Source organism: Lissotriton vulgaris, chromosome 5, assembly GCF_964263255.1.
Source record: "Lissotriton vulgaris chromosome 5, aLisVul1.2, whole genome shotgun sequence".
NCBI lineage: Eukaryota > Metazoa > Chordata > Amphibia > Caudata > Salamandridae > Lissotriton > Lissotriton vulgaris.
The window spans coordinates 1,877,387,222-1,877,459,310 of record NC_141693.1 but is presented as its reverse complement, the minus strand read 5'-3'; the positions used below and the strand labels follow the sequence as shown (position 1 = coordinate 1,877,459,310).

The 72,089-nt window shown below is 46.0% G+C and overlaps 1 protein-coding gene across 1 annotated transcript; it reads left to right on the top strand.

Moving 5' to 3' along the window:
• The first annotated feature begins 31,662 nt into the window (after positions 1–31,662).
• LOC147717591 (small ribosomal subunit protein uS7) lies at positions 31,663–53,603 on the top strand. Its single transcript, XM_086924380.1, has 6 exons — positions 31,663–31,814; positions 33,659–33,764; positions 34,013–34,222; positions 34,803–34,931; positions 35,199–35,297; positions 53,491–53,603. Exons 1-6 carry the CDS (start codon positions 31,792–31,794, stop codon positions 53,557–53,559), a joined length of 636 nt encoding a protein of 211 aa, XP_086780506.1. The 5' UTR covers positions 31,663–31,791; the 3' UTR covers positions 53,560–53,603.
• Positions 53,604–72,089: the final 18,486 nt, after the last annotated feature.

The following is a 72,089-nucleotide window of genomic DNA, read 5'->3' as shown; positions in this document are numbered from 1 at the left end:
TTAGGGGATCGGTATAGTAAAAGAGGTGTCAGATGATGCAAGAGTGGTAGAGGGCAATCATAGTAGTGGTATGGGGTTTGGGATCAATGAGAGAGTGGATGTAGAGGATATATTGATAGATGTATAGGATGAGAGATCGGGTAGTGCATTGGAAGGAGTAGTAGAAGAAGTTTGAGATGAGTCAGAAGGGTGGGCTAGAAGATATATTGAGCGAAGTATAGGCTGAGAAATAGGGTAGTGCATTGGAAATGCTAAATTAGAAGAAAGTGATAAATATATAGCTCCATAATTGCATTGAAAGTATATAGATACATAAAGGAGGTAAGTATATGTAGATTAAAGATATTGATAGAGGCACAGGATGAGAAATAGGGTAGGGCATTGGATATGCTTTTTCAGGCAGGAGAAAAGTAACAGACATACAGATCCAAGTACATGGAAGGTACATAGATGCACAATAGAAGTATGTACATGTAGACCAAAGATGATTTGTATTTGTTTATTATTATTATTTTTTCTCTCAACAACATAATTATTTTACATGTTTATATAAAGTAATACACAAAGATAGGTACATATCTATAGTGGAAAAAAAATGCTTGAATACAGAGGGATATGCTATAAATTTCTGTTTGCGTATGGTGCTTATGTGGGGAAGAGCCAAATCTTCAGTATTTTTCTGAAGATAAGGTGGTTGTCGGTGGACCTTATGTTGGGGGGTAAAGAGTCCCATAGTTTCGCTTCTTGAACAGAGAAGGATGTGCCACCCATGTTTTTCTTTCTTGTATGGTGGGATTGTGAGGCGAGATGCTCCTTTAGAGCGGAGGTTCCTTTGTTGAATGTGTTTGGTGATTTTATTCCTGATGAAGAGCGGTCCCATTCCATGTATTGCTTTGTGGGTGATAGAAAGCAGCTTCAAAATGGATCTTCTGGCAACCGGTAACCAATGCAGGGCTTTCAAGGCAGGGGAGGTGTGGTCTCGTGGTTTGATGTGCAAGAGTAGTCTGGCAGCCGAAATCTGAATCCGTTGTAGTCTTTTCATGGTCGTTAAAGGTGATCTGTGTTAGAGGCTATTGGCGTAATAGAGTTTGGACAGAACAAGGGAGATGGTAGCTTGGACCTTATGTGAAAATCCCAAATGAGGGAAAATTTGTCGCAGAATGTTTATAGTAGCAAAGCTTGATCTTGCTAGTTTATCCACTTGGGCATTCATCAACAGCTTGGAGTCCATGGTCATTCCGAGGTTTCTTACTTCCTTCGATACTGTAGGCAGTGATCCCAGTTCATCAGGCCATGCGGCAAGCGGGTTGTAATGTTTCCAATCGCCACACGTGAGTATTTCAGTTTTTGAAGCATTCAATTTGAGATTGCTCCAGGTCATCCACTGATCCACGGCTCTGAGACAGCTGAAAATTCCAATGTCTTTGGGGCATTCCAGTTGAAGGAGTATTTGAGTGTCATCTGCATAGTTATAGCACGTGAGGTGAAATTTATTGATCAGTACTGGTAATGACTTCATGTAGATGTTGAAAAGCATGGGCGAGATGATAGAACCTTGAGGGACCCCTGCTTTTGTGGAGTATGGTTTGGACGAGAAAGGTGGGGTATGGATGACATGAGTTCTGTTTCGAAGGTAGGACGCGATCCAGTCTAAAGCAGTTCCCTCTATGCCGGCTTCATAGAGTCTTTGTTTCAGAGTGTCATGGTCAACCGTGTCAAAGGCAGCTGAGAGGTCCAAGAGGAGTAGCGCAGCAACCCCGTTGCGGTCAACTGTATTCTTTAGGTCATCCCAGATGGCAAGGAGGGCAGATTCAGTACCTCTTCCCGGACGGAATCCTGTTTCGAAGTCTGAAAGTATGCCATTCTCTTCAATGAATTGTGACATCTGGGCGAACGCTGCTCTTTCTATCAGTTTGCCCAGGAACGGTCCATTTGTAATGGGTCTGTAGTTGTCAGGGTTCAGCGGGTCCAAGTTTGTTTTCTTCAGTAAAGGGCGTATGTATGACTTTTTGAGTTCTTCTGGAAATATTCCAGTAGTTAAGGAATCGTTGATGATTCTTCTTACTGGAGTGGCAGCAGAGGTTGTTAAAAAAATTGTCTTTAAAGTTTGTGGCGGACAGGGGTCAGAAGGGCTTGCTTTGACCAGGTCCATAAATTCATTGTGTGAGATGTGTTGAAAGGAACGGAGAGGCTTGATTAGAACATTCTTGGATTGTTGTTTTGTACAAGGGTTAGTGCTGGTGCTTTGTTTCTGTTTTAAGTACGATTCCAATGTGTCTGCTTTGTCCGTGTAATGATTTGCCAGTTTGTCTGTGAAATCTTGAGTAACAGGATGAGTTCCTTCAAGGCAATTTGGTTTGCGAAAATTTCTCGTCCCCCCGAACCTCTCTACGCTGGTCTGTGGGACGTCAACCTGGTTCTATGCCTGTTGTCATCTTGGCAGGACAATCAGTACCTGTCCAGGAAGGAAATATCGGCAAAATTGGCTAAGCTGCTCTGCCTCATCTCCTGCAAGAGTTCCTCAGATGTGAGGGCTTAAAACTATTGGCTGGAATTTCCACCCCTGAAAGGGTCACATTCAACATCTCAAGGAGAACGAAGTCGAGTACCAGGTCGGTATCATACCCAGCTTTTCCAGAGTCTCCTAAATTGTGTGTGATCAGATGCCTAAAGGCCTACGAGGACATGACATTGGAGGTACTGCCTCCAGGGGAACGGCAACTTCTAATTGCCATAAAAAAAAACTTCAAGGCTGTGTCATCCCCAACCATTACCAGGTGGGTGAGATGTATCATGGCAGAGGCTGACATCAATACTAGTGAGTTTGGGGCACATTCCACTAAATGGGCTATGACTTCTACGGCTGTACTGGTGGGGGTACATTGGAGGATATTAGGAATTCAGCGGATTGGGCATCTGATTCTACTTTCAAAAAGTTTTACTTCAAACCAATCTATGACGCAGCCGCTCTGGTGGTAAGTAAGCTTTAAAATGCATACTCCTCATCTCCGGTCCTGACATAGAATGAAAAATGTCCTAGTTAACATGAAGGGACGTTTCAGTTCTATTAAGGACGCAGAGGCTAGGATTATCCCCCTGGCATACTCTACCTATGCCTCCTTCCCTAGGAGGACTTATGCTACAGCATTCATGGGTTTTACAGATAACAGGACAGGACCATGTGATTTTCAGGAAAGTACTGAATTTATGTATCTACTATGGTTCATTGTTATGGTTGTGAAAATTGTATTAACATTGTTTTTTAGATAACCAGTTCCTGTATGGTACATCAATATCTAATGTGAGAGTAGGATATTCCTTGGATTCAGCTGATATTTATTCCAGACATAATGATATTATTGGTGTGCAATTCTTTGTTTCCTGAATGTTGTATACATTTCTAAGAACCACTTAAGGGAGAGTATTTAACATTTTACCCATATCTTCTTAGGTTCAGAGTCTACAATGAAATAAGGTCCAGCTGGGTTAACTTCCTTCAGTGAAGAAGAGGAAGGGCTACGACACCACCTATGTTATATGGACTATCGGATTGTTTTGTGATTGGACTGTTGGTGGCCATGATTACTACTGGTGTTCGTGGGAGTTGTAGTTCATTGATGTGCTTTTTATTTTAGGTCTCGGCCTGCGAAAGACTGCGCACATGCGCAAGAGAGGTGCAGAAACAAGCAAGAGAAGTGCAGAAAGAGGCAAGTGAAGTGCAGAAAGAGGCTAGAGGGATGCATAAAAGGGAAGAAGTGTACAGAAAGAAGCAGGAGAGGTGCAGAAAAAAGCAAGAGAAGTGCATAAAGAAGCAAGAGAGGCGCAGAAAGAGGGAAGATAAGTACAGAAAGAGACAACAGGGGTGCAGAAAGAGGCAAGAGGGGTGTGGAAAGAGCCAAGAGCACTGCAGAGAGAACCAAGAGATATGCAGAAAGAGGCAAGGGATATGCAGAAAATGGAAGTAGAGTGCAGAAAGAAGCAAGAAAAGTACAGAAAGAGGCAAGTGGGGTGCAGAAGAAGGCAAGAGAACTGCAGAAAGAGTCAAGAGAGTTGCAGAAATAGGCAAAAGGGGTGCAGAAAGAGGGAACAGGTGTGCAGACAGAGGCAAGAGAGGTGTAGAAAGAGAGAAGAGGGGTACAGAAAGAGGCAAAAGGGATGCAGAAATTGGCAACAGAGGTGCAAAAAGAAGCAAGAGTAGTGCAGAAATAACCAACAGAGGTACAAAAAGAGGCAAGATGGGTACAGAAAGAGGCAAGAAAAGTGCAGATAAAAGCAAAAGAGGTGAAGAAAGAGGCAAGAGAAGTGCAGAAAAGGGCAAGAGAGGTACAGAAAGAGGCAGGAGAGGTGCACAGAGAGGCAAAAGAGATACAGAAAGAGGCAAGTGGGGTGCAAAAAGAAGCAGGAGAAGTGGTGCTTAAAGAAGCAAGAGGGGTTCAGGCAGAGAAAAGAGAGTGCAGAAAGAAGCAACAGAGGTGCTGAAACAGGCAAGAGATGTACAGAAACAGACAAGAAAGGTACAGAAAGAGGGAATAGAGGTGCAGAAAGAGGTAAAATGGATAGAGAAATGTGCAAGAGAGGTGTTGTCACGTGATGAGGACACCACTTCAGGTCTGCTACCGAATTTGACATTTTTATACACAGCCCTATTCGAGACATGGACGTGGGGCTACGTTGGGGGGTTGCGAGATTGTTGTTCATGTGCAATGAGGCCGCAGCTAGTTCACACCTTCACAGTCATCTAATTGGCCAAGTGGGTCAAACATGCGCCTTGATGTAATTTCCCAGGGTGTACCTTTTAGTGCAATCACTGTCCTTACATTCATCCATACTTTTATACTTGATGATTGAACATAGACATGACACATCTGTGTGATTTGGAATATTTTATTCACATTATGTGGAGTGTCGAAGCAGGAGCAGTACATGGCCATGCAAACCCCACATTACATGGTTGGCCAGTGGAGGGCCAACCAGAGTACTTAGGGAAATGAAAAGTGAATCGGAAGAGGAAGAGTTCAGTCCGCAGCCGGATTGCTGTGTCATGGGTAACCAGAGCAGATATGGCAGTCCATGTCGGGGTCCAGGTGAATGTCGCAGAGTGTTTTGGGGGACAGTGGGAGGTGTTGTTCCAGGGCATGATGCAAAGGGCTGAACCAGGCAGGGACAGGCCATATGGCAGGGACGGATGCTACTACCTCCTTCCTCACACAGTCATTACTATCCACAGCTTACTCCTCTGATATGTCTTCTGTGTCAGGTGTGTGTGGTGGTGTTGTTGTGCATCACTGTGTGCCACTGACACATCAGGGGGTGAAGGTGGTAGGGCTGCATCACTGTGTGCCAACGACACATCAGGGGATGGAGATGTGTGTGTCGAAGTTCCTGCAGCAGTAATCTGGGACAGGCTCTGTGGCAGCAATGGCAAGATGAGGATTGTTAGACCTGGCACCTTAGCGTGAGTCTCCCTTCCACTTTTTGCTGATATGCCTCAGATGTTTTGCTGGTGTCAGCTGCTCAGGGCACTGTGCCACTGCCAATCAGTGCCACAGTGCAAGTGCTCCCTATGAAAAGTGTACATGTAATTGATTTCCATGATTGGCTTATTTGGTTTACTATCAGTCCCCAGTAAAGTGCACCAGGAATGCCAGGGCTTGTAAATACCAATGCTGCTAGTGAGCCTGCAGAGCTGGTTGCGCCACCCACAGAAGCAGCCTTTTAAAATATGTCTAAGGTCTGCCATTGCAGAACCTGCGTGCAGTCTGGTACTGTCATACTGGCTGGACAGGTGTACACACTTGCCAGCCTCTAAACCTTCCATTTACTTCATATGAGTCACTCCTATGGTAGGCCCAGGGTTCGGATGCATTGTAAGCATAAGGTAGGACAAGCCCTGATGTGTGTGGCATGTCCTAATAGTGAATTACAGCCATTTTTGTTTTTCACTATTGTAAGGCTACCTGTTCTCATAGGCCAGAATGGGCTGCTGGAATTATTACACTCTATAATCCCAGTAGGCTCAGGGACCATAGTAGAAAGTCAAGTTTAGTATGCCTGAAATCAAAATAATAAAATACTTCTTTTTAGTAAAGTTTACTTCAATATCCTGTGTTTGCAAATGCTACTTTTAGAAAGTTAGCATTTGCTTGCCTGACTATTTCAGCCCGCCTCTGCTAGGATGTGTGTCTGCTGTCTGGTTTCTGTGAGTGACAGGGCTGGGGAATTCCAGGGGATGGTCTGGGCTGCCAGGTGGTGAATAGAGGGATTATCCCCAGGATAGGTGGGAGGAGTACCCATTGACTCTGAATAGGGCTGTGCTCTGCCACCACAATGCTGGCTCCACCTCCTGCGTAGCCTCTGATGTCTCTGCCCTGCACCCGGAAAGAAGACAGCAGCTTCCTGTAAACAAAGTGCTCCAAAACTGGGTTGAACTATGATCAGGCCCCCCTGGCCTGCAAAGACAAAAGAAACTGTGTATAAAAGTAGGAGCCCTGCTCCTAAACATTAGATCCTGTTTTGACCACGATGAACCTCTGCCCGACTAGAAGGACCAGGAGAAGCTGAAGGAGGAAGTCTGTCTCTGATCCAGGAGACTGGCCTGCAGTTGGTGTCTTGCTGAGAAAGGAGAGGAAGAGACCAGAAAGGACTTTGTAGAACTTGTGCCTGAAATGATCTCCAAGGGCTTGAATCTGAGCTTGCCCCCTGAACTGAGCCCCAGGACCATTGGGCTCATTGTGCCTTCGCCTGTCTGCTGCTGATCTGTGGGGTTTTCCTTCCTCACCGGAGCCGTGACCCCTGCTGCCCTCGCCCCCTCCTAGGCCTGTGACACCCAGAGCCTGGCCGCCCCTGCCCACTGAGAGCCCGCTCGAGTTCGAGCCGCTCCCTTTACGCTGTGCCGGGCCGCCCGCTCCCCTGTCACCTCGCCTGCCACAAAGCGTGCTGTGCGCACCTCACCCCTCCCGCTGGAATCCCCTCCAAGTGCTGCCTCGAGCCACGGCCGGCGCGTACCTTTGAGACATACGCCCCCGCCCAGCTCCATAGTCTGGAAACCTGCCGGGCCGCGCCGCACGATCTAGGCCTCTCGGTACGGTGCGTACGGAGAGCCCTGTGCCGTGCAAGCCCCGCCTTTACAGCCCCAAGTCGACCCAAAGGTACCCAACGAATTCCATAGTGTACGCAAGGAGTACGCCCCGCAGGCCTGAACGACGCCTCGCCCCATGAGCCGCATAGAGTCCCGGACCACCCGCACCTCTCCCCGTCGTCCCGATCACCTGCCTCGCACCTCGAGGGGCCCGCCCTCACCTGTGGCCGCATCTGAAACGTCTCGGACATTACGAACAAGGTACTGTGATACACGAACTAGATCGTAAGTTTGCATCGGATCCAGGGTCCGCAACGTTTGATTTCCCTGTCGTCCTGCCCGTGTAAACGGGTTGCCCCATCAGAGACCCACAGTTCGCCTTGTGCCGAATATTGAAGTACTTTGTCCTTATTAGATATTGTGGCCTCATTTAACAACGTTATATGGTCTTGTAAGTAAACCTGCATATGAAGTCTATTTTTACATAAAGCCTACGTATTTTTCTACATAATTTACGCCTGGTGTCCATTTGTGGAGGGATCATTATTGTTACTGTATGCGGTCATAAATGCTTAACTAATCTAACGCCCTGAGGATTAGCCTTGTCTGCTCGTGCCACGCAACCTAAAGGGTGAGCCGGGGTTATTCTTAAGGAGTAGGTCCCTTGCCCTGACTAGAGGAGAGGGTCCCTGTTTGTCACAAGTGCATACCTGTGCCAACCAGAGACACCCAATTCTAACAAGGATATACAGGGCATGGAAGATCCCAGCTACATCTCGCTGATGTTCAGCCGTGGCAGCCATACTTCCAGCCTGCATCAGTTCCATGGTCTCCATTGTCCTTCGCATCTGTGCAAACTCTGTGCTGTCATCGCTGGAGCCTGTCTGAGTAGACAGTTCTTCTATCCAAGTAATGGTCCCAGCAATGTCAGCCAAGGATTGTTGAAGAGCATGGAGCGGACAGTGGGTGTCCGTTAGGGACTATAAGTGATCCCTGATGGGACTTAGACAGCCACATATGGCATCTAGTTTGGCTGCCATGAGGTCGAACCCCACCCGCAGCTGATCAGCCATCTTCTCCTGGCACCCTAACACATGGCGTTGGAATGCCATGTGTTGGTGGGGGGTCCTGTGAGCAACCTGTGGTGGCGTGTGCTTCCTGCTGTGTGGTCTGTGCAGAGGGTGGGGTCACCTCGATGCAGCTGGGCTGACCTGCTCCTGGAGGTGGGGTGCGGACGCTGTCTAGGGCCCGTTGGAGCGTGTCGGAGCAGATGGCCAGGGGGTCCTCTTCATCATCACTGAAGAGATGTCTGGTCTGCTTTGCAGGAGGTGTTGATTGTCCCTCTGCAATGTAAAGGGGAGATGCAGGTAAACAATGTGTTCCATGTATGTTGACGCATTGTACATGTTTCTAGACAGACAGCATGACAATGTACATTGTGACTGTATTGCAGGAGCTGGCTATTTGATGGGAGACAGTGGACATTTCAACTACATGATGGATGTGAGGTTGTACTCGTACATTATCATCTCACAGTTTCCTGCAATGCCAGATGTGATTGGCAAGTTTCTACACACAAGCGGCACCAGTTGTGTCCTCTGTCCTGTAGTGTAAGTGTTGCACTTTGTACCACATTGTTGTCAATGTTGATGTGCTGTGATTGCTATTTGTGTGTGCTGCATTGTAGGAGAGTCGCCCCTGCAGCTCTGATTTAGTGGCCCCTTATCCCTTTGAGGCAGTGTGCCTTTGACTTGTGTGCTTTTTGCGTGCTGAGATGTTGGCAACTTGGGTCATTTGTGCTCTTGGACGGTTTTTCTTCTCTTGTGCATTGTTTGTCTGCAGATCTGTTGTGGACGTCAGGGGTTGTATGTGCATGTGGATGTGTCAGAGTGTGACCTGCTACTTTGAGGATTTGATCCACACTGGGCCAAATCAGTGTCATGTCGTGCACCATGTCATGTATTTTGGCTGCAGTCATGCTATCGGTCATGCAGTGTCACTTGCATTGTCAGTGTGGCTCACAAAGCCGCTGCTTTGCTGGACTCAGCACATATGCATGGGTACATGGTACTGGTGATAGGGAGGGGGGGCCTTTGTGCACATAGTGGATGGGTGCTTACTTGCTGTTTCTATGTGTGCTGCAGTGTGCCAAGGGTATCAGGGACATGTTCCACAATCATTGTGCGTCTGCAGTGTGCTACACATAATTGTGCATGTGTGCCATTGTGTCCATCTCCCTCTGTCCCCCCCCAGTCCCTGGTCGTTACTCACCCTGTTACTGTTGGATCTGGTCATATTGAGCTGTGTCTGGGCTCCCAACTCCTTGCACCGTCTCCACACTGATGACTGTGGCCACCATTTCCTCCAGCTCATCCAGCTCCTCCAGTGGCGCAGGACTCCCACCTCCTGTCGCCTTTGCTGCCTTCCTGTTGGCAGCGAGTTTCTGTTTGATTTGGCTTTGCACATCAAGGCAGCACCTCTTGACCTCCTCTATTGACCACCTCAAAACTCCAACTGCATTCACGTTGTTCACGATGGACTGACATATTTCCGTTTGTGTGGCCAATGACGCAGTGAAGGTGTCGAACAGTTGATGGTAGTGTTCTATCACCTCCGTGACGATGATCCAGTCTTCCTGCGGACTGAACCCCCTCTTCCTCTTCTCCTTGCCCTTCCCCGAACACTGGGTTCTTGGCTGGTCCTTCATGGGGCTTGTGGGGTTCAGGATGTCCCCTGCACTCGGTCTGGGTGCCTCCATGGTGCTACGCAGTTTGATTTGGTTTTGGTGTGTTTTTTTGTTGCTTTTATAGTGCATTTTCCCACATGACGCGTGGAAATTGCAGGCCTGTCGCTGGTTGCCGGCTGATTTTTGTAGCACGATTTGGGGCATCGCAACTTTTTCCGCGTTCGAGTTCGCATTTTTTAGGCGACGCATAGATTTTTACGAGGTCATTTTGCGCGTTATCCAGATACTATCAGATTGTGCCGCTGGGTTGTGAATACAACGTTAACACAGTGTTATTTTGTCCCGATAGACTGCGATGTGTAAAGTTGCGTTAAGCTAATTATGCGATGATTATCACGCGTTCTTGAGAATATCCCCCCCAAGTATTCCCAAACTATACGTTAAACTGGTGCAGTGGAACCTGGGTTTAATAAGCGTGGCACACTAAGCAAACACTTTGCAATTAAATGGTACAGCCACTCCTGCGTTGTAGTAGATGCCCCCGCACACGCAGGTAGACAAATGAACCAAACAAAACAGAGCACTGGTGCCTGGTGTCAGCAAAGGAAGTAGCCACACAACTCTCATAACTTCTCACCCTCAGCTGGTGTGGAGGCGATGCATAGCAGAATGGTGATAAAAGGACTGTGGTGGAAAGTGGGATCAGGACATCCAGTACAAGAAGAAGTACTATCTCCGCCCACAGAGCACGTTATTACTGGGCACCATGCTGCCGGAAATCTTGCATCTTGCTATGCTCAGCTCTGAATTAAAAGGTCTCTGCCGAATAATCTGCTTAATTTCAGGAGAAAGTGAGGCAAGTATTTTAAACCTGGCTACAAGTTAATATTTAAATTGGTATTAGTTTATAAAAGTTGTCCTAATGATCTTTTCATTTATTAGAAGGTTAATTTCCAGTTACTAGAAATGCCACATGTCAAAACATCTCAGCATCAGCACAGCACCACCTCCTCATCAGTACACCACCACCACCGCAGCACCCCCTCAGCACCAGTGCAGCACTAGCGCAGCACCGCCCCAGCATCAGCGCACATCATCAGCACCAGCAAAGCAACCCCGCACTACCTCAGGATCAGTGTAGCATCATCACCTCAGCATCTGTGCAGCACCAGCACAGTATCACTCAGCACTAGCGCAGCATCTCCTCAGCATCACCTAACACCACCACAGCACGACCTCAGCATAGCACAGCACTACTTCAGCATCAGTGCACCACCACCATGGTATTACCAACTCAGCGCAGCCCCACCACATCATCAGTATAGCCCCACCACAGCAGCAACTCAGCACCAATGCAGCACCACTTCAGCATAAAAGCAGCTCCACCTCAGCATCACTCAGCACCACCTGAACACCACCTCCACATAAGCACACCACCACCTCAGTATCACTCAGCACCACCTCAGCACTAGTTCAGCACTACCTCGGCATAAGTGCAGCACCACCTGAGCAACATCACACACCACATCAGCATCAGCACAGCACCATCTCTGCATTAGCATAGAACCAGCTCCTCAGCAGTGCACCCCAACACCAGTGCAGCACCACCTAAGCACCAGCGCAGATCACCTCAACATCAGCACAGCACTATTTCCGAATCAGCACCACCTCCACATCAGTGCACCATCACCACCCCACCTAATAAGCAACTCAGCACCACTTCAGCATCAGTGCAGCACCACCTCACGACCAGCTCAGTATCACTCAGTGCCATCTCAGCACCAGTGCAGCACAACCTCAGCACCAGCACAGCATCCGCGCAGCACCACTTCAGCATCAGTACACCCCCACATGAGCACCACCTCAGCATCAGCACAGCACCACCACCAGTGCAGCACTGACTCAACATTAGCGCAGCACCACCTAACACCAGCACAGCACCACCTCAACATCAGCACAGCACCATCTCAGCATCAGCACAGCACCACCTCCACATCAGTGCATCACCATCGCCCCACCTCAGCATAAGCACAGCCCTACCTCAGCAGCAACTCAGCACCAATGCAGCACCGCTTCAGTATCAGTGCAGCACTACCTCAGCATCAGCAAAGCATCACCTCAGCACCAACTCAGAATCACTCAGCACCACCTGAGCAACAGCGTAGCACCACCACCACCACCATAGATTGACTCAACACCACAGCAATACTCACCATCACCACAGCATCACTCAGCACCATCTCAGTATCAGCACAGCACCACCTCAGCATCAGTGCAGCACCACCTCAGCATCAGCACAGCGCCACCTGAGAACTAGCCAGCACCACCTCAACATCAGCACAGCACTATCTCAGCATCAGCACAACAACACCTTTACATCAGGGCACCACCAGCAGCGCAGCCTTCACCTCAGCAGCAACTCAGCACCAATGCAGCACTACCTCAGTATCAGGCCGGACTGGCCATAGCGGGCACCGGGCAATCCCCTGGTGCGCCGCACGGGTGGTGGTCGTTTTTGTTACAGGGCCGATTTTGCATAGCTGCAAATCGGCGCTGTACCAAAATCGGCCCTGTACCAAAATTGGCCAAAAACCAGCCCGGCAAAGAGCTTGGCAGCACCTCCAACCCCGCCGTGAGTGGGGAGGGGGCGCCCGAGCACTTTGCCAGGGCCAGTTGTGGTTCCCAGTCTAGCCCTGTCGCAGCACCACCTTAGCATCAGTGCTTCACCTCAGCACAGGACCAATTCAGCAACATTCTGCACCACCTGAGCATTGGCTCAGCCCCAGCACAGCACCCCACCTCAGCATAACTCAGCACCAGCACAGCATGACTCAGAACTAGCACAGCATCACTCAGCACCACCTCAGCATCAGCACAGCACCACCTGAGCACCACCACATCAGTGCACCACAACCAACTCAGCATCAGTGCAGCACCAACTCAGCATCAGTGCAGCACCACTTCACCATCAGTGCAGCACCACCTCAGCACCAGGCAGCACCACCTCAGCACCAGCAAAGCACCAGTGCAGCACCACCTCAATATCAACACAGCTCTATCTTAGCATCAGCACAGCGCCACCTCTGCATCAGCGCACCACCACAAGCGCAGCCCCACTTTAGCATCAGCGCAGCACCACATCAGCACAGCATCACCTCAGCACAGTACCAACTCAACATCACTCAGCACCACCCGAGCACCACCTCAGCATGACTCAGCACCAGCACAGCATCACTCGGCACCACCTCAGCATCAGCACAGCCCCAATTCAGCATTAGTGCAGCTCCAGAGAAGCATCACCAATGCATCACCTCAGCATCAGTGCAGCACCAACTCTGCATCACTTATACCCACCTGAGCATCAGTACAGCAAGACCAGAGCCCCACCAAACCATCCCTCAGCAGCGCCTCAGCATCACTCAGCACCACCTCAGTATCACTCAGTACCAGTACAGATCCACCTCAGCACCTGCACAGCATCAGTACAGCACTACCACAGCATCACCTCATCACAACCTCAGCACAACCTCAGCAACAGCACAGAACCTCAGCACAGCGCCCCCTGAGAACCACTACAGCAGCACTTACGCAACAGCACAGCATCATCTCAGCATCAGTACACCGCCTACTCATCAATTCACCACCACCAGAGCAGCACCTCCTCCGTATCAGTGCACCACCAGTGCAGCTCCACCTCAACAGCAGCGCTGCCCCATCTAATCACTAGCACAACCCCACCTCTGCAGCAATTCAGCACAAACGCAGCACCACTTCAGCATCAGCACAGCACCACCTCAGCATCACTTCAGCACAGCACCACCAGAGCATCAGTGCAGCACCACCACCACAACAGCACTCAGCTTCACCTCCGCACCAGCACATCCCCACTTCAGCATCACCTGAGCATCGTTTTCGCACCAGTACACCATCACCTCAGCATCACTCAGCAACACCTCAGTCTGCCCTTGGAATCTTGCATCTGTTGATTCTCCCTTAGTGTCCTTCTGCTGTTTGTGTTGTAATTAAGGTACTATTTCCCAACCTCCACCCTCCTGTTGTTTATTTCCCCTCCCCAACAAAAAAAAGCTATAACAAAAAAGATGCATTTGAACATAGTGTCCTTTTGGTTTTATATAAGGTACCAAAAATACTTATAACACTTTTATATTTTACCTTTTCAACATGCTGTACAGCAGCCACAATGCTCTACAGCAGTGGTCTTCAAACTTTGGTATGCAAAGCTCCCCTGAGAAAAATGTTTGGGGGTTGGGCCCCCCTCAAACATATGAAAGTGCAGACCGAGACACAAGTAAAAAGGCTAACTGAATTGTCACTATATTGGGATTTCCACTGGGCAAAAGACCCATCTAGGTCCTCTAAACAAAGCCCCATTCAGATGATCTATTCTGCAGAGCACCATCCTGAGCTGTACTTACAACGCCCTATCCTGAAACCTCTGGAAATTCGCACCCAGACCATAGCTGCTAAGTTTTCGGAATGCTTATGTGTCACATTTCCATGGTTTTCGTGTGCTTAGGTGTGACATTCAATGACCAAATGTGCGACACTTAAAGAAAGACTTTCCCATGACTAAAAACAAACAATGAAGTGCATGGAAAGAGCTAGATCTCAGAAATGGCACTCTTTTAAGCAATGAGAAGCATTAAAAAGTTTTAGAAACTGTTGAAAAATATCTGCACTCGAAGATCACTAACCTACTACCCCTTAATGTCCCGACCATAACAAAATATTTAATGACTAATGCATTTTAGTGCTGTGATGTGTACACCAGCACTAAAATGCTTTAGTCTAACCACCCATGTGTGGTACTTGACAGGGCAACCAGACTCATTTTCCAGAGTTCTCAACAAGATTTCCCCTAGAAAACCCACTATGGACCCTTTCTGCAAAGCTATACCTTGATTTTATCTGAAAAGCACTACACAGATCCCAATTGTAAAAGCAGTACTCGGCACCCTTTCTAGAAAGCACAATTCAGACACCCTTTACCAAACTCCACGCAGAAACCACTTCGTAAGACATCATTCAATACCCCTTTTCCCCTAAAAACCCCAATCTAAAACTCCTCTTCAAATATCCATCCAAAACACTTGTGCAAACTACCACTGGGGTGTCTTTTTAAAACCACAACCAGTCACCTCTTCTGACTCCCAACCAGACAATAGAAATTGTAAAGTGTGCAATGCTCAGTCTCCCTGTCCACCCTTCGCTACATACGATTTTCCGAAGCTGCTCCTGCCTTTCCTTACACGAATCCAAGCCTTTCTCAGTACAAGCCCATCTGCCTTTAAAAATAATTTACAAAATGTTTGAATCAAAACCACTAGTGAGTGCATTGTGGGGCTTCTGCTTGCCATTGAGGGAACATGGACTGGTGCATAGTTTAAAGACACTGGCTATGTCAATAGCTAAGGCTAAACACTTATAAGGACCCAAACGCAGGACCTATTGGTAATGACAATGCTTGTTAAATGTACTTGTCCGACACTTCATAAAGAACCACTTCTTCGTGTGATCTAATATTTATAACTTATAAGTGGGTAATTTTGTCTGAATTATCCTAATATTTATTTCTATCTATCACATATTTATATTTCTGTTTTTCCAATCATAAAAATCGTTTTGATTGTGGGTGAGTTTGTGATTCTTCCTTTATTGTATCTCAGTCTGTACACCTTGGGAGCAGATTGCTATTTTTATTCTTGTCTATCCATGATTCTTTTACCTAGAAATGAATGTGTGGGCCCATACCTAATTTGCTGATTTAATGGAATAAATGTTATTGCATCAATGCCCTGGAGTGCGTGCCTTTATTCCTGTATTAAGAAATTAATTTGGGAATTTATCAGGCTCTAACTTCCGGGCAGCACCGCGGTTGTGAGAGCTGGAAGACTTGTGAGGAATTCTGTTTGTGTATATATATTTAAGTAAGGAACAAAATTTTATAAAAAGGGAGTTTGCAACGGGGCTCACCCCCCAACAGTTAATATTCATGTAATAGTATTTAATGAGTTAAAGGACAATTTTTTGAGTAATAGGTTGTAATGGGTAAAAAGGGTGTTTGGGGGCATCCCCCCAATTCGAATCATTGAATTTCAATGTAGTTTCAATACCTAAAAGTTCTTTTAAGGAGTATATTTTTTCACTGAATGTTTTAAAAAATGTCTTTATGTAATAATTACTGTTACTTTAATTTTTTTTAAACTATGGATTTGATTATTAGGAATGGGATGGCAGTGGTTTAGGGGTCCAGGGTGGGGAGTATTTTAACTGTGGGCATAACATTTGAATGTTAACAATGGTTTAAAAAAAACAATTAATACTCAAAAACATATATCTGTGAAGTTTTTTTTTAATTATGTTTTATTATGGTCATTTATAATTTTATTCTAAAAATTATGGATTTGATTCTTTAGGAGTTGGATGCCAGGGGTTTAGGGGCCCGGGGGGAGGTAGTATTTTAAATATGAATATAAACTTGCAATGTTAAGAATGGTATATTTTTAAAAAGAAAGGTACTCTAAGGGGAATTGCTATGATGTTTTTACAAAAATAAAAAATATTTGCAAAATTTACGAATGTGTTTTTAAAATTAAACGAATACATACTTCAATATTTAAAAATATAGATTATTTTAAATGTGTTTATTAAAAGCATAAACTTAAATGTTCACTGTAAATTCCTTTTAAACCACTTTCTCACTCATTGCAATTAATTTCTATGCAGGTAATAGTCCTTCTTAGGTCAAGCCTAGACAGCGCTTGCACTGTTTTGAAGAGCTGTTGTATGTACTTTGTGGGATCTGGAGATCAGGCCCAGGACTTGTCTGCTTTCGCCTTTGCTTAAGGACTTTTTTTTCTGTTCACCGGTCTCTATTTAACTGGCTTGATTAAAAAATACCAGTAGAGGTCAGTAAAACACCAGAATTGCTTTCGGATTGTTCAACTGCCTCTAATTAACTGTCTTGATAGAAAACAACCAGGAGAGGTCAGCAAAATACCAGACTTGCTTTCTGCTTAGGGACTTTATTTTTCTGGCAGCTGCCTCTATTTAACTTTCTTGATAGAAAACAACCAGCAGAGGTCAGTAAAATACCAGAATCACTTTAGATTTTCCTAGATTCCAGGCCATAGAAACAAGCACCCACAGACAATAATATGTTTTTCTAATCTTGTATTTTTTTAATATCAACACCGAAGGGGCTGATTTTAAATTAAAAACAGAGCTTTGGACAATACAATTTCTCGCTGATAGGCAGTATTTCGCTCCATGTGTTCCCATACCTGGCATGTTCCGCAGTTTGGTGCCTACTTTCCCTCCAAGTTAAAGAACAGTAGATGTTTCAGCACCAAGGCTAATGTGCTTTATAGCTAAATAAATATAAGGCCCCAAAAGCGAGACCAATTCCATTGCAAATGCTTGTTTTTATCATCACAGAACAAACATTTTGAAGAGTACCTTTATTGTATGGATACTTTAAGGGAGATTCGTTAAGTTAAACAATATTGTTTTTCTCAATGTTTTGTTTGTATTTTGAAACCTTTTCCCCTATTCATGTTGTCATACATTGCAGTTACCAGATGGCAATTTGTTTTTCAGTGTTGGGTGCTTTTCACATTTCTGTTTTCAATTTACAACATAGTAAGCTGCGATTTTACTTTTGGTTTATCACATTTTATATTTTGAATTTAATTATTTATATTTTTATGGGCATTTGCAAAGTTCACCTTGAAGTGTAGGGAGGGGCTTGGGCTGCCAATTTAAACGTAGAAACATTTCCTACATTTCTTTCCCCCTTTACTTTGGGGTAATTTGTTTGCCTTTTTCAGATTTCTAAGGCTATTTTGTTGGATTTTTGTTTTCTTAGAGTGTTTTCTTTAAAAAAAATTGTATTCATGTTTAACATTTTATGGATTTTTGCTTACATTGGTTTAGCATGGGGTGACAGTAGTAGGATTTTAAAATACCTTTCAGCTCCGCGTGGTAACTGCTACCCGAGCTCCCTGCTGCTGATCTTCTGACACTCTGGTTAGTGGTTCGTGGCCTGCTCCAACCCACAGGCATCATCCCATGTGATCTAGTGGTAGAGGGTCTCTGCTCTGCTGCTGGACTGACCTCTGTCTCTCTTTTTTTATCGGCTTTTTCTCTGCCTATTTCTGTTTTTTCTTCCTTTTCTGCTTTCTTCTGCTTTTTTCCCTCATCCCTAGTGGTCTAGTGGTAGAGTGTCACTGCTCTGCTGCTGGATAGCCCTCTGTCTCTATTTTTTTCTGCTTTTCTTTTTGTACCTTTCACCCTTTTCCTATTTTCTCCTTGTGCCTTTTTGCCGCGCTTTGCCCCTGCGATCCCCCACGGCTTGCCCCTTGCAGTGCCACTTTCCTGCTCCCTGTGTTCCCCACCTCTCTCCTGTCCAGCCCCGCGCACACTACTTAATGGAGGCCGCTGCATGGTGAAGGTGAAATCCATTGACCTTTCAGTGGAGTGCTCCCTTCCTTGAGCAGCTCTTCCCGGTAGCTTCTGCCCCCGAGCTCCCTGCTGCTGATCTTCTGGCCATCGGGTCAGTTGTTCAAGGCCCTCCTCCAACCGCAGGCACCCACCCTTGGTGGGCTAGTGGTAGAGCGTTTCTGCTCTGCTGCTGGACTGCCCTATGTCTCTGATTTTTCTTATCTTTTTAGGCTTTTCTGCTTTTTCCCTCATGCTTTTTCCCTCATCCCTGGTGGTCTAGTAGTAAAATGTCACTGGTCTGCTGCTGGACTGCCCCCTGTCTCTCTTTTTTCGTTTTTTTTCTGGGCTTCTCTGCCTTTTCTTTCTTCCCCTTTACCCTTTTGTACTTTTCTTTTTTCTCCTTGTGCCTTTTTGCCATGCTTTGCCCCTTGCTCTGGTATCTCCATGGCCCCGACCCCCTCCAGTGCCACTTTCCCGCGTTTCCCACCTTCCTGCAGTCCAGCCTCCCGCACACTTCTTAATTGCGGCCGCTGTGTTGCCAAACTGCTAGCGTGTCAAAAGCAAGCCTGTCTGTACCCATCCGCACCGGGACAGTGCCCAGTGCGACGGATCCTCGTCCTCGGACCTTCCACTGATACGACTCTATGAGATTGGCCTACGGGGGATGGTGCTCAGCTGGTTTTCCTCCTTTCTAGCTGGCCGCCGGCAAACGGTCTGGGCCTCCCCAGATTCCGCCGTGTTGCCGCCTTTGGGAGTCGGGGTCCCACAGGGCTCTATATTGAGCCCGACCCTTTTTAACATCTTCATGACCCCTTTGGCGGCGCTGGCGGAGTCGTTCGGGCCCAGATCGTATCCTACGCCGACGACACCCAGCTCCTCTTCTCTTGTGAGAGAGGAGGAGACTTTGATGGGGAGAGTATCCGGGATTGCCTTGGGGCTGTTTTTAAATGGTTCCAACTGAGCAGCCTCAAGTGCAATTCCGATAAGTCCGAGGTACTCTTCTTTGGGTGCGCTTCGGAGCCAGACTGGCAAGCTTGGTGGCCCATTAACATGTTCCCTCCGTCTTGCTCATCCCAAACTGCCAAGAACTTGGGGGTCAAGATGGACAAGGGTCTGACGCTGAAATCCCAGATCCTTGGTGTAACGGGCACATGCTTTGGCCTCCTTAAGATGCTGCGGAGGTTCTTACCTCTTTTGTCTGAGGAACATAGGAAGCTGACTGTGCAGGCTCTGATCGGCTCTAGGTTAGATTAATCCAACGCTCTTTACCTGGGCCTGCCAGAGTACCTGCTACAGCGGCTCCAAGTTGTGCAGAACGCTGCCGCGAGGGCCATTTTCGGCCTGAACAGACGAGCCAGTGCTGCGGGCCTGCTGCAGACGTTACACTGGCTTCCCATCCGCAAACGGATTGCTTTTAAGGCATTAACTCTGTCCTATAAAGCTCTCCATGCGGTGGGAGCGAAGTACCTCCAAAAGAGACTTGCTTTTTATCATCCGGCTCGCTCTCTGAGGTCAGAATCTCAGTTCCTGACGGCTGTGCCGCGAGTGAAGAGAGCTCGCATTGGAGGCCGCTCCTTTGGACTGTTGGCGCCACAGTTGTGGAACTCATTGCCGCTCACACTCCGGGGAGCCACCAGCCTACTTGCTTTTAGGAAAGGCCTCAAAACCTGGTTGTTTACCCAGTAGGCTGTCCCACTGTTCTCTTTGTTTTCTCTTTCTGCAACCCTCCCTCTTTTTTTACTGTGTTGTGTTATTGTGCTGTAGGTCTCCTTATTTAAAGCGCCGGGACACTCTTTTTGAGTAGCCGTGCGCTATACAAAAATAAATATAACATAACATAACATAAACTCCCCCCTGGCCATAGCTGGAACAGGGCCATTAAAAAACTTCTCACCGCCCTCAGCACTAACACACCGCGAACGCTAATACTGCAGCACACAACCTCTACCAATGGATCTCCAACTGCTCCAACACTCTGGCACACCTCAAGAAGGCACGTGGCAAACAACACTCCAAGAGAGCCAGCTCGTTCAGTTCCACCCTCCATGAGTCCAGATGCACCTGCAGAGGAGGAGAGAAGAAATGGGGGAGCAACAAAACCCCGGGAAACCTACACAACCTTAAAAGCCGCAATCACCACACACCACTTCCTCCTCAAAACCACAAAGAAAATGGCCCTCCAGGACAGAATGTACGCCAACGCACACAACAGCAAAAGAACTCTTTGCCATTGTTAAGGAGTTTGCCTGACCCAACAGCGAGCCCATAGACGTCCCACCCGCCCAAGACTTCTGCAACAAACTTGCCACCTACTTTCACAACTAGATGAAGCAGATCTATGACAGCTTCGACACCCAAGATCTGCCCATCACTCCCACCACCACCACACGCGATGACAGTGCCCCCAACATATCAGGCTCAACTGGAAGCTGCACACCACTGAAGACACTCTTAAGTCCATTGAAAGCATTCAGTCCAGACCCCCTTAGGACCAATGCCCACACCATATCTCTCATAGAGCAGCCACTGCCACCGCCTCCGAGTTTCGCCGCGCCATCAACTGCTCCATCGAGACCACCACCTTCCCCGATGACTGGAAACATACCAAGATCAACCCTCAGTGAAAGAAACCAACTGCCAACCCGACATGGCTCCACTCATGACCATCAACAGGAACTACAGACTCAACTTCATCTCATATGCTGATGACAACCAACTGATCCTCTCCCTCACCAATGAACCCACAACCTTCAGAACCAACTTCCACTGGGGATGGAGGTTGTTGCCAACTGGATGAAAAACAGTTGCCTCAAGCTTAACTCAGACAAGACCGAAGTCCTCATACTGGGATTCACCCCCTCAATCAATCAATCAATCAGGGGTTGGTAAAGCACACTACTCACCCATGAGGGTCTCAAGGCGTTGGGGGAGGGAAGGTAGGGCCGCTCCGGTCAGTCGAAAAAACAGGTCTGAAGGTGTGCAGGGTTGGCGAGCATCTTATTTCTACTGGGAGAGCGTTCCATGCTGTGGCTGCGGTGTAGGAGAAAGCTCTCCCTCCAGCTCTGCTTTGGTGGATGCGTGGGACCTCTGCTAGGGCGAGGGCAGCTGAACAGAGGTTCATCTTGGGTGCGTGGAAACTCATTTGGATGTTGGATGTTGAGGTATTTGGATCCGATGTTGTTGAGCGATTTGTAGGCATGAGTGAGTAGTTTGAAAGTGACTCTCTTCTCGACGGGGAGCCAGTGGAGTTCTCGAAGGTGAGGTGTCATGTGTTGGTGACGTGGTATCCGTGGGATTAGTATGGCGGACGTGTTTTGGATGGTTTGGAGTTTGCGTAGTAGGCATTTGTTGATTCCGCATAGAGGGCGTTGCCGTAGTCGAGCGTGCTGGTGATGAGTGAGTGGGTGACGATCTTTCTGCAGTCTGGGGGGATCTACTTGAAGGTCTTACGTAGGATCTAGAGGCAGTTGAAACTGGTGGAGGAGATAGCGTTGATTTGGCGGTTCATGGAGAGGGAGGAGTCGAGGATTATGCCGAGGTTCCGAGCATGGTCAGTCGGGGTGGGTGGGGGTCCCCCTTAGCTTGTGACAACTCCTGGTGGCTAACTGCATTGGGAACCCCACCCACGGACCAGGCACAAAACCTCTGCATCATACTGGACTCCTCGCTCACAATGAACTAACAGATCAATGCCGTCTCCTCATCATGCTTCTACACACTTCGCCTGCTTCAAAAGACAGTTAGATGGATCCCCACCGAATCCAGAAAAAAAGTCCCCCACGCCCTCAGCAGCAGCAGACTCGACTACGGCACACACTCTACTCAGGCATCACCCAGAAACTCCTCAGGAAACTACAGAAAGTTCAAAAACCTGCAGCCAGACTGGTCCTCAACATCTCCCACCGCAGCCACATCTCTGAACACCTACAAGAACTCCACTGGCTCCCCGTCAACAAAAGGGTCACCTTCAAGCTCCTCATATATGCCTACAAAGCCCTCCATGACGCTGGACCAGCATACCAGAACCACTGACTCTCATTCCACGTACCCACCAGACACCTCCTCTCCACCTAACTGGTCCTTGCCACCGTCCCTCGGGTCAGCAAACCAGGACTGGATGAAGATCTTTTTCCTACCCTGCCTCTCCACCTCAGGCTATCCCCGTCACTGGCCCAATTCAGGAAAGATCCCAAGACCTTGCTCTTTGACTGAACCTCAAAGCCCAGTTGGACCTGCAGCTCCCACCAGCGCCTTGAGACCCTTACGGGTGAGTAGTCACGCATAACAAATACTGATTGATTAATTGAACTACCACAATGTAAATGTTTACAAACTGTCTCTTACCGAAAATAAAGTGCTTTAACAGTTACATTTGGCAGTTTCTAAGTTGGCAACACAATTTAAGTTCTTCTGTGTTCTGTGTTGACCAAGTTACTCCAATAAATCAAGGCTTTACATTCCAATACTGATCCTCCATTGTAGGAAGCTGGCTCCGTATACACTATACCAAAGTAAGGTATAGTGTGCACAGAGTCCAGGGGGTCCCCAGAGATACAGCAGAGGCAACGTAGATAATCACTAACAGCTTTCTTTGTGGTAGTGTGGGCAAGCTGTTCGGCTTCTCAGGAGGGTGTGGTAGGCATTTATTGTATTCATTAAATCAAGGGCTGATTACATTCACTACTGATTGATTGATTGAACTACCACAATGTAAATGTTTACATTGTAATGACTGATATTGCTCTGAGGCGTAGCATAAACAGTGAGGTGGGATTCCTGGATCAAGGTGATCTGCACCTTTCTCTATTCATTTGTGCATGAATCCTGTGAAGTAATTACACTATATTTACCTTGTGTGGCCATGTGTAGGTTTGTTCCATGTAATGGCAATCCTGGGGCCGTATAGTAAACAATGTGTATGATTTGGTGTGGGGTGAGCCAGATACCCAACAAAAAACGGTACCTCCCAATACGCTGACTAGCGCATCAACTATGCTGGTCCCAACGTTATATAAAACATTTTGAATTTCCATTTGGTTTTCAAGTGCTTGTGCTGCAGGGGGGTGATACCTATGTGTTGCATAATACATCATCTAGGGCGAAGCTACATGTATAACAGGACCCTTAATTTGATTAATATTTAAAGGGAACTGGGGGGAGAGAAAGTTAAATACATAAGTAATGTCTTACTCCCCTTCGTTGTAGCCACATGACAGTAGTCTGGGAGAGTCATCCAGCCTTGGGATGTCATTAGCCGAATAAGTCTTGCACTGTTGTGGAGTGATCGGGTAAATAATATATCGTTACTATCAGATTCTGAGTGTGTAATATTCTCATCTGACTCTTCCGGCGATGAAGGGGTGGGGGGGGTTAGAGTCTCAAATGGCAGCCACAGCTGCCAGTGCTGATTCCAGCCCCTGCAGAGCCTGCTACAGTGAGGGGCTTTTGGCAGTAGTTCAACGAGTCTATTGGTCTCTGCAAATTCTTTGTCCTGTTGCTTTTTTTGGGTCTTGGTGAGTTTTCTGATCCAGTCTCTCCAGCGCTTGGGACGGAGGGTAATTTCCAGCCAGTCATTTGCTGCCTCTGGGCTATCAAAGAAATGTGACTTTTGTTTGTAGTTGATTTTCAGGTGAGTCAGAAAGAAGCATATTAAAGATCCAGAGCTTGGACCTTCTTTTTAAGAGGCTGTTAGGAAGTTCTTTGATTTTGACCAGGTCCGTGTAAACTGGGAGCTATGATTGGGTGCGGGGGCGCACCCTGTGTTGGTTTACCAGTAGGGATCCGGTGCGCTCTCTACACAAAGGAAGCCTGACAATCCCTCTGGGACAATCTGATTACGGAGCCACTGTTCCACAAAAAGAATGGCGTTGGGGCTTTCTACTCGCTCTGGTAGGCCTATTATGCGGACGTGGTTTCGTCTCGCCCTGCCCTCAGCAGAGGGTTTGGATGTGCGAGCCTTGGATTTAGAAGGTAGAGTGTTTACTCCTTCGGGGTGCCTTTTTCCAACTCAAAACATACCAAAATTGATTCAAAATTCATTGTTTATCCTGCTTTTCCTCATCACTATAAATTATGTGTGGTAAAATTTTTGAAATGTTATCAGGAACATACTTGTGAATTGCGAACTGATTGAGCATGTGAGTTACTTATTTCTTTGCAGAAACCTTTCCACCCAGTCTCTTCCGCAACTTTGGCCTGGTGAGTCAGATGGATTCTCGCACAAGCAGGAATTGATGTGTCTCGTTTTGGTACACATTTGGTGAGGGGAGCCATGGCCCCAAAGCATTTTCCACTGGTTCTCCTCTTGAGGAGATAATGTCGGAGGCAGACTGGTCTTCGTCTCAACTTTTAAAGTGTTTATCACATACCGGTTGTGGATGTTGCTACTAATATTGTAGCACAACTAGCATAATCTGAAGCCTCTTTTCCTGGCATAGAATAAAAAAAATCTAGCTTTCGCATCAAGAATTTTTAATTTTATTAAGGACACGTGGCGAGGATTATCCGGCCCAGGGATGGTGACTGATTATAATTAAGGCTCCCTTTTTATCTATTTTACTGATTTTTACAGATAAATACAGATAGAAACCCATTTAATTTCATTTGTATTTATTTTTAAATGCGGATAAAAATGGAAATCAGTAACATTTTGGGTTATTCTAAATGGTCTCAGTCCTAGCTGCCAAGCAAATAGCTATGCGTATTGACAGGCAAGGGTTAAATAAAGGAACTATAGGAAGGAGGCTAAAAAAACAGTAGATGTGCACAAGGTTGATACTAAAATGTGTATGTTTACATATAAGTGCATTGATTTATCATCTGTGGGTTTTCAGTGAAACCTCTCAGGCATTAAAGCATGAGTGCACCTTTATTGGTTAAATAAATTTGGAAAAATACTAGTTTTAGTTTCATTTGCTTTCACAAAACCCCAAATAAATATGGACAAATACAGATAACACTACTACAAAATAAATATGGATAAATACAGACGAAAAAGTAAAAAAAAACAAATGCCATAAAACCAGTAGCACTATTTATAATTGATTATGTTATGTCTAGTATTAATCTAGTTATGATTGGAATGTTGTTTTCCCACCCTTGGAGATATGGTTTACAGAATCAGTGGAGGCTGTGCTACTGCTTTTCCTTTTCGTTTTAGGGGCAGAAACCAAAGCAACCTGAGGGGATTAGTGCCTTGCTTTCCAGTTCCGGTGTTTATTGGAGGAGAAGATTTTCCTTCGCAGTTCATATGATTGAGGAGTTCGGCGTACAGATCAGGTTATTTGAGGATTAGAGATTTGGAGTTGATGTCCACAAGGACTTTTGGAAATGACTTTTGTCAAAGAAAGAGGAGACTTTGTCGAAAGCATGGGCTTATATACTATGCATGACCACAGTGAGTGCTGGGGCTCATGGGAAATGTAGTTTTTCTTTTGTAATATTTTGAGTGCCTGTTGTAGAAAGAGAAGCATAAGCCTCACTTCCTTGTCCTTAATAGAATCAAAAATTTGCTAGCATTCACAACAAGAATTTTCAATTCTATTAAGGACACGGAGGCGAGGATTATGCTTCTCAATCTTTACTGCAAAAACACAGCAGCCAATGAAAATGCATATTTTCATAATAACAGTATAACAAAACTACATTTCCCATGATGCACATATGTATAGGCACGCCCCCACAGTCCATAAGAACCCTTAGCGTGCTGCCATATTCATCTTTCTTTGAAGCAAACATAAGTCCAAACGATAACTTGGATAATTGCATAACTCCTCCAACGTGGAAGAAAAACTGGTCCTCAAGCATATGATCTTGTCAGCCGTCTTCGTCTAGTCAGACTTCTTGTCTGATCCTGAAACAAAGGAAATGAAACAACCGTAACCACTGAATATAAGGGTGGGCAAGCTTGTTACACTTAACCAAGCCGGGTGGGATAATCCTCGCCTCCGTGTCCTTAATAGAATTGAAAATTCTTGTCGCGAATGCTAGCAAATTTTTGATTCTATTACAGGACCGGAGGCTTCAGATTATGCTAGTTTAACGCTCTTTAAAAACCACAGAAGTAATATCTCCCACCGGCTTATAATAAAAGGTCTTAAATGTTGATTCAGAGGACCAATCTGCACAAAGCATAATGTCCTGAGTGTTAGAACCCAACATGAACGTTTTTGATGCCATTGCGCCTCTCACAGAATGAGCACCAAACATTTGCGTGTCAATACCAGCTTCTTGCATTATAAAGCGAAGCCATCTGGCAATGGTGACGGCCGCCACAGGTTTAAAAGGTTTCTGCAGTGCAATCAACAATTGACAACACCCTTGAGGCCTTAAGGCCCTCGTGCATTCCTCATATGTCTTTAAACATTGTACCACACATAATTTTTCATTTTCTGGAAAAGCATTATAATTAATATGACATGACAATGTTTTAGTACGACCTGTGATATGAAATGAAACCCCCTCAGGGGTAAATACTCTACCTGTAACGTCGAGTGCTCTCACATCCGAGGAACGTCTGCACGACGACAGGCAAAGCAGCATGGCTGAGCGAAAGTTGTTAACCGAACGATAAGCCAGACCTTCCGCCGCTTTATCCGACAAAAAATTCAACACGTGGGGTAATTCCGCCGCCACACGATCCAAACTCCGTTCCATGCACCAATCCACCCAGTTCTTCCAGGCTGAGGAATATTGTGTTCTGGTAGAAAGTGCCCAGGCCTGTCTGATGAAGTCCTAAGTCCTGTCCGAAACTCCTGGCATTTGCCATCGCTCCCTGAAAGCCTCCATGCCATCAGCGTGAGCCTGCCCTCTAGAATCAATGGGTGCTGCTCCTGAAGAGGACCCAGCAACATCGATTGCGACTCCGGTAGTAACCTTGGGAGATCGCAACTCCATTGTAACAATTTGGGGAACCACGACTGGGACGTACACCACAGCATCACCATGACTATCCCCGCCCGTTGCCTGATGACCTGTGTCATCACTCTGGGAATCGCATTCGACCAGTCCTGCAGAAAGGCATCTGTCGCCTTCGCCAATGGATACGGCCTCCAGCTGAAAAACTGGGGAATTTGATAAGTGAGTCTGGAGGCAAAGAGGTCCGTCTGGAATGGACCCCAAATCTTCTGAAGCCACTGAAAGACTTCGGGATGCAACTTCCAGTCTCTGGCATCCCTGAGGTGTCTGGAGTTCCAATCCGCCACCTGTTTGGACCGGCCCGGGATGTATTCTGCCATTACCGAGATCTGATTCGTGAGACAGTAATGCCAAAAATCTTTGGCTATCTGCACAAGAAGAGACAATCTTGTGCCGCCCAACTTGTTGATGTACCTCACCGCTGACACATTGTCCATGCGGAGGAGGATGCAACATGAGGTTTGCTTCGGGGATAGTGTCCGAATTGCGAACGACCCTGCGAGCAGTTCTAAGCAATTTATGTGCAATGAAAGTTCTTGCGGAGACCACCTGCCACCCATGGAGATGTCCCCGCAGCCGGCGCCCCAGCCCCATCGGCTGGCGTCTGACTCGATTATCACCTCTGGCTGAGATCGAAGATTGCTCTGCCACTCCAGGCGTCCACATGGCCTAGCCACTACTGTAGCTCTGGCCTGACTTCCTGTGACAGCGGAATGACCTCCAAATAAGACAGTCCCTTCTGAAGGTGTCTGATCTTTAGGCGTAAGGGCCCTGTAATGAAGAGAGCCCAAGAATATCGCTTGGATGGATGAGGCTAATATCCCCACTACTCTTGCTATCGCCCTGAGTGTGACTGTTTGACTGCTCAATAACTTTAGGATCTCCTTCTTGAGGTCCTTTAATTTCGTCTTTGGAAGGCATAGTTGGCCCGACTGTGAGTCTATTGTGAATCCGAGGAAGTCTATCACTTGAGTTGGAATAATCACCGACTTCTTCGGATTGATAACAAAACCTAGGTTCTGAAGCAGCGTTGTCGTGAGGACGAGGTGCTGCCTGAGTTGTTCCTGATTCTGCGCCATGATCAAGATGTTGTCGAGGTATATTATGAGCCTTATACCCCTTTCTCTGAGGTAGGCCACCACTAGTTTCATCACCTTGGTGAAGAACCAAGGAGCTGAGGAGAGCCCGAAAGGAAGAGCCAAATATTTGTAGCATCGGCCGTTCCAGCTGAACTGGAGGAACGTGCGATGCAGCGGGAAGATTGGAATGGATAGGTATGCGTCCTTGAGGTCCAACCTGACCATCCAATCTCCTTCCTGTAGCAAATCCCCTAGAAGATGGATACCCTCCATCTTGAAATGGTTGTACGTTAGGAACTGATTGAAATCTCTGAGATTCAGAACCAGCCTGTTCCCACCTCCTTTCTTCTGTATAATAAAGATGTTGCTGCAGAAGCCGTGAGGCCCCCTGGACAGTGCTATTGCGTGCTTCTGCAGCAACTCTGCAATCTCCTGGTCTATAAAATTGTGATCTTGTTGGGAAAAATTGAGATTTGCTGGGGGACTTGACTGAAAAGGACGAGAGTAAAACTCTAACTGAAAACACTGCACGGTTTGCAACACCCAGGAGTCCTGAGTTAGCTCTTGCCACTGACGAAGACAGTGTTGAGTGCGACCCCCCAAAGGAAGAAAAGAAAGGTCTACAACGCTCACATGTGGGCTGCTGGGCCTTGAAGTTCGCCCTGTTGTTGCCGGACTTGAAACGCCCTCGGTTGAACCTCCTGCGGGATGGATAAAAGGTACCTCCGTGAGTGGAACCGTAGTTGTTTCTTCCGCGACCGAAGTCGCCTCTCTGGGAACCTTGATATCCTCCACGGCCTGACGAGCGGCCTCCGCCTCGCCCGGCCCGATTAAAAACACCCTGGTTGAACACTCTTTTTAACCCTGACTGCGCTTTGTCCAGTGTAGTAAACGTACCGACATACTTTGCCACGTCCTGAACGAAGCGCTCCCCAAAGAGCTGCCCCGCTGCAAGGGGTCCTGGTTCTGCATCTGCCAGCTCCGTAAGATTGCTGTCCATCCTTATCAGGAGGGCCTTCCGCCTTTCTGAAGAAATAGCGCAATTTGCGTTGCCAATGAGGCATATGGCCCGTTGGGTCCAACCTGCCAAAATATCAGGGTCAACCGGAAGGGAGGATTCCTTGGCCGCCAAGGCCATTTCCAGGATTTTGGCCAACGGACCCACAACGTCCAGCACTTTATCCTGGCATCCCCGCCAGGCGCGGTCGATGCCACGTTTGGGGTCCTTCGAGAACTTCCGCAGGAATGTTAACAGGCTTGCGTCAATTTCGGGCGTCTCTGCCACTTTGTCCGGCAGCTCGGGCGTGGACATTCAAACTTCAGGCGATTGCGTACTTCCCTGGGGAAGCTTTTCCTCAGGTTTTCATAGAGGTAGGCCGAGACAGCGGGGGAGACACCCAGTCTGAGGATCGAGGGTGCATGATATCAATAGGATCAAAGTTGAAAGGGGTAGAAGGAGGATCCGCCCCTGACGGCGGAGTTGTCTTCGCCTTCTTTGGAGGAGGAGGTTCCTCCGAGGTGTCGGTGTCGGTATCTGTATTGGTAGTGGCAGTGTCGGTGTCTGTATCCATGTAGGTCTTAGACTTGGCTTTGGCCTTGGTACCTGAATAGGAGTGTTCAGTCGTCCTGCAAGCGGGTAACGTGGAAAGAGCATGCGCATGTGGCCACTGCACTGGGTTAGAAGAGCCCTGGTCGGATGTGGAAGCCTCTGACTTCTTCTTTTGCGGCTTTTTGTCGTAGCCGTGCCTCTTGACGAAGCCCTCAAGCTGTTTCCTGATAAGGCGCAGCGTCGCCGCTAAAGCCTGTTGAACAGTCTGCCAGACCGTGGTCTCCATAGCCCTGTTCATAGAGGACTGGACCGAGGCGTCCAATGCATTCACTAGGTTGTCCTCCAAAACAGCCTCCTGCTGTTGGTCATATGCCTCCTCCTCAGCATATTCTTCTGGGTATTGCTCCCACTCAGCCATTTGTAGAGTGGCGTGAAGCTAACAATAGGTATATGCAAACAATGTAATTGAAGGTCAATGAGTCTTTCACCGCCACAAGGAGGGTAATGGGGGGGGGGGGTCAGCCCACCAGCACACAAAATATCACACTTCACGACCCCCTCAGCAAAGCTGTAGTCAGAAGGGTCAGAGACCCAGGCCAATATGACAATAAACAGACCGTGTGCTCACTCTCTTGGCCAGGATTTTACTACCTGCAACAGGCGATCACTAAGGCAGAGTGATGATCGTTGTCAAAAAAACGTTTAAACTCTGGGTATTTTCCCGCTGCTAGCGTGCCGCCCAAACGTGACCGAAAACAGCCCAAAACAAGCCCAAATTCAGCGCGTTGAGGAGCGCGTTGCCGCCGAGAGCCACCCGGTGCCTGCAGCGTCACAGGGCGATGAGGGGAGCCCTTGCCGATGCGCGAGGAGCGCGCTCGTAACGGGGAATAGATACTGAACCAGGAACCAGGCTCACTAAACGAAAAAGGGGTATCGGTCTGCCTCCGGTCAACGACCGTCACTTCTACACGCCCGAAACCGGCGTGATCTAGCGCCACAAAAGAATGCAATTGACAGCGGGTGAAAACGACGCGCTAGCAATAAAGCGTTCGCCCGCTAAAGCACAATTCCCTCAAATGTATTCAGAAAGCACACCAGGCATATATCAAATTAAACATGACATTATCAAATAATCGTAATCTTCTTTTTAAACAGAAATTACGCAATATATACACAACATGCAAAACAGCAGATGGAGGGAACAAAGTGCACTTATCTCGCTGTGAGCAGCAAAGAAAGAGGAAGATGGCAGCACGCTAATGGGAAATGTAGTTTTGTTATACTCTTATTATGAAAATATGCATTTTTATTGGCTGCTGTGTTTTTGCAGTAAATATTGAGAAGCATAATCTGAAGCCTCCGGTCCTGTAATAGAATTGAAAATTCTTGACACTATAGATAGAAGAAAACTACCCAGGTTCACTATTGTGTACTAAAGGTAGTAGCCAGCCATCTTGGAATGGGACAGTTGTGAGAGCATGCAGATCTACAGTGAACAATATCAGTAGAAACCCGAGCACTTCCACAGTGATATAAAATAAAGTATATTTTTAGACTGGGTATGCGCCAGACATTTGAAAGAATATAAAAGGGAAAGGTGAAAGTGACTATTTCGGCCCTGGAAGCGTGTCTTCAGCATCTACAAGAAATGCACGGGATTAGATAAGCAAGATAAAGTCATCCTTGCCATTTACCCACAGTAAAGATGGCTTCAGAACTGAAGCTGTGTTTCTTCTGCGCAGGAGTCATTCAGTGTCTTAGAAACCGCAAAGGGTTTCCTTTTCCGGTTCTAGGTAGCTTTGCGCACGCGCCTAGTGTTCTGGGAACCCTGCAGAATTCAGCCATGCACACTGCGCGTGCTCAATACCCATAGTAAAGGTGGCGACGGCCTACGTGTTATTCACAGCGCATGCTTGGGTAGGCGTGACCCGGAAGCCACGCCCCTGGATATCAGCCCCGGAATCCTCGCGTGCGGCCTCTTTCCCACTCAGCACCCTGAAGCGTCAACATCGCCGCAATCATGGAGTCCGTACCGCCCGCCGCGTAAGTGTGCGAATGAGGGAAGGCGCGCGCGAGTCACCGAGATAAACTTTGACAGGGTGCGGAACCTGTAACGAAAGCGACGAACTTCCATTGCCAGAGTCAGCCGGCGCGAGGCAACCTAGAAGTGGCACGGCTAGCGCTTCTTAAGTCACGCGTGGTCGGCAGCCAATAGCAGCGCGTGTCTCCTTGCCGCCGTAGAGACGTTGGGGGACCAGCGTGGGCCTCTTTTTAGTAAACCACATACCTCATCAGCGACCCTCCGATTCCGTGCTAGTGCCCCCGCGCCTTCTGGAATCAAATGTTCAGAATGCCATATTTTAAAGGGACATGTGGCATTCTTGTCGTTACCTCCTATTGGGTTCACCCAGACGAACCGTTGAGCAATCAGTACACCAATTTTCATTTAACGACACCAATAAGCGCACAGAATACATTAATAAAACAACACTACGACGTCTGGTGCGATCTGTTTGCCAACTGTCATCTGCCAGGGCTCTTCATTTTTGTGCCAGCTTTCGCCTGTTCACATACTTCGGTTTCTTGTGTCTGTTTCTTTAAAAAAAAAATTGTATTTTGTGTTTGCGATGACCTTTGTATGAAAAGGTGCACTACACACAGTAATAACTTTACTTGATTACTGGTTGGCTTATGTGTAAATCTGAACGTTCTAAGAAGTGGTTGGAAGACAAATGCACACTAACCTACCTTTGTTACGGAACCACATGCTTGGGGGTGCCACTTCCTCTCTTGTCTCCCTAGTATGAGTTAGGAGGATTGGGATGGTGTAGGGTTGAACGTAGTGTAGTCAGAAAGGATGCCGTTACGTTTTAGAATGTGCAGGCGGCGGTTTGAGGGGTACACAGTTGAGGTTGAAGAGATTATGCAGTATGCGTCTTGCCTGTTAACATTGGTTATTAAAGTCCTTATTTCAAGAAAGCCATTGCAGTCTAGATTTGTGCAGCAAAATTGCTGTAGTTCTGATAAGAACCTTTAGCTTTTTTTAATGAAAATGTCATGATTAAAGAATCGTTTTTAAGTGACATCGGCTGGAAATACGTATTGACAGAGGAGTCCTACCCCGAAGATTTTGGAAAGTGGACTTGATTCATTTGCCTCTCGTTTGTCACATTCTTGGATTTGGTTTTTGGACAGCTAATTCCTAGAGATTGGCAAAGATCGGATTACTGTCAGGAATTTGAATGGTAGTGCGGCACGAGTCCTTCCTTTGCTGTGTGGGTACTTTGATTGCATTGTTGGATTTTGTTCTGCTTCTAACATTACAACCTTATTGTATGGTTGCATTTGTGTAGCGAACCTCTGCTACTTGTGTCCTTCTATCGAATGTGTTGCTTAGTTGCAAGGAAGTGTTTGGGTGCTCTACGTGGGAAGCTTTTTTTTATGTAGAAGCTCTGATCAGACCCAGTCGTGTACATTGATATTCTGGATCTCCTTATGTTAGAAATAAAGTATCCTGTTATATCCTGTACCAGTTATACCTACCCTTGTTTGCTGTGGTGCCTCTGCATGGGCACTGGTGAGTCTCTAAGACCAGTCTTTATTTTAGCTATTTTTCAACATAAATATCCTGCTCTACTTGTGTGCCATGTCTACGGTTTATTTCTGGTCGTACCATGTAAGGCTTTTTTTTGTGGAGAAGCAGCTCTGCATTCTGACAATGAATGTGCCTTCATATATTATCAGCACCCAAATGGACTAAACTTCGGCCAATTGCCTTCAAATCACTGCTGCTAAACCTCCAGGAGATTCATACTATTACTATTTTCCTTAGCTTACAGTGTAATTCTGTTTGGCCTTTTGAGTGACTTTTGTATTTGACTTCGCAGCATGACCGAATGGGAGGCAGCACCGGCTGGTGCCGAGACCCCCGAAATTAAGCTCTTTGGAAAATGGAGCACAGAAGATGTTCAGATCAACGACATCTCCTTACAGGTAAAACATCTGTTAGACTGCGTCTCTCTTGACTTCTCACCTTTGTACTGTTATTACTGACTTGCATATTTGGACTGTACCCATTGAGCAGCTCTCTACTCCATACATCAATAGCCATTGTTATACATGCGTGTCGCTTAAGGGATTCTCTCTCCACTTAGGGTTTGGGTTTCAGTGGTACAGTGACTGTTATAAGGCGAATACAGTGTTCAACGTACGATGAAATGTCATTTACGTTTTTTCTTCAGGATTACATTGCCGTCAAGGAGAAGTATGCCAAGTACCTTCCCCACAGCTCTGGCCGCTATGCAGCCAAGCGTTTCCGCAAGGCCCAGTGCCCAATCGTGGAGCGTCTCACTGACTCAATGATGATGCATGGTCGGAACAATGGCAAGAAACTGATGACGGTGCGCATCGTAAAACATGCCTTCGAGATCATCCACCTCTTGACAGGAGAGGTAAGATTAAGAATGGGATGATACAGGTAAAACAGGACCTCCACCATGGCATTGTGTTCGGAGTGTCCGTCACTGGAGATGACGCTTCCCTTTTGTCAGATGCTATTGGCTCTGAAGTGAGTCTGGCTGAGTTTACCAAGAACATGATTTATCTACTTCATTTGCCTCTGGTTTCTGCAAACAACTTAAGGGACATTTGCTTACTTACAGCATGGATTTATTTGATTCCCTCCTGGCAGTAAGAACCATTTAATACTGGAAGTTGAGTTGTGTACCCTCCCCCCATGACAGATGCACGTAGGCGGCAAGAGAACTTTCAGGCAGTAATTCTCATACAGTTGGCGAGGGGAAAGACATTCTAGTTATAGTACTCGCCGGCCACTCTGAGCTGTGTAGTTATCTTGATATTAACCCAACCTGGAAATGTGTCCAGCCAGTCATCAGATATAATTTTAACTAGAGCGTGCTAAGCGTAATGACAAAAATAACCACCCCCATTGCATGGCCAAAGCTCGTTGCATGTCGTTTGGGGGCCTGTATTGTATTAAAGATCTAATAATTGTTTTTTTTGGTTCTGTAGAACCCTCTCCAGGTCCTGGTGAATGCTATCATCAACAGTGGCCCCCGAGAAGATTCCACACGTATTGGCCGTGCTGGTACTGTGAGGAGACAGGCTGTGGATGTGTCGCCCCTACGTCGTGTCAATCAGGTACGCAATGCTTCCCCCCAGTTTGCTGCTATTTTCATATTTGTATGCCATGATAATGTTCTTGCAAATGTGTTGTCGGTGTTGCTGAGACACTTATGTCTCCTGTGGGTTATAATGGGGCTGAACACTTAAAGCAGACTTTTTGTTCGATGAATTCGAAGTGTTTCCAAGATGCATTCCTGTCTCAAAGTCTGAGACAGTCAAAATCCAAACGTTTCCTGCTGTGAGATCTGAGTTCTAATGTCACTCTCCCATTAATCTTTGCAGGCAATATGGCTCTTGTGCACAGGGGCTCGTGAAGCGGCTTTCCGAAACATTAAAACCATTGCAGAATGTGTGGCTGATGAACTGATCAATGCTGCTAAGGTGAGCCATCTGGTAGTGGGCCATTATCTGGGACTCTAGAGTTTTTTGAAAAGATTACTTGAAACAATGTTTTTTTCTTTTTTAGTTTTATATAGTGCTAATTAGACCCAAATGTATCAATCAGCGCTTTGCATGAGCAGAAGTTGCATTAGACTGACGCGTTATTTTTTTGGGTTAACTGCGGGGAGATTGATTTGCCCAGAATCACAGTATGTTGTGTTTCCCTGTAGAGACTCAAACTCAGTTCCAAGGTAGACCACTCTAGCCTTTAGGCCACATCCTCTTGACAATGACCTCCTCTTGAGGCTGTAAGATGTTATCAATATTAACTCCTATTGCCCTCTCGTGTGTTTGTTTGAAAATCTTGAGCGTAAAGCAGTTTTAGCTGCCTTGTTTCTCTAGCACTAGGCTAGGTTTCCAATATTTGTAGCAGTGTAATGTTAGTTGTAGCGATGTGCACTGTGCAAAGCCTTTTGTACAAAGGCCCATGTATACATGCAGTGTATAGCCAGATATTGCATTCTGGCGCGGAATCTTTTCAGCGATGTTATGCTATGTGGCTACCACTGTTTGTTCAATTTTTCATCTTATTGAAATTTAGAACTGAGATCTTGCAGGTCTTCGCTTTTTAAAAAAATTTGGAGAACCTTTATTATTAGCGCAAGCAAGTACAGGCATAGGCCTACAACCACCTGGCCGGCCACTAAGGAAGTCATGATAATAGCAAAGCAATAATAGGAAAACATAGCAGCACACGGCCAGTTGTTCCTGCAAAAGCAGGGCAGAACGTATGTGCAAGCATGTATATAGGCAGTCAGGAGTAATGAAGGTTCATTTTCAAATCTATAAATCACAGGATCACTACCAAGCAATCGTTCCAGGTCCTGCAGGTAGTCAGCACAAAGGGAGAGGTCTACGAGCAACACGAATGCAGTAGGGAAGAAAGGCTACGCATACAAATCGGGATGAACCCCAGCACAGTCACGTGTCATAATACACCAACGCCCCATCCCTCAAAACCGAAAACACTGCAGGGACCCTAGGAAACGGTAATACTGAAAAAGAAAAAGAAAAGAGGGCCATAGAACCAAGGAGGAAACAAAGAACTAGAAAGAAAAATCCCACCCGCACCCCTGCAGAAGGCCACGGCCTATCCACCTTCCCCCCCCCCCCCCCCCCCCCCCCAGCAGTGTGCCTGTCGCCCTAAATGATAGACCCGAAATGTAGTAAGGTAGAAAAGAAAGAAACCGGAGGAGGAGAGAAATCAATGTCAGCACCCAGTCACCCACACCCCAGGACAACCAAAACAACACGGAAGCGAGAACAGTGGCAGTCAATACAGTGCGTGCCCCACTTAGTCAACAGGTAAACCAACACCATTAATCAAGGAAGCAGTCTCAGCCCTGTCCTGTGCGATCGAGTGCACCAACAAAGTACAGCCAGCCAGCCGCCATGATGATCGGCGTGGGCGACAAAGAGAAGCCGGTGGGCTGCCCTCCAACGCCAGCCATAAACAGTGTGCAGTCAAGGGTACTGTGAAAGGGTTCCATGAGCAGCATCAGGCCCCAATCCCCAGCGGCAGCCAGCAGTTCCGTAGTCGTTGCAGGAGACTGGCCCTCCAACGCCACCATACCCACCGGGAAGATCATAACACATCGCTCAAGTGTAGGGTGTGGCACAATGTCTTGAGCGCACAAAGTCCTGTAGAGCGTATCCGACCACGGGAATGGCATCCAGTCTGCTCCCCAGGTCGCGAGCACTGCAGTCCATGGCAACGCAAAGGGCACCAAGAGCAATCCTAACATCCCGGACCCCTGGCGACGTTCCATGAGCACAATCCACGGAACTCGTCCCTACCAAAGGCTTCTCAGCAGGCTTTGCCACGTTAGTCAGGGTGCAGCTGTCCCATGCATCCGATCGGGCATCCTCTCGCCCCCCCATCGGAGCACAATTGAGTCACGATTGCAAAAGTGGCGAACTCCATGGCGTTGCAGAAAATGCTACAGAGGCGGCCTCAGCGGCGACAGGATCTCTATCGCACGCCAGAGCCCTCAGATCTCAAACACATATCCCGAGGTGCATAAAATGGCGCTCACACTTACGTCGGGAGAAATGTAAAGAACAGGTAAGGAACAGCCGAACAGTGCACGGACGGAAAACCCCAAATAAGGTGTAATCCCCCGGTTCTTTTAATGTGCCGCCGGCACTCGACCCGCTTGGTGGGCTGGAGATTGTAGCAAAAGTCAAACAGTGCGGGTGAATTACTCCGGTCAGCCGGCTCCTCCCCGTCACAGGCAACCATTGTTGTATCAGGGGCTGGCTATTCCTCGCACGCAAAGCCCCGGATCCACGGCTATGGAGGGCCAGATAGAGAGCGGAAGCATGTCTCCGGATCTGCCGCTTGTGAAAATCTCGGGAGCACTTCACCGAAAGCCGCCACACTTCCCCTTCACAAAAATGCGGCTCGGGGTCAGGATAGGTTGCAGGATTAGTACACAAATCCGAGGAGACGGCGGAGCTGAGAGCCTAAGCGGCCATCGCAGTCTCCGGCTTGGCTCCTCCCCCAGGTCTTTGCTTTTTAATTTAGCAGTTTACAAAGTTAACTCAATCAAATGTTTCACATCTTCATAGTTTTGCTTAATCAGGGGTTACATCATTACACAATAACACTAAACATTTAAAGCTATCACAAAAAGGACAATGAACCCAAACCGAGTTGGTGAGAAGGTATTGGCTAGGAGAGAGAAAAATAGAGGCACTTTTTAAAAAAAAGAAGTGTAAACTATATTTAATGCATCCATGATAGTTACATAAAGAGAAATTGAAATTGCATTTAATGGATTGATAAATCTAGTTAAATCTGTAACATCCAAAATTGACCGAGAGTTACTACTGAAACAATATTGATTGTAAAATCAGGTGTGCTGTGAAGGGAAAGAAAATGGAATAAAACCTAAAAAGAATGGAGAGAGACAGGAGGATAACACAATTGTAGGAATCGCTGCAAGAAGCTGAGTGTAAAATATAGATTGATAGTAAGTACAGTGAGCTGTCATGCACAGGTTAAAAGAATCACAGCCGGAGCCTTGTGGAAGGATTGAGTTATGAACTAGTCAAAAAGCACAGCTACAGTAATCGCTTCATAGAGAATATTGCCATTAGACATGAAAATGTCAGAAGTGGCCCTATGGTGGAAAATGATACAAGTAAATGTGACTCAAACACATAAAGATAGTTATGGTTGGTATAGTTGGAAGTGTTATAAACATAAGTATAGAATGTTGATTTCATTTTTTCGTCCTCCTAAGTTGAACATGGTTCTGTAAGGTACTTATTACAAGACTTATTCATAATGAAGTTATGTAAATGACTTATATAAAAAACTTTTATTGTAATCAATCAAATTTGTCGTATGATTCTTTCCATAAAGCTAAAACTGTTCCGTGCAGAAAGTACTTGGTCTGCTAATTTAAAGCCTTGAGACATTACTGATTTGTAGCTTAACATTTCTTCAAAATAAATTGGATTTTTTTTAAATATGAAGTTCCTCATCCATATTGCATTCAGAGTGCAAATTTAAGCTTATATCCAAAAGTTTTCAGATTTTCTTAAGCGTTACACTTATCCCCACCGCTTATATTAGTTACTGCGTGGTGGCTCAATCTATCATCAATCTTGAATTTACAGTCTGATTTTTGTAGTGCCATTGGATACTTTAAAATACATTTTTTGAAGGATGTTTTCACTGGTCTTTGTGGAGCTCATAGATTTTTTTTAATATACACAATTAACGCAATAGATACAGTAGGCTCTATTGCAGTTAATAAAATCCATAATTTCATACTCCTGTTCTTAGTAGACCCCAGACTGGAATGCTCTGTATCCAAAATATAGGCTAGGCACATGCAATTGCAACATTTTGTTGAATTATTCCACATAAATCATAGTAGTACTTTTGAAGGGATTCCTCCTGTCATCGCTGGGCACTTTGATTCTGAAAACGCTGTTCCTGACCGCTGTGTGCCGGACCCGCTTCGCGGATACACAGCGGCTGCCAATTCACAAGGGGCTTGACTCAACCGGCAGGGCTGCGAGGGTAGAGCGGAGGACTCCATAGACCAGGAGTCCCCGCGCGCCCGTTCCCAGCTGGGCTCCTCTCCCTGCCGGCCCCGCCCCCACCGCCGGGAAAGCAGAAAAGGCACCTGAACCTTCCCCCTTTGGATTCCTCCTGTCATCGCTGGGCACTTTGATTCTGAAAACGCTGTTCCTGACCGCTGTGTGCCGCCCCTGCTCGCCGGATACACAGTGGCTGCCAATTCACAAGGGGCTTGACTCAACCGGCAGGGCTGCGAGGGTAGAGCGGAGGACTCCATAGACCAGGAGTCCCCGCGCGCCCGTTACCAGCTGGGCTCCTCTCCCTGCCGGCCCCGCCCCCAACGCCGGGAAAGCAGAAAAGGCACCTGAACCTTCCCCCTTTGGATTCCTCCTGTCATCGCTGGGCACTTTGATTCTGAAAACGCTGTTCCTGACCGCTGTGTGCCGCCCCTGCTCGCCGGACCCGCTTCGCGGATACACAGCGGCTGCCAATTCACAAGGGGCTTGACTCAACCGGCAGGGCTGCGAGGGTAGAGCGGAGGACTCCATAGACCAGGAGTCCCCGCGCGCCCGTTACCAGCTGGGCTCCTCTCCCTGCCGGCCCCGCCCCCTCGGGGTGATCAGCCCTCCTATAAAGCAAAGGTAACAACCCCGCTGCGCGGGAGGGCGCCGGGAGAAGCCCGGGAGAAGCCCGGGACAAGGGCGGGACCGTTTGAGGCCGTTCGAGGACTAAGAGGACTGGCCTGGCCCACACCCCTTGGTTCCTTCCACGGTTATCGTGCCTGGACTTTGAGTCTAGTAAGTACCATACAGAAATCGTAACTGTCACACATTATGTGTACTCGGGGGAGTCGCAGTAAGACTGCGCTGGGTTTAACCAAGCCAAATGGTACCTTGGACGATTTCCTTGTAAAAACAAATTTGGCAATAGATGCCGAAATCACAAAAATGCAGAAGAGGGTTTCAATCGAGTTAGACGCTGCACGCAGACTCTCCCAAACATTTGCTAACTCTAAAAAATCTTCCCTGGGAAACATTGCGTCCGCTGCATCTCCCCAACAGGCTGCACGCCCCCCTCCTTTGTTGATTCTCGCCGATGTTCATCACTCCCCCCCTTCTTCCTCTCCACCACCATTAGACTCTTCCTTCATCTTCTCACCCATGACCGTCCAACCTAGTGAGGGCGAACCACCTACCGAACAGGGAAACTCTACCACCTTGCCGGACATAACTGCCCCTTCCTTTTCTGTAGCAAAAAGTATAAACCCAGGTCGCCAAGGTTTGAAAAAGAAAAACAATGCAAAATCTGCCTATGCTCGTAAGAAAGCCAAAATTGCAAGGCAGCAGTTTTTCAATCATAGAAGAACTCTACCAAACACAGGGGATTCTAAACAAACATCACCTCCAGCTACCCAGCCAACAGGGGGTGATAGCAACCTCACTTACTTTACCTCCACTACTGCCCCTGTGGTAGAGAATCCTACTATCCTTGTCGGTAACTTAACACTGGGAGGGCCAAATGAGATAGGGAGGGACATGGATAAAACGGGCGATGATGAAGACTTTCTCCAAACAGTCTGGGTCACTTTAAAACAACTATTGACACCATTCGAACTCAGACTGTCACGTATTGAGAATCACCTTCTTGAAATGGATAAAACGTTAGTATCCCTGGCCACGCTTAGCCTAAAACAGCTGGAAGCAACACATCCCCATATTAATGAGGGTCCCCCCCTGGTTAGAAACGTTGGTATTCAACCTGCTCCAGTCTCTAACACTGGCATTAAAGCAGCTACAGCGTCTAAGGAGGCCCCCCCCCCCCCCCCCCCCCGCCCCTTTGATTTTGCCCGCCGCACCCTTACCCCCTCCATTACCCAAACCTACTCCAATTCCCAAACCTAGGACAATTGCAAATGTCGCTGCCAACCCACCAAAAATAGAGGAAAAACCTCCCAAAAAACATGTCCAGCTCAAATCTTCTTCTAGAGCCGACCAGAAGGCGAGTAACCTTATCACTCCTCTCTTAGAGCGCATTCCAAATTCACACCAAAACCATCAGAACTTTCGCGGAGGCTATATTGATCTCCCCCCTGAGGCTGGGCCCTACGTGGTTATCTTGGCCGGGGTACCTCCACTTGACCCTGACATTGTGGAAACCCAGTGGTCCTTAAAAAACAAAGTGATCCACTGGTTAAATGTCAACAGGCAGCTCCCTCACACCAACAGGAGTAGGGTCCTAATGGTCAGGAGAGTCCCTTGGGTGGGCCGCACTTACAAATCGATACCAGGAGACTGTATCGTGGTGTCATTTGCAGACCCTCACACAGCCCACCTCATCACCACATGGGACCCATACGCGACTGAACAAATCATTGTCACTAAACCCCTTACCTTTTTTTACCCTCCAAAACAGGTAGCAGAGCATCCTGGGGCTTGGACCATAGTCCACAATCATAGATGGAAGGGGCAGGGGCAGGGATGGCAACCCACTAATAATTGGTGGGAAGGTGCACCCACTATGAATAGGTTTGGTTGCCTAGATCAGGTGGACTGACTGGGAACCGTCGATTCCCCCACCCCGACCAAGTGACCAAAATCACGCAGTGATTGCCAGTAATAGCAATACATCACCACTCATTGTTAACAACTCGACCCATTTGGTGGTGGTACCACCCTCCTCCGTCCAGCACCCGCTCCCAGTGCGAGCCACACAACACCTAGATAGGGTACATTTCCAAGTCCAGGTAGACGTAACAGAGAGTGTGGGCCAAACACATCAGGTAGTTAGCGAACTAAAACACTCACTATTATCCTGGAATGTAGCAGGTCTGGGCAATAAGATCATGCACACACCCTGGCTGGAGACCGTGCAGAAACATGGCATACTTTGCCTGCAAGAAACTTGGCTTGCAGAGGAAAGGCATATCATGGGGTATCGAACATTCCATTCACCCGCTGCTCCCTCTCCTCAGGGCCGCAATAAAGGGGGTCTGTGTATATACACCTCGAATGTAGGGGATATAAAGGTGTATAATTTCCACTCTGACCAATATTTCCAAATCCTTTCTTTTAAATGGGGCACCACACAAAAGGTCATACTGGTGAACTTTTATAACAATATGCCAGTAAATGAAATGGAACTCATTTTGAATAAAATGTCAAACCACATCCATAAAGTGAGAGATCAAAACACGGGAGACCATACAGTTCTCTGGGTGGGAGACTTTAATTGTGCCGTCTGCCCACTTTCTGAGTTAGGTTTGTGCGGCCTTGCAGATCGTGAGGAGGACGGTCCTTTTCACTTCTCACACACCAAGCTGGGGTCTCTCCTTAACAGTATTATATTTACTTTTGATCTCACCTTCATTAATCAGGCATGCTCTCCCCCAGTTCCCTTTGCCCCAACATATAATGGAAGAGGCTGTGAAACCACAATTGACTTTGCACTGATATCCCCCACCACACCCAATTTTATAACCTTTTGGGAGATAGGGGATGACCCAATGAGTGACCATTACCCTATTACCTTTGGGGTTAGGCTCCCAGTGGAGAAAGCAAAGGAATCTAGCGGCCCACTTTATCCACTAGAGGTCGCCTTAACAAAGATAAATGGCTATGTGCTAAAGTGGGAGAAATTGAACCCCACAATCTTCTTCCACAACCTAATATCATCTTGCTTTGCAGACATATCTATCTGTTTAGAAGAAGATATTGATCCTAAGGCGATTATGGCAGCTTTCGCTAATATTCAGGAGTACATAAAAGGTGTTTTAACTAAGAGCCACAAAAAGAATGGGAAACGTGCATCCGGGTGGTTTGACTCTAGGTGCACAGCTGCTTTAAAGAACTTGAAGAAAGCTTTAAACGCCATTCCGAAAAACAGGGATCAAATCTCTGAGGCCAGACGAGAGTATAAGAGAGAAATTAACCTCCGGAAAGCAACCATAAAAAAGGAGGCCTGGGAAGCGTTGGGGGAAGCTGCCAGGAATAAGGACACTAACCTCTTCTGGAAAGTGATAAGATCAGTATACAACACAAAAGATACTGACAATTGTATAGATGTAGCAATCACAGCAGAGCTCTGGGTAGAACACTATGGCAAACTCTACACCAACAGACAGAGGGACAACATGAATCAACAAAAGGCACTTTTATCCTTGAACAAATTCACGCAGGACTATCAGTCAAGTGATCCCCCAGTTTCCCCATATCCAATCGACTTGGTCTTTACCACCCTAGAAGTTGAAAATGCAATCAGGGAAAGCCCTTCAGGGAAAGCCCCTGGTCTGGACCACACACCAGTGGATGTCTATAAAACAAATCTGGAATTTTGGGCTCCGCTCTTAACTAACGTTTTAAATATGGGAAACAAATGCGGCTTAATTAACACCTGGTCAGACGCTATTGTGGTCCCCATCTTTAAAAAGGGAAATAGGGACGATCCTGCTTGCTACCGTCCTATATCGTTACTAAACGGCCTCATGAAAATCGCAGGAAGGATCGTCCTTAAGAGGATTCAGCACTGGGAGACAGAAAACAAGGTCATCTCGGAACTCCAATATGGCTTCCGAAAGGGACTGGGTACCCAGGAACAATGTTTAAGCCTGTCCTTATTGATGTCCAAATATACTGAGGCCAAAAAAGGGGATCTGTTTGTTACATTTGTTGACCTTAGCTCAGCATTTGATTGTGTGGATCATTTGCAGCTCTGGTCAACATTGGAGCTTATTGGGGTGGATCCTACCATCGTTGTATTTATAAAAGAACTGTACAGAGATGCCGGTGCCAGAGTGAGGTTCGGGACCCAGGGGCAATGTACACAGAAATTTGCCATAAATAGAGGGGTTAGGCAAGGCTGTATACTTGCGCCCCTTCTATTTAGTTTTTATATCAACTCTATTGTAGACCATCTAACAAATCTGCAAAATGACTATCCAGCTGTCAATGGTAGGCCTGTACCCATCCTATTATACGCCGATGACGCGGCAATTATGTCTAGGACTATGGTAGGGTTGCAGAGAGCGGTAAGAGAATTTTCATCCTACATGGGGAAAAGAAATCTGAAAGTGAACATCTCAAACTTTCTCCATGCCGTGCACCCAAAAGAGCAAAAGGCCACAATGTTCGATATACCTTGACGAGCAAAGAATTGAGAGCACAGACACTTTTTGTTATCTGGGTGTTGTTTTTGAGAGAAAAGGAGCCTGGAAACATGCAGTATCGGCTAGGAGGCTTGCCTTTACCCGTGCTATTGGGGCCCTGAGAACTTTTGCAGCGAAAATTGGGGGCAAACCGACTGCTGAGATGATACAGATCTACCAAGCCAAGTGTGTAGCGACAGTCCCCTATGGAGCAGGCCTATGGGGCTTTGAAGATGTGTCCTCACTCCAAATTTGTGAGAATCTTTTTATTCGCTACTTATTGGGTGTGAGTAAATCTACTTCAACCTTTATCACTCACATTGAGACTGGCCTCAAATACCTTAGCGACTCCATAAAGCTGTCACCGTGTTTGCTCTGGCACAAAATCTGGACTACCAGGGAATGCCAATTTAATAGAGAACTCATCACGGATTGCATGAACTTGGACGCCGCATCCAAAATCAAATGGATGCGACACGTCCGGTTGATGTTCTCCAAGATTGGTCATCCTGAATACTCTGACGACCCAGAGTCCTTAGAACATCTGTCTAGGTCAGCCCTCAAAAAACTTTTAATTACACACCTGGAAGGTGTTAGATGGGACACTGAGAAACTCAAAAATACCACCCTGAGTTACCAAATAATCACTCCCATCGAAGGTTTGCAATTGTATCTCAGGACCGAAACTGCACCTTATCCTCGTATGCTTATTACCAGGCTGCGTCTAGGCACCTTCTTCCGTATGGTCACTCTTCCAAAACAAAATGTTTGGATTTCTCCGAACCTAATTTGCCCATGCGATGATCACTCATCACAAAGTAACATTCATATTATGTTCTTTTGCAATCTGTATTCTGCCCCAAGGAAATTGTACCTCTTACCTCTTCTTAAACACTGGGGCATAAGAACATGTAAAAACGCTTATTTGAAGTTACTTCTGTTAGATGAGGTGTATGCCATCTTTGTCGTTTCTCGCTTTTTAATGTCAGTGATGAAATACAGAAATTCTATGATGTAAGCCGTACATGTTTAAATTTTATCACACGCTTTTACATGAGGCAGATTGCCGTAACTTCATCATCGACTTTTCTTTCATTTGGAAAACTGTTTTACAGACTCTTATAAATGTTTCGATGGGGAAAACTTTTTAAATTTGTTGTATAAAATGTACTTGTATGCTTTTATGATTTTATCAAACAAATCGAATAAAGCTAATTTTGAATCTTTGATACTTTTGAAGTTATACAGTACTTATTGAGTCTCACTTGAATGTAATGAGTTCTTCAGTGTGAGGCCTCTCCTAAAGATAATAGCTTGTTTCCTGGTGACATATTTTGATACATTTTATTTAAAAATATAATTTCTGTATCATCTGAAAATGGTAAACTAATATATAACTCTAGAACTAGATCCACCTGTGTAGTATACAGAAACTGTTGTGTGCATTTAATACCCATGTCATGGTCCATGCAGAGGTATAAGAGCACACCCATGGTGACCAGAAGCGCATCGTCATCCCGTGGGATGTCAAATTAATTTGAGGAAGTCACCATCCTATGCAAGATGGGAGACTCTTTACCAAAGGTGCAATGTAGATGTCTATAAATTGATTTTTTTTTTTGATTAGTTATCATACTCTTTGGGGCCTCCCTGGTGGTGGTTCTAGTTTCTTTTGAATCTGTACAGCAGTGAAACCCTCACATTAGGTAGAACAATAGTCCTCAGACACTGCTTAATCTCCTTTAACTGCAGCAAATGGCAACGGTGAACCGAAGTATACCAGACCAGCTGCAGTTTATACTTCAAATTTTCTCGTTTAAATATCTGCTCCGGCCTGTAACCAAGGGTAGTTAGTAGTTTTAATGTAATGGCCTCGGTACTACGTCATGTCAGTAACTGCTATCTACATCTGATAGACTACTAGCCGCAGATTCCTTCACGTAGAATTATCCCCAGGCGTGAGACTGGATCCGGAAACTTTTTGCCACAGCATCCCTGCGCGCCGGGGTAGCATCTCACTACTCCGCCCAGCCGTCCTCGTATGTGAAGTCAGCAAGGTCACAAAAGCCCCGCCACGTCAGTTTTTTACCTTTTCCGCGTGTGATGATCCTGTCCTTGCTACGGGCCTGGGGAGGATCACGGCACCACTGATTGTGGGGCATGCCAACAGTTGAAGCCGAAGTCACGGCGGGATCGCCAGATGAAACTACTCTCGGCTCGTTTTTCCAGGTCGACGTCCTTCCCATGATCTGCTTCGGCGGACGGCTTCAGATACAGGCGTGGTCGTCGCCCTTCTCCGATGTCACATGAGCGTCGTTCCCCGGTGGGTAAGTGTCGCAGTTTGTCCCCAGGGGCTGGTTTCCGGCCTACCGGGGGCGTTGGCTCTCTGCGGGTGATGCGGCCCGCGTGTGCGGGTGATGCGGCCCGCGTGTGCGGGTGATGCGGCCCGCGTGTTGTCCTATCCACCATTTCCCGGTGTTTAGGCGTCGAGAGTTCAGCTGTGAGACATACGTGGTGGCTTTGCAGGCCTCGCTGGGGTCTCCTCCTTCACTTCCTGGGGCGTCAGCAGATCCCTGCCTTGCGCGGGTCGCTGGGGGTCTCCTCCTCCTTCCCCTCCTGGGGCATCAGCAGTGCCTTGCGCGGGGTCCGACTGGCTCGGATGCAGAATTGGAGGATGTGGTACTGTTGGGGTGCGGCCCCTCAAGCCCCTCTCGTCCCTCCCCACGGGCGGCTGCCTAGGACAACTACAATATAAGCATGTTTATACACTTGTACACCTTTTAAGCTAATTGTATGAACTCCAAAGTCTTGTAATGGCTAATATGAATCCTTGATATTCTGTTCATTGCTTAAAGTTTTCTCCTAAGCAACAAGCTCTTATCAAGAAGACTTTTGGAAGACCAACTTTACACTTCTGTTTTGACCAGAATACATTTTCCCAGTAATAGTGAAGCATTATGGGGTTTTTGAGGACTTGTTAGTTAGTGAGAACAATTCCATTCATTTGGCGGTTTTGTTTATATGTATTTATATTGTGCTCTTCACTCTTGCTGCTCTGTACGATCTGCTTCTATGTACTCAACATTGTGCACAGTTCCAGCCTTGCGTGATGTTTTCGCTTTTGACGTTAGAAAACATTGTTTGGTTTTGAGAAGTGAAAGAAATATGGCAGTGCCAGTGATTGAGCACATGTATTTATTTTAATGCACCAACTCTTTTCCCATGATTGCATGTGGCAGAGGGTGTTCTCGCGCTTGGCGTTTGAATGTATTTAAACTAAGATTTCTATGGACATCTAATACTAATGTAGATTGGGAATAGAGTGCAGTGGGGCAGGAATCTATTTGCCCTGGTTTAGGAAAGCAAAAAACACAAAGTACCTAGACCACTCTTTTTTTTAAAACACAAGAACAATTAATGAAAGTCAAGAATACTCTTTATTGAATTCTGACCAGGTACTTATATTTGATAGCTTTGACTTCTTTTTTTACTTTCAAAGTTTTTTTTACATATGTAGTCATTAGCAAAGATATGACAAACTGTACATATATTTACAATACTATACAGACCAATTTATAAACAAAACATCACAATGTATCAACACAAACTCAAAAAAACATAATCGCAACAAAAAAACACCTTAAATTGGTGTGCTTAATCTCAATAAATGAAACCAAATGAAAAGGAGAAAAAGGCAAGAAGGAAGGAGAGCGTAAGGAATAGTCAAATTAATGATGCTATTTCATGGTGTTAAAGCTAACAAGTCAATTTTTCCTTCAAATGTGCCTCCGCGTATGCCAGTGCCTCCAAATATCCCTTAAAAAAAATGGTGTAGGAAAGGCATAGCAGTTAAAGCACTTGTGCCTAGTGGCTCTCCGCTCACAATTGCCCCAGATGAGTCAATGACGGGCTAAGAAGTGTATGTCGACAGTTGGCATAGAGCATGCTTGTTCCTAGCAGTAGTTCATTTATTAGGTATTATTCAACCAACACCAGTTATGGTTTGGCCAGGCAACCTAACTTTCCTGTTGGCTAGTAGTAGTGACATTTTTTGCCAATGTTGCCCAAGATTGTGCTTTGAAAGCTGATGACTTCCTTTCCATTTTTCATTTCGAAGACGGCCAGTTTGAAGCCGCCAGGCTATTTCAGTTCTATTTTTCGGTCTGAATAATCACTTTGCTTGGAAATACCGGACATATCAATAGATCTTAGGATCTGACAGTTTCTCACTCTCTAGAATATGGTGTTCAACCCAGTGTCCTAGGATTACAAACTTTATTCCTAATGAGAATCTTAAAGCTGACTATGTTGCCTCATGAACTTCCTAAAGTGGGTTTACGCTTTGACTATTGTAATACAAGTGCTGGTGAAGGGAAGCCCTAAATTCTTAGACCCCAAAAAGACTTCAATAGAGAATGCCCATGGGTGGATGGGTCGGAGACTGTTAAACCTTAATCTCTTGAAGCAGGGTATTAAGAGAAAAGGCACCATGCACAAAAAATAGTCAGTTAAGTGAGGGCCAACTGCAATGAGTTTTAGGGAAGAATTATAAAAAAATTAATTTAAGATGTATTTGCATTGCCATGAAGGATTTTGGCAATAGAAGAATTCAGAATAAGCTAAATGAGAAAAATTCTATCGCTCAAATGAGGGGCAAAATTAGCATCCCTAGCAGCACCGGAAAGGTCTGTGGCTCATCCCAAAATTTGTGGGTTGTTGTAGAAAATGTTCTCATTAAATGACTGAAACTGCAAATTCATCATGGTGTGAACAAAAGGCTAACCAATTTCTAGAAATCGGAGCACAGTTTTATTAAATATCATATTGCCTTACTATTCAAGCACTCCCGTTATATGAATATTGGTTCAGCCCTTCTATGTTAATGTCATTTTAAGATGGCAGGACAAACTAGAAACGAAAGGAACAAACTAGTGTGAATGAATGCAGTTCAGTGAGCTAGTGGGAGAGACCATGAGCGGATATAGACCGTTATGGTACCTGCATTTCTTTCAAACTTGTCTGAAGAAAATATTAATGTATGTGGCCTGGTATCACTAGATAACCAGGAGTCTAGCGCGCACAACAGTTAGAAAAAGTCTACCAATGAAACATTTGGTAAAAACTTTTATCCTCAATTCATCAAGAATTCATCAAATAAAGTATATGCTCAGTTTAAACAATCATCTTAAAAATAATCACAATCACAATATATATGTCATATATGCTTTTGGCACAAAACAATATATTCTGAAAACCCAATGCATTTCGGGGTAGGAACCCCTCATCAGGGGTCTGTAGGAAAGGAAGAAAAGAAAGGTAACTCTATTACTAAAGATGCCTTAGAGGATTTAACCTTCATAGTTAGGAGATATACAAATTCCTTACCAAAATTGTGGATTCATCCGGTATATCTATACCGAGTGAAATATGTTGTGGTTAACGATCAATCTAGGGAATCAGTGAAAAGAAGAGATTTCTTAATGTGTTGTTCATATGTACATACATATAATTGCCCAAAAGAGTCCAAGTGTGATTTACCTGTATCTTGGTTGTGAACAGTCTGTTAAAAAAGTGAAAAATTATGGGATATTTATAAGAATAAATCAAACATATATCACCTATCTACGTGATATACTTGAACATTTAAACGGCTCACCTGCAGGTCTTGCGTGTGGCCACAGCTTTAAGGGGTCTGGGAAAGAATAAATGAAGTTATGTGGATTATGTTAAACTTAACCGAGTTAATGCGCTGTAAGTTAAACATGATGCTAATAAATAAAATTTACCTGCGAGCCTCGAAGTTAATGCGGAAGGTCTCGCTCGTATGTATACTTCGTGTTGTGCTAGGAAAAACAAGATAGCATCCCCTAGCACAACACTAAGTATACATACGAGCGAGACCTTACGCATTAACTTCGAGGCTCGCAGGTAAACTTTATTTATTAGCATCATGTTTAACTTACAGCGCATTAACTCGGTTAAGTTTAACATAACCCACATAACTTCATTTATTCTTTCCCAGACCCCTTAAAGCAGTGGCCACACGCAAGACCTGCAGGTGAGCCGTTTAAATGTTCAAGTATATCACGTAGATAGGTGATATATGTTTGATTTATTCTTATAAATATCCCATAATTTTTCACTTTTTTAACACTGTTCACAACCAAGATACAGGTAAATCACACTTGGACTCTTTTGGGCAATTATATGTATGTACATATGAACAACACATTAAGAAATCTCTTTTCACTGATTCCCTAGATTGATCGTTAACCACGACATATTTCACTCGGTATAGATATACCGGATGAATCCACAATTTTGGTAAGGAATTTGTATATCTCCTAACTATGAAGGTTAAATCCTCTAAGGCATCTTTAGTAATAGTTTCCTTTCTTTTCTTCCTTTCCTACAGACCCCTGATGAAGGGGTTCCTACCCCTAAATGCATTGGGTTTTCAGAATATATTGTTTTGTGCAAAAAGCATATATGACATATATTTTGATTGTGATTATTTTTAAGATTGTTTATACTGAGCATATACTTTATTTGATGAATTCTTGATGAATTGAGGATAAAAGTATTTTCACCAAATGTTTCATTGGAAGATTTTTTCTAACTGTTGTGCGCGCTAGAGTCCTGGTTATCTAGTGATACCAGGCCACATACATTTATACACACAGTTCAGCAGGCACTGATCTAGCGCAGCACACTTACCAAACAAACAATCAAGTTATATTTAAACAGTGCGATACCCCAATCTATCAATTTTTGATGAAAATATTAGGCATTGAACAAACTTGATAGACATTACATGTATTTATTTAATCTGTTTGAGTTACTGATGTATCTCCCGCACAGCGCATGCAACAAACAAGTCTAAAATTATTTTCAACTCTGTTGTGAGAAATCCCTTCTTATCTAGTACTAATGCAGTTAAAAGAAGTATGCCATTGTATGAGGGTTCATTATTGATTGTTGCATACCCGAACTTCATTTCACTTTACTCATTGTGTCCCTTGTGGTGATTTTACTGAATGGCAGCAACTAGACGCGTGCGCATATTGGGTGGCCCCGGCCGTCCTCCGCCCACTGACGCATGGAAAAGGCTAAATGCATTAAAAGTTTATTGGGCTTTCAGCAGCCCTCTATTAAGTAATTCACATTTTTCTTCAGTCCACTGCAGTGCACACATGGTACAATCGGTCAGCTCACTGGGTTAGCCTGTTAGCTAACTTCACTGTGTGACTGCATTCTGCTCTTCCACAAAGGAACACCGTTTCCTACAGTCTTAGGGTCCGTCTGCTTCAACAAACCAAAAAATATATTTTTGCTTTTGGAATGTAGTTTTACCAATAAAGTTGAGCAGGAGAATGGACAAATGATCCTGTGGAGTTATTCGAAGAGCCATGTCTTCAGCTTCTTGTGGAACTCAAAAAGAGAGGATTCGGCCCTAATGTGCTGGGGGAGGAGGTTCCATGTTTTGGGTGCAATTTAGGAGTGAAATCATGCTTTTTTTTTTGTTTAGGTCTCGCCTTGGCAGCGCTTGTGCTATCTCTGCGAGACATGCTGGACATGGGCATAAAGTTCTTCCCACTTTCCGCACATCTTTTTAATTGGCTCCTGTCCTCTGCAAATGGTAGCTTTTCATTACTCAATGGGCTTAGTAGTCCCTCCGTAGTACCGCCTTGTCTCTTCTTGTAACCTTCATGAGGACAAACCCTGTTACATGTTACTCCCTTGGGTTTAATTACAGCCTCAGAGCACTATTTTCTTAAAGGACACACGCTTGGTCCTAAACGTGGCTGGTAGTGGTTACTTTACTCACTAGCACATCTAGCTTTTATTTGAGACCTTCTATAAATGTCCCTTTGTCAGCTCCACACAGAGTACAACCTAATCTGGAATTAATTTAATTCTTTTGTCACATTTCAAAGCTACTAATTGTATATATGGACGTAGCTATTTGATTCTACTTGTGGTCTTTTCTAGTATGTAATGCGTCATCGGTAGGGTGGATTTCCCATATCTCTGCAGGGTGCAGCATAATATGTGACCAAAAGAGGACCCACTGGACTTTTTTGGCCACATAAGGTACTGCACACTGCAACATGGCTAGGTAAAAAAAATTGGCATTTAGGCCATTAACTCCAACAAATGCGAGACCGGTTGTATTTCTAATGCAATCGTTCTCGCATTTGTTAGTCAGAGCTGTTGGTGTTGAAAATAACTGTTTTATACTTTTGCTTTTTTATACCATTGGCAATAGTGCTATGCTAATATAATAACCATGGCAAATAAAGTTAAAACATTATTTTCAACGCCAACTGCTCTAACTTTAACAAGTGTGAGACCTATTGCATTGCAAATGCTTGGTCTGTGAGCAAAAGTGAGGTAAGAGCGTAGGAATCTGGTTGACTGGTGGAAGTGCATGAGGCGGTTAAGGTATGTTGGTCTAATATTGTGTAGGTCTTTGTTTGAGTAAGTAGTTTGAATGATGTATTTTGTAATGTGATGCCTGTGGAGTTCCTTTACATGTGATGTGGTTGCAGCGTGTTAGTTCCAAAATTAGTCTTGCGGCAGCATTCTGAAGGGTCTGGAGTCTTTGTAGGAGTAGCTTGGATGTTCCGGTGTAGTTACGGTAGTTGAGCCAGCTTGTAATGAGTGCTTAGGCGACCGTTTGTATGGTGTTTTGTAGTTACCTACTTGGAGATTTTACGTAGGATGTGGCAGCAGTAGGTACGCACTGCGTTGACTTTGAGAGTTTGCCGTTACAGAGGATTTCCCGGTTTCTTGCATGGTCGGTGGGTGTTTGTCATTGCTCTGATGGCCACCGGGGGAGATTTTGTTACCAAAGATCAGAACCTTCATCTTGTGGGAATTGAGTTTCTGTATTATCTCCTTATGATGTACCAGCATGTGCAATCCATTTTGTAACATTCCTTTTTCTATTTCAGGGTTCTTCCAACTCCTACGCCATCAAGAAAAAAGATGAGCTGGAACGTGTGGCCAAGTCCAACCGTTAATCTGCTCGTTTTGTTCAAGTTATAATAAAATTAATGTGAAAATATGGTTGTCGGTGTTCTTTAAACATTTACCCTGTAAACCTTCATAACCAAGACACTGTAAATTGCCATTTGCACTTTTCCAAACTCAATTTTCACAATCAAATGTAGATTGATCTTCCATCCACTTTCATTGATGCTCTTTTTTTGTATAGAAAATGATCCTCCGGTGTGTTACTAGGTTTCTGCTTTTCAAATAACACTTTCAAACGTAAGTGCTGTTACTGCTTGCGAACAGTATGATGGTGCTGCATTGATTGGTCACCTACCTGTCTACATAGGTAGCATCTTAGCCATGTTCCTTCAGGGTGTGGCCTTATTAGTTTTTTTTAGGTGGAACCTGGCCAGTGTATACGCGGTTTTGCGAGGCATGGAGTATTCAGTATGTGGGCTATCTAGGACTGTTAGTTGGGCTGCTTTTCAAAATTTCCTTTTCAGTTTTAATTTTTTGCGTCTGTCCCGCCTTTCTTGCTTGGTTCCCTCCCAGCAGACATCGCCAGTTGATTCTTTTGGTTGGCCAGCTCTGGCAATCTCTTGACTTAGCTCGCACACCCTCCCGTCACCCGCAGATGTAGCATCCATCCATGTCATTAATTTGAGGGGCAACATTTAGGTCCTTTTGTACAGGCCACTAGCCTGCCAAAGAACGTCATGTGCGGTAAGATCAAGATTAAACAAGCATATGCAAAGCAATAGGTTTTGCATTACCGAAAGTTTGGCCTATTGGCTTTGCAAATAATGATGTGCCAATAGCTCAAACTTTCAATAATGCAAGACATATTGCAATGTAAATGCTTTTTTCTTTAAGCACAGCTGTTTGCAGGACTTATTGTTGCCAGTCCTTTAATATACACATAGGGTAGACTTTGGTTTCTTCTAGGGGAATGTTGCGGTCACAGCATTCTATTGGGTGTCTGTACCATTTTACCTCATGTGGAACTGAGTGCATACATTGCCAAGCATATATGGCTACTTCACATTTCAAAATGACACAAACATCACACTTTAAATTCTTTGTCATACATTCATACACAAAGTAGTTGTATTTTTGTCGCTGTTGTGTGCGTTTTTAAATGTTTTATTCTGTTCAAAGTGTAAGCCAGACCAATTTATTTTGCCAATGCTTGTTGCTCTGTTGGTGCCATTAACTGGTGGGAAAAGCCTGGCCATATGTTTAGTTTTTTGGCTCTTACTGCTATACACTTGATACATAATGTCCTGTATGCAAGCCTGGCAGTACTCTGTCCTTTTGGGCTGGGCAATTGTAGATTACTGTAACCCATATGCCAGAAATGGAGAAAAATAGCTTCAGACTGGGGAACTAGATAGGTACGTTGGCCTAATTCAGGTATGACTGGACAGTAACTTGATGAACATGGCCAGAAAGGACTACTAACCTGGTTCTGATCAGGCTTTTAAGCGTATTTCGGAATGGTATTGTTTGACCCATCTGTCTGCATGGCATCGCATCACTTTTTGGTAGTTTGATATTCGGCTTTCTTGAACTGGCACAGTAAATGTAAATAAAAATGTAAATCCAGTACTTGTATAGCACACATCACCCCCGAAGGGACATCTCGGTGATGGGGGCCATTGGGAAGCTTAAGCGAGCTATTGCCCAGAGTCGCATGGTGCTGGGCAGACCCCTGCTGCCAGAGCCAAGGATCAAACTGTGCTGTCCAGCGTCAGTCGCAGCAGCGCCACACCTCTCCCCGCAGTAGACTGTGCCAGTTTGTTCTGTGGAGCTGGCTGAAAAAAGTAGCGATTCTCATTGTCAAACAGGTACGAATGCAGGGCTATGTTACACAACTGCAGCAGCTGGAAGAACAGATGAACGAAATCACCATGCACAGCACCCTCCTCACTCGTGCAAAATGTGCACTTTTTCGAAGAACATCTGCTACTAGTACTTGGACCACTCAGCTTGAAGATTACTATACTGAGCGCTCCAGTTGAACAAAGTACCGAAGGTCTAGAGCTGTAGTGCAGATCTGCTCATGTCAGATTTTACAATACATGCGTTGGCTATTATTTGGAGGGCAGGCACATTGGACTAGCTGACTTAACTGGAACATGCCATCTAGACAGCTGTGGATCTGTATAATACATGGAAGGTACTGTTGGCACCTTATATGTCCAGATACATAAGCTTTCTAGCTCTGAAAAGTTTAAACTCAAAACTCTTTTCTGATTGATACTTTTATTTTCAGATTCCCTGTTTTCTAATAGCCCAAGTGCTAGACAGGATTTGGAAACTTCTGACATAGCTGATTAATGCCAGGAGGGTGCACTGGATCTCTCCATCGGAAGAGGAGTCATGGTTGTTCTGCAGATTTGTATAGTACTGTCTGGAGGGTATCCTGGTGCTGAGTAGGTGTCTAGGCACACCTAGGGACCAGTGGGTAACATCTTGACCACGAATGGCATTTGGTGGTTCAGGTCATCTTTTCTCTGAGGCACACCCATAGGTGAACCTCTTTGCCCCTTCCACGAAGGCCCATTGTCCGACGTACTGTGCCCTCCTGCATCTGTCGCATGGAGCCTTGGTAAGCATGAAGTTTCTGCTTCACATCCAGTTTGCCAGCACTAGGCCTAACCCATTCTCATTGCCACAGACTGGATACAAAAGGTGTGGTACACAGACCACATAGACATTTCCCATTTACGCTTTCTTTTTCAAAGAGTAGACCTCTGCTAATCAAGGGGATTGGCACCATAATCTCAAAGGGTTACACTTTGATGCATGGAGATTAACTGCGGTAATCTGAGTACTTCCCACCGAAGAGACAGCCCTTCAACTAAGTCTACTCGGGGAGATGGAAAATGTTTTCTGCACTTTGCTCAGACAGATTGAACTTTTTAAAGTGTCCTTGTCCAACATTTCTTAGTTCTCGTATTGGTGGATTTATTTTTACAGTAGGTTATGCTTTAATGTGACTTGAGTTTACCTTTGATGTAAATAGATGACAGGATACTTCTAGTTGATTACATGTAGATTTATTGTAGGACACAGCCGAGTACAAAACCTCGCCAGCTGACCAGACCATCAACTGACACTGGTAGAACACTGGTACAGATAAGAACACTCACAGGTATTCTGGGAGGCTGAGAAAGTGATAACACTGAGGAAGGGCTAATGACTGTCAGCCATATTACAAGAAGAATCAATGTACAACACATCTTCCTCCTTTACAGAAAAGAAATGAAACAAACATAAAAATAAAGCTTAAAGTATGGTAGACCGCAACAATGATATTAAAGACAGAAAGGAGGTCTAAGACGACTTGAACTAATTTTAGTTCATGAAGGCAAAAGAGCATTTTGGGCAAAGAGTGTAAAAGTGAAGTGTGAGGTGAGACACAACACTCAAAACAACTAATAGGCATCACCACTACCTACTCCCTTTAGATTGGCTAAACAAGAAAAGATAGTCCACTCTCTCCAATCCGTCTTTGACCAGCAAAACAGGAAGAGACAGTCAACTCCCTCAAATCTGTTTCCGTCTATCAACACTTTACGCTCTGAGTTGAAGATAGACAGTTCAACATACGCCTTCGTGCTTTATAGATGCCACATTCTTAGATACATTTTGAAGATTCGCAACATAGGTACTCCTGAAGATTACTGTGCAGTATAACAAGCGATGTAAAGAGAATTTTTTTTTTTTTTTTGCTTGATGGATACATAGTCCTAGATGTGACTAGCTTAGATGCAATCTGGACCACTGTCCATCCTCTGTGTTGATCCTGGAGCCTTAGTCCCAAATTCAGGCTTTCCGGCTTAGCCTCCGTTGTGGACATACTGTCCAAACACTGACCTGGGACCTTTGTCCCCATTGCGGACTTTCTGTCCAGACTCTCACCTGGGACCTTTGTCCCCTGTTGTGGACATACTGTCCAGACTCTCACCTGAGACCTTTGTCCCCATTGCGGACTTTCTGTCCATGCTCTCCATCTTTGTACCGAGATATTCCGCTCCTTGTTCTGGGACAACCTTGTCTCCTCTTGACCATTGTCCATATTTTAATTTTGGAACAGCCTTTGTCCAGTGTAGTTTCTTTTACCTCTGTCCCCTTGTTTCTTCGGCTCAGTTAAGTACCTAGCACTGCTCTTTGGCTCTCTGAAGGTTCCGTGCACCGTTAGTTATTGTTCATTTGTCCTTAAGTTCTCCGTCTTTTAAATCCAAAGATACATTCCTGTACTGAAATGTCTCTCAGGAAACTAAAATTTAAGAATTGCTTACTCTGTGTTCAAGTACTCTGTGCTGAACCTAGTTTTAATAAAACAAACCAAATAAAAATACTAAATAAGTCCACAAGATGGCACTGTTGTGAGGGAATTCACACCAAAACTGTCGCCAAATACACATACGAGTGCACAGATCTGCCGAGTTAAATGCTGTTGAGTGAAAGATTCTTCATGCAGATTGAACTAAACCCTATTGATGGAAATGGCAACATGAGAAGTACCCTTGCAATGTGTAAAGCTTAATTGCAGCAGTTCAGTACACGTGGTAACATTCCAACGAATACTATTGATGAATGCCAAAGTTAGAATGTGTTAGCTTTCCTATACTTTCGGCTACATTCCAACGAATACATTTGTGAAAACATGTTCCTCCTTTCAATCACTTAAAATGCTGTAAATATTCAGTTCAAAATTTGTATAACATACCTTGCAAATCCTTTGATAAGTGAAAAATATTCCACTAGCATTCAACAAATAGAAACTCCGTTTAGCCTGAATAACTCTCACCTCAGCGCTGCCGAATACTAACCTTTCTGTGAACCTGAAATGGCTGCCACAGAAGGAAGAACGAGAGTGAGGCTTGAAACTCCTGTATTGCGCATGTGTGATCAGTCACTTCCCGACGATTGTTCTCCTGGCTGAGATTGTTCTGCTGACATCCCTGAACGATAGAGAAAGGTTGCCAGGATACCATGAAGCATCTGTCGAAAAATGTCAGGCAGCTTTCAAATGAGGCGAGTACTCACGGTTGCAGCTCCTTTGCTGAGACCAATGGAGACGTTAATACGTCATCGTATTGAAATGGACCTTGGGGAAGTACAGAGCAACATGGAGGCAGAATTACGGTATACACAAGGACAAAAGACTCACGGTAGATGAACTTGTGTATAGTTTCTTTCCTTTCTCCGTTAAGTTCACTCGTTCAAGGCAGCCTGTTTCCGATTTTTTTCCAAGAGATTCTCTTTTATTACCTTATACAGCAACTGTGGCTTGAACTTTAAAGTTACTACGCTCCCATATGTGCAGTTTCTCGTGTCTGACACATCCTTTGAAAGATTACAGAAAGCAGAGAAGAAATTCTTTGGAGCTATTTCTTAAAATTACTGGTTGCGGTTGACAATTCAAAATTTGCAAACATTTGTGACAAGAATTTTCAATTCTATTAAGGACAAGCAGGCGAGGATTATGCTAGTCTCATTCCTTTATTTAGAAATGCCCAGCAGCCATGTAAAAACTATTACCCAGAAACACTTGGGTCAAAACCATAGAGTCTGTACTATAAATAGCTATGTAGACAATCCCACTTCCTCTTTCTTTGGTGAGAAGTCATTCCAGGAGATCAGAAAAACAGTACAGGAAAGTCAATGTAAAACAGCAAACCCCAGTCTAGGGTAACGAAGGAAAGTCCAGCACTGTAACGGCCGAAGGGAGAACAGGAAACAATCTTCAAAGAAGAAGGCAGGAACATCCACGTCGCACCGTAGGGACGTCACTTGGGATCAGATCCTAATAAGAGATACAAAGCTGTAATACACGTCCAGAATACACAGGAACATGTCAAAGAAGGGTGGGCAGAAAAACATGTCAAAGGTAACAGTTGAACATGAATCAATTCTTGAACTTTCATCAGTAAGAATAATGTACAAAACAATGGGTGGGATAATCCTCGCCTCCTTGTCCTTAATAGAATTGAAAATTCTTGTCACAAATGTTTGCAAATTTTGAATTCTATTTCAGGACAGGAGGCTCCGATTATGCTTGTTCAAAGCTCATCCACCACAGCAGAAGCAACATTAGCAATTGGTATAAAGTAAAAGGTCTTAAAAACGGAATCCGATGACCAGTCAGCAGCCTTCATAATGTCAAACAAGGTGTCTACCAAAGAGAAGGCTTTAGAGGCCATGGCCCCACGTGCAGAATGAGCACCAAACACAGACACATCAATGCCAGCTTCCCCCATAAGCCATCGTAACCAACGAGCTAACGTAGCCGGGGTAACGGGGCGAAATGGCTTCTGCAACGCAATCAATAATTGACCTTGCATATCAGAGCAAAGAAGAGAAGTACTCACCTCATAATCCTTAAGGCATTGGACAACACAAAGGTTAGGGCGAGCAGGAAAAGACTGGTAAGAAATGACCTCAGTATTGGTCTTGGTGCGCCTGGTGAGACGAAAGGTAACACCCTCGGGAGTGAAACTACGTCTCGCCAAGTCTAAAGCTCGGACATCTGACACCCGTTTGCAAGAAAGCAAACATAGCAACATAGTAAGTTTGGCCGACAGTTGTTTTCGGGACAGCAATAATTCTTCGACCAGGCCTCCAAAAAACGTAAGACAACCGAGACGTCCCACAAAGAAACTTATTTGGGCCGTGGAGGAGTAGCCAGACTAATACCTTTGAGAACCTTAGATACTTGGGGATGTTCTCCAACCGGTTTACCATCCACTGGAAGATGACCCGCAGAAATAGCGGAACGGAAAGCGTTGACTGTGCGGTACGCCAAACCAGAAGACAGAGAAGCCAAAAAATTGACCACCAAAGAGACATCAGCTGATGTCGGATCAACTTGCCGTTGAGCACACCAATCACTCCAACGTTTCCATGAACTTCTGTAACGTTTGTGAGTACCTGGGGCCCAGGCTTTGCTGAGAAATCTGGTAGCGTCCGCAGAAAGGCCAGAGACCGCCCAACGTTCCCCGAAATCCGCCACGCCAGGAGAAGGAGAGCCTGACTGAACCAGGGGATGCGGATTCCGAAGCGGATCTAACAGGAGATTCCACCTCTGAGGAAGAAGGAATGGCATTTCACATGCCATTTCCAGGAGAACTGGGAACCACGGCTGAGCTCTCCACAGAGGAGCAATCAGAATCCACTTCGCTCGAAAGCGGGACACATAATCCAGAACCCTGGGGATCATCATGAATGGGGGGAAACGCATAACATAGGGACGTCGGCCACGGTTGAAGGAACGCATCTGGGGCAAGAGCCTCCGGATCCGGTCTCCAACTGAAGAACTGGGGAAGTTGGGTGTTGAGACGGGATGCAAAGAGATCGATCAGACAAGGGCCCCAAGCCCGAATGAGCTGGCGAAAAACACGAGGATGGAGTCTCCAGTCGCTGAAGTCCTTTGGATACCTGGAGTTCCAATCCGCCACCAGATTGCGACAACCAGGGAGGTATTCTGCAATAACTGTGATCTTGTGCTGAAGTCAATAATGCCAAAACTCCTTGGCAATCTCTGCCAACAACCTCGACCGAGTCCCTCCCAGTTTGTTGATGTATCGGACTGCTGATACATTGTCCGTCCGGAGAAGTATGCAGCAGTGGGACTGAAGAGGCGGCAGGCACTTGATCGCGAACGACCCCGCCAGCAATTTTAAACAGTTTATGTGGAGTGAGAGTTCCTGGGGAGACCACCGACCCCCCCCCGTCGAGATCGGGCAGCAGCGGGCCCCCCAGCCCCAATGACTGGCATCCGACTCAATCACAATCTCCGGAGAGGATCCGAAGAGAGCCCGACCGTTCCAGGCTTCCATATGATCCAGCCACCATTGCATTTCTGACTTCGCCTCCTCCGAAAGAGGAATCAAATCGGAATAACACAGGCCCCATTGAAGATGCTGAATCTTTAGACGATGCAATGCACGGTAATGCAGCGGAGCCGGGAAGATCGCTTGCAGTGAAGACGCTAAGAGACCGACAACTCGTGCTAACGATCTCAATGAAACAGTCTGACTCGAGATAACGGAAGTCAATTCCCGTTTGATGTAACAAATCTTCTGTTGGGGCAACAGAAGCTGACAAGTGAAGGAGTTGACCTTGAACCCCAAGAAATCTATCACTTTAGTAGGATGTAGCACAGACTTGGGAACATTCACCAGGAAACCGAGGGACTGAAGAAGGTTGATAGGCCACTCCAGATGGGACATTAGCTTGACCGGACAATCCGCCAGAAGGAGGATGTCGTCCAAATGGATGATCAAGCGGACCCCGCGATTGCGGAGCGACTCCACAACCGGACGCAACAGCTTCGTGAAGCACCAAGGTGCTGACGATAGGCCGAAGGGCAGAACTTGATACTGATACCAAGTCCCCAGCCACTGAAACTGCAGAAAGCGGCGATGGGGACGGAAGATCGGAACAGAGAGGTAAGCATCTTTGAGGTCCAGACGGACCATCCAATCCCGTTCTCGCAGGAGATCCCTCAACAGATGGATGCCCTCCATCTTGAAGTGACGGTAAACCACTCCCGCATTGAATTCCTTCAGATTAAGGACTAACCTCGATTCCCCCTCCCTTCTCCACCAGGAAGACGGAGCTGGCAAAACCCTGAGGGTGACGCACGGTCGGTACAATGGCTCCCTTCAACACCAGAGACTTGAGTTCCTCTGTGATGAACTCTTGATTTTGCTTTGAGAAATGAAGGGGGAAAGGAGGATGGGACTGACGCAAGGGATGATAGAACTCGATTTTGTATCCCTGAACTGTCTCCAGCACCCATGCATCGCTGGAGATTGAGCGCCAATTGTTGAGAAAAAGGCGAATCCTGCCCCCCAGAACAACACTGCATGCAGGAAGAAGTTATGTTATGTTACTGGCATTTATTATGCGCACAGCTGCTCCAGCAAAGGAGCGTCCCGGCGCCTGACAAGGAAGCCACACAACATAACTGAGAAGATGGACGTTAAGAAGGGAGAGGACTATGGGAACAGTAGAGTCTTGACAGCCCTACGGAATGAGAGCAGGTCGACAAGGGTCCGGATTTCAAATGGAAGGGCATTCCACAGAGCAGCAGCACGCACCCGAAAGGAGCGCCCCCCAGCTCGGCTGCGTTTGAAACGTGGAACTGCTGCTAATTCACGGTCCGAAGAACGTAAGGAACGACCCGGAATGTAGGGACACAGAAGATTATGAAGAATCTGGGCGGAGGGACCTTTTAAGATCTTAAAGGACATGCACAGCACTTAAAAGTGAATCCTCTGCCTGATGGGTAGCCAATGGAGAGCACGCAAGGTTTGAGACACAGGACAAAACCTAGGAAGGCCTACAACTGCTCTGGCGGCTGCATTTTGCACTCACTGGAGGCGGGTGAGCTCGGCCTGATTTAACCCTATAAAAAGGGAGCTGGCATAATCAAGCCGAGACAGCACCTTCGCCTGAACCACAAGTTGACGGGTCGCGGCGTCAAAAAATTTGAGTGCAGGTCTCAAGTTACGCAAAATGCCAAAGCAGCAGGCCGTAATCCTTTTGGTGTGGCATGCAAAACTGAGAGTAGGGTCCAACTACACCCCCAGATTTTTTATCTCCGAAACCGGAGTGGGGGTGGGACCCAACTCAGGGGGCCACCAAGTGTCGCCCCAGAGATCCGTCAGTTTGCCAAAGACCATAATCTCTGTTATTTTGGCATTCAGTTGGAAACAGTTGGACGTCATCCAACTGGCCACCGCCCGTAGTCCGTCCCGAAATCTTGGGGCCTCCACCTCAGAATCCCCGCTGATCGTGACCGCTAGCTGAGTATCGTCCGCGTATGACACAATGGTCATACCGCAGTGCTTTACGACCTCAGCCAGCGGCCTCACGTACAGATTGAACAACGTGGGGCTCAGCGAGGAACCCTGCAGGACCCCAAGCGTCAGAGGATGGAATTTGGACTGATGGGGCGGGACAGCCACACAGAAAGAACGGTCCGCCAGGAACCATCGAAACCACTGCAATGCAGTGCCCGTCACACCTGCCTCCTCAAGGCGCTGCAAGAGGATCCCATGCGAGACGGTGTCAAAGGCGGCGCTCAGATCTAATAAAACAAGTGCCGCCGTTTGACCCGCATCGAGCACCGCCCGCAAATGCTCCACCATGAATAGGATTGCTGTCTCCGTACTGTGGCCAGCTCGAAAACCATTCTGTGTGGCATCCAGAACGTTGGTGCACGAAAGATGGTCAGAAAGGGCGATGTTGACATGCGCCTCCGCGACTTTAGCTGGCCACGGGAGAAGCGAGATCGGGCGATAGTTCTCCGATTTACTGGGATCGAGAGATGGCTTCTTCAAAATGGGCATTACCACTGCCTGCTTCCACTTCGAAGGTACCAGGCCAGACGTGAGTGAGATGTTAATCAGATCGCAGACTGGATTAGAGGGTATCAGGTCTCTAAACATTGCTGGCTTGACCGGGTCTGCCGGAGTCCCTGACTTAACTTGAAGGGACAGAGTCTTAAAAATCTCCAGAATAAGACAGGGGAAGGAATCTAACACCACCTGTCTGGGGAGACCATGCAGCCGGGCGCCTGTATGCACGACCGTGGGAAAGGCTCTATAGATGGTGTGAACCTTCTCCAGGAAAAAGGCCGCCAGCGTTTCACAATGAGTGTTGGAGCCAATAACGTCCACAGAGGGCTTTTTAGCCACAAGGTCCTTGAGAGCTTTAAAAATGGTTTTGGATGGATTTAGACTGTTGCGGAATTCCAGGGCATAAAATGCGGCCCGGGCTCTGCAGACAGCTCAATGGTAAGACTTGACGGTAGCCATATAAAAGGCTTTTTTGCTGTTATCATAAGTTTTCCGCCAGTCTCTCTCTGCGCGTCTGCAAGAGCTTTTCAAAGCACGCAGTGTACCATCATACCAAGGACTTGGGTCACGCGGTCCACACTTACTCGATGTCATTGGAATAAGGGAATCAAGGGCTCTGGTTACCCATTCGCAAAAACGGTCATAGCCAGATTCCGCATTCTCCACAAGGCCCAGTGGGTCTTCGGAAAGAAGACGATGGAGGTCTACCAGTTTTAATTTACTCCAATGCCGTCTGAGTAGGACTCGCGTTGAGGGCTTAAAAGGAGACTCTGGCAGTGGGCATTGGATAGTCACCAGCGAGTGGTCTGTCCAAGACATAGGAAGAGGAGAGGCCACCTTTACCTCTGCTAAGTTTGAAAAAAAGGGGTCCAAAATGTGACCACCAACATGGGTGGGATCCGAGACCGATTGAAACAATTGGAGGGCCTCAAGGTCAGCCACAATACCACTCACCTGAAGTGGCGGAATCCTGATATCCTCCGGAAGCTCCACCGGAACGTCCCTTCTTATACTGGCCACGTCTTTTTCTGGAAGGGTAGAAATTTGAACGTTGGGCGTAGCCCGAATCTTGCTGGCCTCCTCTATGGGACTGATACCCCCGCTGATTGGGTGGCTGTTGACCACGGCCGGACGAGCGTCCCCTGTAACGTCCGGCCCTGCTGAAAACCGGACGCATGGCCCGTTTCAAAGATGCCTGGGCTTTGTCAATGCTGCTGAAAGTACTGACAAAATGAGTGAGCTCCTTCAAAAAAGGTTGCCCGAAAAGGAGTCCCTGAGCCGCAGCCCCTGCCTTGGAAGCTGAAAGTTCAGCCAAATTCGGGTCCAACTTGAGGAGAATGGACCGTCGCCGCTCACTAGAGAGCGCGCAGTTGGCGTTTCCCTGCTGACAAATCGCCCGCTGCGCCCATTCAATCAGCTCATCAGGGTCAACAGCGGAGGAGGATTCCTTGGCCATGAAACCTAAATCTAAGATCTTAGTAAGAGTCCCCAGGAGATCCAAGACCTTATCCTGACAAGCCCGCCAGGACCGATCCAAACCCTTCTTGGGATCCTTCGCAAGCTTCTTCAAGTAGGTCAACATGGTAGGGTCGACCTCAGGCGTGTCCGCTAGGTTATCCGCCAAATCAGGCCGAGGACATTCTGAGCGGAGACGTGCACGAACTGTATTATCAAATGGTTGACGCATATGTTGCTGAACATACTCCGCCACAGCTGGGGAGGGGAGCCACGCAGTGGAATGAGGATGCACAATGTCTGCAGGCTCGAAAGTCAAAGCCGGAGGATGACTGGGCGCATCTACAAAATTCTCCTTACATTTTTTCTTCTTTGGCGGCGGAGAGAGAACCTCAGAGGAAGACGAGGAGTCTTGTTCATCAGTATCCAATGCAACAGGGAGAGACTGAGACTTGGAAGAGGATAAGGTTTGCGCCAGCCTGCGAAAGTCAGAAGAATGAGGGTTGCAAGGAGATGAAGTGGACTTCTTTGAAGAAGGCACCCAGCCCTGTTGCCGGGCATATTGCGTCAAATGGCGCTTAAGCGGCGTGATGGCGCGAACAAGAGCCTTATTCATAGAATGTTGGACCCCTTTGTCAAGGGCCTCAACCAGGTCCTGCTCAAGGAACGCTGCCCCCTCTTCCTCATTGTCACCTTCATCCTCATAATAATCGGTATCACTCATGGTGCACAGGTAGTGTAAAATCAAAATGCCCACAAGGTGACTAAATATCAGGAATGCCAAAGGCAAAGTCTGAGGGAGTGAAAAAACCTCACAGCAAGCAAGGCAAGGCAGAAAAAACTGCACCAAAACACTGTTAGAGGGTGGAGGGAGGGCTTGCTGTCAATAGAAAAATACTAACTCTCGGCAAAGCCTATGCACAATTATCAACCGGGACTATTTTGTGAAGCTCCGGTGTCAGGGGAACAGCTGCGAGGCCGTGGGCGTGTGCGTCCTGTAGACGAACCTTCAAAGCCGGCGCCTCACTGGAAATCAGAGCCAGACGCGCGAGGACGTCAAGCCGCGCATGCGCGGTTACCGGCGTGCCTCTCAGTCATAGAACGGCTCGCGCAAGACGCGCGAGGCAGTTCTGTCCCAAAAACTCCACTCCACTCCACATCAAAAAACGGGAAGCAGGCGGCACGCGCCCAGACCCTGGGAGGTGACACACGCTCCCTGCTGCAATGCCGACCGAGCCCAGAGACGCAACGAGAAGGCAGAAAACAGCGCGACAAGGCGCAAAACAAAGCGGCAGACAGCGCGAGCAAAACGCTAACACAAACAATGCAAACAGAACAAGTAAGCAACTAATATAGATTGAAAGCACTTAACTGGCTGCGGAGCAGCAAAGAAAGAGGAAGTGGGATTGTCTACATAGCTATTTATAGTACAGACTCTATGGTTTTGACCCAAGTGTGTCTGGGTAATGTAGTTTTTACATGGCTGCTGGGCATTTCTAAATAAAGAAATGAGACTAGCATAATCGGAGCCTCCTGTCCTGAAATAGAATTTCTTTTGTTCTTTGGTTGACTGCAGATGATTGATAAGTAGTTTTACTTGACTTTAGCTGTGGCTTGAGACTGGTTACATAAATTTCAAAGCACTACAACTACTTGAGGATAGTTTCTTCAGTTTTCGGTTTCTCTACACCTTACTTATTGCCACAGAGTCTTGAGTTCTTGTTGCGCAGCGCTGCCAGGGATCAGTAATAGACTCATGCTTGTGAAAGATAAGCTTTTCTTTAGTTGCTCAAGATTCATTTGACTTATCTCTCATCCATGCGGTTTCTTTTTTCTTGTTTCCTCTGATCACATTACTGGCAGCACATAGGTGTAACGCAGTGGGTTCTTTTCGTGAGGTGTAGCTCAGGCTGTGTTTGCTGGTTTCTTCTCTGGTCTGGTCAGCAGAAAACGTCGCCAAAATGTTGTAAATAGATGTCAGGATACTTCTAGTTGATTACATGTAGATTTATTGTAGGACACAGCTGAGTACAAAACCTCACCAGCTGACCAGACCATCAACTGACACTGGTAGAACACACTGGTACAGATTAGAACACTCACAGGTATTCTGGGAAGCTGAGAAGGTGAAAACACTGAGGAAATGCTAATGACTACTGTCAGCCATATTGCAAGAAGAATCAATATACAACAATGTTCATGATGGGTGTGCACTGGTGCCATTTACAACAGCTAACTTTTAAGACTGTTTTAAGTTATGTTTACCTCAGCTTGTCCTAATGAGCTTCAGGCCTTAATTTTGCACCTGCCCCATACATGCTGCTTTCCAGATAAACAGTGAACTACGGTGCTTTTCCTTTCTAAAGTGTTGCCCCCAATCCATCTCAGGCACTATCACTTTGCCCACCTGTCTTAAAAGGAGGAGCTGTTGTATTGACTGAACCCGAGGTGTGCGGAGAGGTAATATAGCAGCTGCACAAAGCAGATCATTTCTGACAACCAGCTGTTAATTGGGTGAATGGGCAAGAAGACATGCAAGGTGGTTCAAAAGAAACCTTTTTATCGATAGATTCTGCTGTGCATCAAGGTCTGCTACACATTGGTGAAGAAAGAACCACCTGAGGAGATCAGAGCCCATTCCACCTGTCAAAGTGTACCAAGGCAGCTGTGGCTAGAGACGTGCCAGTGGTAGACCTATGTAGAACAGTGGTATGGGTCCCATCCACACTTGCCAAAGCACTGTTTGTATTCTGTGGTAAGTATGGATGGCTACTTTACTGATTTGCAATATAATAAAACCGAAGTCTCCACCTGGAATGAATCAACAAGTGCTGGTAAAGTCACTATAAATATTGATGACTTGCTCCCGGGAGCAAGTCATCAATAATTCAAAGTTGGACATAAATCCATGAGAAAGTTTTAATCAATATTCACATATATACAATTCGTTAATTTCAATAATTGTTATATCAAAAGGACAAACAGAATTACATACCCCCACAAGACACAATCATTCGCAGTCACTCAAACACATACTCAGTCCCATTCGTCCAGATCCTAAATGATCCATTCATTCAAATTCAATAAAAACACTAATAAGCACAAGAGGCGAAGACCCACAATTCTAAATAATAAAGCTGGGGGACTAAAGGGCCCTCCTAAACACAATGTTATTTTGTCTCCAAGTTGGTAACAATCCAAAATCAAAGAAATGTCAGAAAATATATAATACAGGTTGCACAGTGGAGATTTCATATGATACACCAAATACAAGCAATGAATAAACAAGACTTCGCCAGGTTACTGCTGTAGTGGTGCCGACGTACGTTTTGGTGTGTGACCTAGGGCAGTTTCCACGGGGAAAGCAGCTGGGAGGATGTCCTGGACGACGGGTGGTCATTTAAAAGAAACTGGATTGGCGGGCTATTCCCAATCAAAGTGCCCCGTGCATAGGGGGAAAGATGCACGTAAACGAGTGACGTAGTGGGTGGGCGGGGTCATTGGGGAAGATCGAAGCCCCCCAACAACACAAAAGAGGGATTGGCGAAACTTGAGATGAAAACGAGGGGAGTTAAAGGAAATAGATGAATAAGTAAATAAATCCCAAACAAGATAGCACATGCTGGTGAGACATAAGGAAAGGTTAAAGGGAAACCTGTCTACGACGGGACAGCACCTGGTGAAGAAATAATAAGCAAAAAATTATCACTAAAATAATTATACCATAAATGTGAGTACTAAGATTCTAAGAAAAAATAATATGACCACCAGGGCGGCAAATAATGGAAGAAAAACAAATATAAACAGATTAGCCCAATGGAGCCCCATCAAGGCAATAGGCGTATAGAGCAGAGGGTTGATGTGAACTAATCAAATAATGGCATTCTCCCAAGGGACATGCTCATTAAGGCCCTCATTCTTAGTGTTCAGAGTAAAGATCCAAAAAACCTCTCGCTTCCTAAGTATGGCTTGCAGGTCAGTGCCCTTATGGTTATGGACCTTTTCAATTATGATCGAGAGGAGGTCAGATTCCGTGTGTTTTTTATCTAGCCAATGGGAGACCAGCGGAGCTGTCTGCTTGCCAGTTCTGATGTTAGATTTGTGTTCACACATTCTGAATCTGACCTCACGGCCAGTTTCCCCGATATATGTGAGGCCACACGGGCAGATCACAGCATAATTGACATTGGTTGTTCGACAGTTGGTCATTTGTTTGAGGGGAACAGTGTGATTGTTAATAGATATCTGTTCACAGACAATAGCATTGGGGCATGCCTGGCACGTGCCATATTTGTGGTTTCCAGAGATGGGGTTCGTGCCAGTGATGGATTTTTGGTTAAGCTACTTTTCTGATGAGTTTTTTGCCCTGACTAAAACGTTTTTCAGGTTTTTATTCCTTTTAAAGGCAAAGATGGGTCTGCCAATATTCCGTGTCTGGGATTCGAGATTAAGTATGTGCCATTGGGAATTGATAATTTGTCTGATCTTCTGGTCAAAGGTAGAATGTTTAAGTACACAAACCAGCTGGTCAGATTGCTCCCTAGGTCGAGGTTAGAACATACTTTCCCTGTCATAATCGCTCTCTTGAATGATTGCTTGACAATTCTCAAGGGATAACCCTTCAGTAAGAGTTTTTTCTTTAAAATCTCTGAATGTGTGGTAAAGTCTCTAATCTAGGTGCAATTTCTGCACATAAAAATGGACTAAACGGAATTCCGTCTTTTTGGTGTCTGGGGTGAAAACTACTATAATGTAGTAACGTATTCCTTGCTGTCAGTTTAGTAAACAAGGAAACCGAGAGTTGATGATCATGGTGTTCGATCCAGACATCTAAGAATTCCAATGTGAGATTGCTGATGTGAGCAGTAAACTTGAGGTTGGGGTCAAATGAATTTATTGAGTTTATCAGGGTCACCCTTCCAGATTAAGAAAATATCATCTATGAATCTCGTCCATAGAGAAACATTCTATCTGAATGGTGCCAATTCATTATAGATGTTTAATTATTCAAAGTGGCCCATGTATGACACACTTTGGGCGCAGGCTGCCCCCATGCTCACTCTGTTAATTTGGTGATAGTAGTCACCTTCAGATTCAAAGAAGTTCTCATTCAGGATAATATGCAGACAATGGATGATTAATGAGGAGTTGGGGAGGTCAGTTTCATCCTCAAGAATTTTTTCAATTACTTGTAATGCCCCCTCTTTAGGTATATTTGTATATAGGGACTCCAAGTCCATAGTAACTAGGAGTTCCCTGTCAGAATTGTATGGAGTACCTTCAATCTTGGATATAAAGTGTCCAGTATCCTTTACGAACGATGGAAGTTTGGACACTAATGGTTGAAGGAAACGGTCCACATATTTGGATAAAGGTTCCGTGGCAGGCTCCACATCCTGTGGTGCGTCTTATGTTCCTGCCCTGCACTGTGAAAGGAAAGGAGGAGTCATGTAAACAGTGCTCCAGGACTGACTAGAACTGGTTTGGACTAAGCAAAGGCCTCTCTGCCTTCAGAGAACAAAGAGAAACTGTATAAAAAGGGGGGCCCAGACCCCAGAATTTAAGATCACTTTTGGGGAAACAAGAAGAAACCTTTGCTGGGGGAACTTTGTGTATACTTTAATCAACTTGTGAAGGATCTCCAAGGGCTTGAGATAGAGCGTGCCCCTTGCTGAAGTCTCAGGGACAACCAACTTCACCCACCAGCTTCCCAAGAGTTCTTTGGAAGTGCCAACAGTTAGGTTGGGCTTTCAGAGAAACTGCGTGTCGCAAGCAGCTGGAAGCGCGACTCACGAAGAAACGTGTCGCAGCCGCTGTCGTCTCATCGCCGTAGAAGAGGATCGACATCGCATCAGACGCCGCCACGTCAACGGAGAAGCGTGTCGCCGCCGATGCAGCTGTCGCATCTCCAAAGAGCCTCGCATCACCGGAGAAGAGGATCGACATTGCACCAGATGCCGCTGCATCACCGGGAAGCGTGTCGCAGGGCCAGTCGGGGCTCAGAACAATCGTAGAGTCGCTGTCGAGCCACTCAACGTGCACGAATCATGTCTCATCAAGAAGACGCCATCTTTGTTTCTTTGCACCGGATCTTCATTGCATCACAGCGCTGCTACTCGCATTGCCACGGAAGTGTAGTAAGAAACCGACGCATCAACTCCCCTCTCAGAGAAGAACCAACGTATAACGTTGTATAGCGTTACACATCTTAAGGTACATTGTACTCTGTGTCGCATTTTACATATTAAAGAGAATTGAGCTAATTCTACCATTTTTGAAGTACAGTATTTTTGAGGTCTTGTTTTAAACCTATATGAAGAATAGGTATTTTTATACTACAACTTGTGTGGTGTCCATCTGTAGTGTCACTGGGCTACTGTATGTGTTCACAAATGCTTTACACACTGCCTCTGAGATAAGCCTGTCTGCTGTTGCCAAGCTACCAAGGGGGTGAGCAGGGGTTATTTTAGGAGTGTACCCCCTTATCTTGAGTAGACGCAAGGGTCCCTATTTGTCAAAGGTACCTACCTCTGCCAACTAGAGACCCCCAAATCTAACGAGGATTTTCATGTGTTCCTCTCCGACCCACCTTGGAGGGAAAGCGTTGAATCCCTTCGAAGGTGAGGATCTGCAGCTAGAAGTATCCATCAGAAGAAAGTAAATTTATTTTTGTAACAATGTAACTGCAGATAACTCACTATTTATACCCCTGATCCTTTTCA

Excerpts from the sequence above, each read along its gene's own strand:
- LOC147717591 (XM_086924380.1), top strand. The coding sequence starts at position 31,792 with ATGGAGTCCGTACCGCCCGCCGC. Across the intron at positions 31,815-33,658 it reads GAGTCCGTACCGCCCGCCGC|CATGACCGAATGGGAGGCAG; the intron begins GTAAGTGTGCGA and ends TTGACTTCGCAG. Across the intron at positions 34,223-34,802 it reads TCCACCTCTTGACAGGAGAG|AACCCTCTCCAGGTCCTGGT; the intron begins GTAAGATTAAGA and ends TTGGTTCTGTAG.